The 72,089-nt window shown below is 39.7% G+C and overlaps 3 protein-coding genes across 7 annotated transcripts in view; 1 reads left to right on the forward strand and 2 right to left on the reverse strand.

Moving 5' to 3' along the window:
* Positions 1-11,843, reverse strand: part of TRAM1 (translocation associated membrane protein 1) — a 15,858-nt gene extending 4,015 nt beyond the window's left edge. Inside the window, exons 1-10 of one of the 2 annotated variants that reach the window (XM_042036432.1) lie at positions 11,542-11,843; positions 8,657-8,720; positions 7,960-8,081; positions 7,641-7,757; positions 6,681-6,739; positions 6,200-6,284; positions 2,594-2,664; positions 2,400-2,504; positions 1,735-1,878; positions 618-778 (exon numbers count right to left, since the gene is read on the reverse strand). In XM_042036432.1, the coding sequence (XP_041892366.1) occupies positions 618-778; positions 1,735-1,878; positions 2,400-2,504; positions 2,594-2,664; positions 6,200-6,284; positions 6,681-6,739; positions 7,641-7,757; positions 7,960-8,081; positions 8,657-8,720; positions 11,542-11,664 (1,051 nt within the window). In that variant the 5' untranslated portion in view covers positions 11,665-11,843. Of the gene's footprint in view, positions 1-617; positions 779-1,734; positions 1,879-2,399; positions 2,505-2,593; positions 2,665-6,199; positions 6,285-6,680; positions 6,740-7,640; positions 7,758-7,959; positions 8,082-8,656; positions 8,721-9,125; positions 10,691-11,541 lie in introns of those variants that run through there. The other variant, XM_042036433.1, reaches the window with a different exon arrangement.
* A 2,600-nt stretch (positions 11,844-14,443) lies between these two features.
* On the reverse strand, positions 14,444-30,481 carry LACTB2 (lactamase beta 2). 4 transcript variants are annotated; one of them, XM_042036437.1, is made up of 7 exons: positions 30,236-30,479; positions 29,518-29,681; positions 28,066-28,189; positions 25,183-25,361; positions 20,994-21,142; positions 19,165-19,242; positions 14,444-16,652 (listed from the first exon to the last, which is right to left on the reverse strand). In XM_042036437.1, the coding sequence occupies exons 1-7, from the start codon at positions 30,355-30,357 to the stop codon at positions 16,578-16,580; spliced, it is 891 nt and encodes a 296-aa protein (XP_041892371.1). In that variant the 5' UTR covers positions 30,358-30,479; the 3' UTR covers positions 14,444-16,577. The 4 variants fall into 4 exon arrangements, with proteins under 4 accessions (XP_041892371.1, XP_041892369.1, XP_041892368.1 ...); XM_042036435.1 differs by having other exon boundaries at positions 19,161-19,242; positions 30,236-30,477; XM_042036434.1 differs by having other exon boundaries at positions 14,444-19,242; positions 30,236-30,480.
* A 7,542-nt stretch (positions 30,482-38,023) lies between these two features.
* On the forward strand, positions 38,024-49,855 carry XKR9 (XK related 9). Its single transcript, XM_042036168.1, has 3 exons — positions 38,024-38,565; positions 46,733-46,956; positions 48,079-49,855. The coding sequence occupies exons 1-3, from the start codon at positions 38,267-38,269 to the stop codon at positions 48,720-48,722; spliced, it is 1,167 nt and encodes a 388-aa protein (XP_041892102.1). The 5' UTR covers positions 38,024-38,266; the 3' UTR covers positions 48,723-49,855.
* The last annotated feature ends 22,234 nt before the right edge of the window (positions 49,856-72,089 follow it).

Consider the following 72,089-nt stretch of genomic DNA (forward strand, 5'->3'; position numbering starts at 1 on the left):
TTTTTCTTGGAGGAAAGAGCATTCAGTTCATATTTCATGCCCTTTCCATAAAAAGGGTGTGACATAACCAAAAAGTCAAACCTGGACTCATCAGCTTGTTTCCAAATGCTTCAACACAGGTTTAGAGTAGTAAGTAGTTATTACCTTTCCTTAAAGAACTATCACTTTCTAACACAAAAATTTTCACTGGGTGGATCATCAAACTACCTCTTTGCCCTAAGCCCTCAGAATTTCATGGCAATGAAAAACAAGCTTGAAATCCACTGCAAGAAAATTTTACAAATAAGTGTCTAAGGGACCAGATCTAAAATTGCATCTGTTCCCTTTTTATAAAGGAACAAAACATAAACATGACACATTTTGTTCAAGTAATTAAATTAAAGATAATAAAAATATGCTGCAATAACTAAAAAATCACAGTAATTCCTTAATTTGGGCACTTAGAAAACCCAACAATATATAGTGGTTTTTTTTAAAATCTATTCTTCCCACAGTAATATTCACCACTACTGCTTCTGTAAGCTGAGTCATCTCACAACTTAAACACAAAATGCTTCTTCAGAAAACTGAAGTTGGTTTTGAGAAGTCAAGGCGACAGAAAAACTGAAACTACAAACCTCTTTCTTTTCTGGAGGTCTTTCCTTTAGCTGATACAAACTTCTTTTTCACTGACTGAGGCTGAGAAGAAGAATGCTCTCTCCACCTCCGAAGCTGGAAATTAATGAACTTCCACATCATAAATGCCTGAGTCATGCAGATGGAGGCCAGCACACTGATTCTAGAAACAAGTAACAGGTAAAGTTTTATCAGTGTGTTTGTCTCATTATTCAAACAGAAAAGGAAAGTAGAACACCTCAGGTTTTTCAGCAACTTCCATCCCCTCCTCCTGGTAACACCCATTTTCTAAGCCAAGAGTTTGCCCGCATAGGGCGAGACTGGGCTCAAGCACAGATGATCAAAACTAGATATAATCGAGTGATAGTGAAATTTTTGCCCATAAGAACTGGCAAGTACTAGGTTTCTTTCCTGCTGTCTTTCTCAGAATTACTCTCAGGGTACCAGGCAGTAACAGCTGAAAATGGTTCAGGAATGTCTTGCAGTACAGAGTATCAATTTTGCAAGATAATGCTGAAATTGTCAATGTTTCAATAACTTCCTTTTCTGCATTCCTATGAAGGCCAGGTAGTTGGATCATGCAGCAGCAATAGAAGCCATAATAAAGGCAGAGAAAGAAACAGAAATCTTCAATCAGGACCAAAGATGCTCTGGACATAATGCCTTGACCTCTAAGATAAACTCACAGCAATTATATCTAGAATTCAATTTACTAACTCTACAACAATTGAAAGTAGTGTTTCTAACTGAATATTCCTTTTAACTCTGTTTGCTTGGTTTTGGTTTTTTTTTTGTAGTGGTTTGGGGTTTTTTTTGTTTGTTTTTGGTTTTTTGTAGTGGTTTGGGGTTTTTTTTGTTTGTTTTTGGTTTTTTGGGGTTTTTTTAAGCCAAAAAAGAAGACTAACCAGTTACAGACTTCTCAGCTGTAGACTGTACATCAGTCAATTCATTTCACTGTGCCTTATAAGTTTTTTACATAAGCTGTTCCTATTGATCCCATTGGTTGCATGAAAACACTCAATAATTCAGAATTACCGGCAGTAGTACCATACCACTTATACTGTGTATTTAACATGGGTTTACAGCACATGCTTAAGAACTGTTCCAAGTTTACCATACCTAACAGCCAGGATATTAAAGTTCCCAGTACTGAAATTCAGCTGCTGATCTTCTGCTCTTGCCAGTCCAAAGCCAAAAGTGAGGACTGAGAGAATCAAGGTGAGAAGCCTTCCCAAAACAAAAAGAACTGCCCACAGTGAAAATCTAGAAATAAAAACACCACAAACACTAAATGAACTCTCCATTCAAAATACAGGCACTAACAATGCAGATGTTTACACTTCACCATGCAAATTTGTTTGAAATGTAAGAACTTACCTAGATTCATGATTTTGCACCTATCTTAAATGCATCTTGTATTATGATATGAAAACTAATTTCAACTCAGTGCAAAGTGCTTTCCAGTACTATTAGAACAAAAGCACATTATTAGTTCCTACAGAACTGGCTGTACTAGCAATCCGTCCTGTTCCTTTCTCTACATTAGCACACATTGAGAGATTTTATTTCATTTTATACTGCTACTAATATTTACTTAAATAGGCTAAAACAAGGTAAAAAGTATACTGATGGTTTAGAAATATAAGTACTAACATTAGTCTGGAGAACTGTGGTTGCTTAAGAAACACTGTTTGAACTTCCTTGTAATTTTGGTTTCTGGTTAGTTAAATGCAATAGGCTTTAAGACAGAAATTACATGCATTTTAAAGATAAAGACTATTTACCCTTTCTGGTATTTTTCATCACTGAAGTAGAAAAGACGGGATATGTGGAAAAGAAATTCAACGAAGTAATGCAATACCAGAAGAACAAGTCCAAGATGGGTCAGACTATCAAAACAAATAAAACAAACATTCAGACATTTTGTTAGATGTTTAAGGCAGAGAAGGGAGCCAGCATAAGTTTACAATTGACTTACTTCAGGAGATAGGCTCCAGCAATATGAAAGAGGTAAAGTCCAATGTAGACAATCTGGCGAAAGATATCTTCCTACGAGGGATAAAGAAGGGACCATGTGTTATACACAACGTTATACAGTATTGTATAATGCTATCTGTTATTACAAACTGTTCCCCAGTCTTGGAAACTCTTCTTGGTTTATCAGCTACCTTAACATGGCCTGGTCTGGCACTGAATTACTCAGCCTGGATCATCTAATTGCACACACAACTTATTGCTTACTTACCAGTAATACTCTGCATCTTACATATGCTACTGTGAGAAAAGGCATCAAACATGCAAAAGATGCTTCTTAAAAGGATCCACTTCTATTTGTTATGACCACTGTGAATTTGTACAAGCTATTAAAGTACTTATTTTGTATGTATTACTGTATCATCAGATCCTACAGTTCCTCATGTTTGCTGCCCATCAAATTGTCAGATGGCAACAGAATAAAATAACAGTCTACAAATCAAAATAAAAAGTTTTCTAAGTGTTGACATCAATTTTAAAAATTCAAGGTCATCCAAAATTCTGGAACACAGTTGCTGGCAAATACAGAGAATACTGTTATTAACCAGTCATGCTAAACCACGTGGTCCCAGTTTAAGTCAGGCTTTAGCCAGCCCTATTAAAGTGAACACTTCATGGAGATGAAATAATGAAGACGAAAACACATAGCACATGGAGAGCAGATTGTGCCACCTGTGAACACAAGAACCACTGAAGTATGCCAGATCACAATACAAACCTATTTTGGAGTGGTGGCAGAGTACATTCAGTTGTGCTTAAAATACTCCTTTTTGAAAAGATTCTCTAATCTTCAAGCAAGGATCTTTAGCTTTATCTTGTCTACATGTAATTAAAAAAGGCCTAAAATTTTAATCTTACAAGAGCTGTACTATGTTATTCAATACTCCATATCAAATCCAACAAACCCACAGAACCAAACAACTGTGACAACAGCGAACACCACACTCATAATACACAAAGAGCAAGAAAACAGGTGGAGAAAGACCTACTCTAAATTATCTGAAAGAAAATGAAAAATTAGCTATTTCAGACAAAGACAACAGTCAGTACAAATGATCAGTTTCTCCAAGCACAACCAGGCAACTTTATAACTGAGGCAACATTTAAACAGCCCATGCTGCCTGCTTAGAAAAACTGTCAGACTGCTGGCCTTGTGGAATAATGCACATGCAGGTATACATGACTATGTAGGAGCCAGAGTTAAGAAGTTTTTTTGTTTATGTCAGCAGGACAGATAACCAAACCTGAGTAAAAGCCGTAAAATTCCTTCATGAGAAGGAATAAGGCAAGGAAGCCAAGATGGCAGAGGTTAAGCTGTGGTTAAAGAAATATCAACTATGAACTTGCTAAAACAAATGAACTATCACTCTTTAAACTTAATGCAAAAGTCAGAGTGCACAATTTAAAGCAGCAACCAAGTAAAACACTACTATTCAACATACAGCACTTAAGCCACATGTGACAGCTTTCTTGAAGTTATTTTAAGAAAAATCTCCACACTTGGCTGTGAAGTCAAATTTGAGAGGTATCACTAGCTCAACAGGGGAACATCAGCTGCAGTGTATCTGCAAAACAGTATTCATACTGCATCTGAGCAGCATAAAAACAGTGCATCTCATTACTATTTTACCAAGCCTCTTCCAGGCTCCTGTACAAAGGCCTATGGTTATGTAACACCTATGTTTCATTTCCTTGAATAAAGCAGAACTGGTAACAGAGATGCAGCCTAGTCACAGAGCAACAACAGTCGCAGAGTGGTTTGGGCTCAGAGATACCTTTGTGGATCACCTTGTCCAACTGCTACACCATGGGCACGGACATTAATCACTTGATCAGGTTGCTCGAAGCCCCATCCAACCTGACCTTGAACATTTCAAATGAAAGGGAATTCACAACTTCCCTGGGCATTCTGCTCCAGTGTCTCAGCATCTTCATCATAAAGAATTTCTTCAGATCTACTCTAAACCTACCCTCTTTCAAAATCATTGCTCCTTGTTACTACAGACCCCAATAAAAAGTCTCTCTTCATCTTTCTTACATACCCCTTTCAAACAGTGAGAGGCCACTGTAAGTTCTCCCTGGAGCCTTCTCTCCCAGGTTGAACAACCCCAACTCTCTTAGCCTGCCTTCATAGAAGAGGTGCTCCAGCCCTCTGTTCATCTTCGTGGCCCTCCTCTGGACCCACTCAAACAGATCTGTACCTTTCTTGTGCTGGGAACCCCAGAGCTGGATGCAGCACTCCAGGAGCAGTTTCACCAGAGCAGAGTAGAATCCCTTCCCTCTACCAGCTGGTCACTGCTTGTTATGCAGCCCAAGTGACAACTGGCTTTCTGGGGTGAAAGGGTACATTGCCAGCTCATGTTGCATTTTCATCCTCCCGGTGCACCCAAGTCCTTCTCTGCAGGGCCATTCTCAACCCATTAATTCCCAGCCAGTACTGATGTTGGGAATTGCCATAACCCAGGTGCAGGACCTTGCACTTGGCCTTGTAGAACTTCATGAGGTTCACAAGGACGCAGTCCTCAAGCCTGTCAAGATCCTTCTGGATGGCATTCCTTTCCTCAAGCAAACCAACTGCAACACTCAGCTTAGTGTCCTCTGCAAACTTGCCAAGGGTGCACTTGATCCCTTTGCCCATGTCATTGACGAAGATGTTAAACAGCACTGGTTCCAGTACAGAGCCTTGAAGAACACCACTTATTACTGCTTTTCACTTGGACATTGACTCACTGACTCTCTGGAAGCAGCCACCCAGCCAGTTCCTTGTCCATCTAACAGTCCATCCATCAAATCCATCTCTTTCCAATTTAGAGGTAAGAATGCTGGGGGAACCCTGCCAAGAGCCTTAACAGAAGTTCAAGTAGATGACATCAGCAGCTCTTCCCTAATCTGCTGATGCAGTCACTCCACCATGGAAGGCCACTAAATTAGTCAAGTATCATTTGCCCTTGGTGAAGCCATACTGAGGAGTTTACAACAGGAAAGTTTAAGCAGGAAACTGTCTATGCAAAATGATCCTGAGCAAAAACATTCAAAGAGACTATTTTGGTCCAGGAAGGCAAAAAAATGTGCTACAAAAAATCTGTGGCAAACTCAGTGTTATCAGAGCCCAAACAGAGAAAACGCTTAATGGAAAAATGATGCTGTTAAAAATCGAGCACTGGAAAAAATTTCAATACATAACTAACCAGAACTTCTGCTGAGGAAAATGCTATTTAAATCAAATCCCAGACTTTCATACTCCTTTGATGTACAGAATTATTCACCGTTTATATTCTACACCTGTATCATGATTCATGAAGCAACCGTGATTTCAATGAGCCTATTCAGTCTATCAGTTCTGAGAAACAATACAAAACAAAACAAAAAAGAGCTGAAAAGAAAATCTCACATTCATTTGCTCTAGGGAAAATTCTTTCAGTGGACGAGAAATACCAGTAATTTTTATTTACACAACAGATATTTAGCAATTTTACTGCAATTAGGATTTAACTGAAAAGAAAAAAGCCACCTTGCCCTGGAGTTCCTCCCATTTACGTTTTGAACTTACCTTTTTAGTTTTCTGGAAGTACAGTTCTGGAAAAGCATGAAACCAGTATGCCAACTGTAAGATGTAGAAAAACTTCATTTGAAACCTGTACAATACAGCAAAAATTGAAGTATATTACTTATTATGAATTAACTTAAAACATTTCAGAAGCTTCTAGTGAACTCATTTTATCACTGTCTCAAACAAAGAAAAAATACAAATCTTTCCTGCCAGCCAACTCTAAACTAATGTTTTTAAAAACAAAATCACTAAGACAAAGCTCACAAAAACTTAATTCTTTAAGTAATAGCCTACAGAAAAAGAACTTTGTATGCTACAAGTTGTCAGAAGAATCAAGAGGCCACATAAATATGACCAAAAATACATTAGTGACTAATGCAGTTTTACAAACTACTTATTCTACACAGATTGTTGATGACACATCCTAGGCTTAAAACACTCCCTCCTCTCCCCCAGCAATCCTCTAAGGAAGAGGCCTTACGGAATCAGAGTGTGCGGATAGTCCCTCCACAGAGAGGTTGGATCTGATATATAGTTCTCCTAAAAAAAGAAAAAAAACAAACAAAAAATCCCAATAAATGCTCTAAGATGTTACTTTCTAGTCAGAAATAATGACTGGACATACATGTATGCATTTATGTATGTGCACATGTGTACATACAAAAACGCACACATCTACATACACAAGTAAAACTACAGGATCTGTAAATTTTCTTTTTTAGAAAGCCCTCAAGAAATCAAAAATAAACAAAACCAAACCAACGCAGAAAACAAATCCCCAAAACAAAAGACAGTTGCACTGGCTTAGGAAAAAGAAAAGCAGCCAAACAAATCAAGTGATCATTCAAGATACAATGTCTTTATGAGATGGAAATTATTCCAGCATTACTACAGCCACAAGTCCTCTCTTGTAAACCACTGAAAACATTGAACTTAACTCCTGGAAAAACTTTCTCTTAGTTATTATGTTAAAAAAAAAAAAAAAAAAGGCACACTTTTCCCCTTCTATGAAGCTAAGCTCATACACATCCAGCCACTAGCAAAGAGCATGTCACCTAAAAGCACACACTGACCCGAGGCTACAGGAATCTGTCATATACCCATTCCCTGGGCTCCAAAATGCTATGTGTGGTGTTTTCTAAACATTTATTTTATGTTAATAAACCAACACAAAAAACCCCTACAGAGAATTAAGTACCATAATAGAGTTAAATGGTTTTACCTGACTCATTTCAACAGTAAATCAACTCAAGACTGAGCAACAGTAACACTACGGGCTCTATACTGAGTTATCACTACAACCCACACAGAATACTTAAACTTATCCCCACTTTAAAATTAAAACCAGCTAAAAACAGAAAAATAAGCCAAAGCCATATTCATCATCAACATAATTGAATTTTTAAAAATCTCGTCATACAAACAGAAGAAGCATACTTACAGAGACAAGAATACTCGTTCCCCAAACACAGGAGAAAAGGTAGAATGCACTAAGTTGCCCAGACTCATTGAACTTGCTATGCTTTGTTTTTGAAAAGTGCATTTTCCTGTTAATTTTCTGAAAAGAAAGTTCACTGTTATTTTTATGCTGCAGTACTTAACATCTATTTGGTAACTGCATTAGAATGTCTAAAAGTTTTAATGCATGTTTTTACAGTTAAAAACTTCAATGCAGAAGTTTACTTTCAAGTTAATAGTCTTAAAGTCTAATTAAAACCTGACAATTATCTTGATGAAAGGAAGTAATATTTTGTACTTACATCCAGTACATACTCCTGAATTATAGCATGTATGATTATTGCTACAAGCATGTAAAAGAAAATTGTAGCCAAGTCTTTGATGCCATAGTAATAGAGAGAGATTGTTTCTGCAGATTGTTCTTCTAAAAGACAAACAGAATTAATTGTTAGGCACCAATACAGTTTAATGGTTAATAAGTTTATTTCTCAGAGTGAAACCTTTCAGACAGAAGTAGCATGTAGTTAGCTGAACAAATAAAAGTCAAATTAAACTGCCACCATGAGCTAGGTCTCTAGACTGCTTATAGTTATCTTCTCCATCACATCACAAACTTATTTTAACTCTGGAAAGGTGCTATAAGACTAAAAACTTAAGTGCACTTAGGAAGCTTACCCAAATACACCGAAAGTGGACAATGAAAATATGTTAAACTATCGCCCCACTTTGACTATTAAGGATGGTCACCTGCAAAGCCAGAGTAAGAATTCACATGAATTTATCTACCAGTCAGATGGTGGTTCAGCACTAATAACAAAAACAGCAGAACAGAAACATTGTCTCTAACCTAATTAGTTAAAACACTGTTTTAATAAAGTGGAATTCTTGAAAGATGTTCATTATCTATTCAGATCGACAAATTCCCTTTCTGTCAAGTCTAGGAAGCGTAGCATACTAATAATGTCTGATACACTGTCTCATATCCTGCAAGATACATACCTGTGGCAGGGATGGTAACATTATACTGAAGTGTAACAAAAATGACGGCTGCTTTTGCTGTTATCTGAAAGAGGAAAAACCAAAAGTGCTATAAATCCTCATGGAAATAAACTACATTGAACTGGAAACATTTGCCCATAGTTTTGGCACCCTTGCCCAGCATGTTTGTCTCCTCCCAAAAAACTGATCAACTCCCATTATCTCACTGCTGCACCTGACTTTGCAAGGGCAGCACACATTGCGTGGTCTCTATAGTTTTGTTTACAGAATACTCAGCCTGCCAAATGAAAAATGCTTGAAAATGCTACTTACAAACGGCCTTTCCTACAACAATAAAATGAAGACACATGCTACAATTTTGTCTTTAGTCCATACTGTATTATTACATTAACAGAATGTACAATATCATGGAGTCCCTTGACCATGATGCATTCAGCAGTGGCTGAGAATAAACTTTATTTAAAAGTACCTTTTTTATTTGACAAAATTTGGAAGTCAGTTATCATATTCATACATCTGTGGGTCATCTGAAAAATGTGGACAGGGAACGAAAAAAAGGCATGAAGAACAGAAAACAATTTCAGGCCAGTGGGATACCAACTCAGTACAATCAGCATTCTTTTGACCCTGGGGATCCTTTGGCAAGAAGCATAAAACAAATGAAACTGAATTTACCAGTAGCGGTACTACCCCATTATGATGGGCTGTAAAAAAAATAATATAATACATAAAAGCAATTTGAAGAGAAGATGTTTGTCCTAATGGCTTTCTTTGGGGAGAGGGGTGGAGATATTCTAAAACCCCCAATAAATAAGATGGAGTACAAGTTCTTATTTGTCAATAAGCATAAACTTATTTTTAACTATAACACATCTTCATTGAATCCCAACATGAATTAACAGGCCCTAAATGAGAGGGAAAAATAATTGTGTTTTACCATATTCACGATCAGATATTTTCTCATTGCTGTAAAAACCCAGGGTCTATGTGGTAATTAATAGGGCTGACAAAAAACCCAAGCCCCTTTAGGAATCTTGGAAGGACATGCTGAGTGTCTGAAGATAATGATTAGGTTACTACCAGTACTCATTATTCACAGGAAGTGAGAATTTAAAAACTAGTGCTTTGTCAACAAGTGCCAGATTTTCTATGAAACCCTGAATACGTGGCAGACTGTTCAGTCCATGTAACTTCAGGGAATCCAACTAGTTTGCTTAAATTAGTGAAGTTGCCTCGGGCTCCCTATTCATCAACGGAGCCCTCATAGGACAATTCAGAACAGTATTCAATCCTGAACTGCCCTTTGAAGGCTCTGTCAGCTACTCTCAGTACTGGAACTGTACAAGTTAAGCAGTGTAAACACCTTACCATAGCACCATTAACCGCAACAAGTGATTTCCAAGACTTATATCAAAGCATTTAAAAAATTGAAACATACCACATCTATACCAACAATGACACACAGCCTTTTTACGCTGGGCTAGAAAACACTGTGGGTTAAAAAAAATGGAAACAAAAGAATTCTGCACATTCAATCCCCCGAAACTTCTAACCCTGCCAGAAATACTGTTAATACAGTAAGGCTGATGTAGGCACAAAAAGTAACTTTTTAGGTTCACCTCTTTAATGTCATTCCCCAGGAAACCACCATATAACAGCTATCGTGGTGATTTTTTATAGCAAACCCAAACACAACAGTGCAGCTGGTCTGCCCTGTTTTTACTTTTCATATATCTATCGATCTATCTGTCTTCTTCCTAACTCTACTGGCCTTTAGTGCTGAGCTGTACCAACAGCTGGATAAAACCATCCTGAAAACCATCCCTATAACAAAAAGGTTCACAACCCTCAACAAATGTCTAAAATAAATGTCTAAACAAATATCTAAAATACCAGAAACATTTGGTCAACAGTGTCTTCATTTGATCGTCAGCGATATTAGATCACTGATAACATTTTGGCAGTCACACAGGTAATTTACCCTTCCAGTGCCAAAAGGGCACGTTTTAAAACATCTGCATTCAACATGGGGGCCCAGAGAGCGGAGGGCCTGCAGCAGGGCCGCCCTCAGGCCGGAGGGAGAGCTCCCCTCGGCCGCTACCAAATCTCGGCGCATCTCCGAGGCGGGACGAGGCGGCGGGGGTGCCCTGCCCAGCCGAACGGCGCCTGGAGCCGCCGGGATGCTCCGCGGGCGGGGGCCGGTGCGGGGGCGCGGGCAGGGGGACCCGAGCGGCGGCCCTAAGGACACGTCACCGCCACCTTCCCTTCCCTTCCCGCCGCGCCGCCCGCCGGGAGCCGTAGTGCCGCGGGGCCCGGCGGGGCCGCGCACACAAAGAGCGGGGGATCGGCTGTCGCGGCCGGGCCTCGCCCCCCGCCCCCTCCCCGCCGTGCCGCGCACTCCTCCCCCCCGCCCTGGCTGCCACGTAACCCCGCCGCCCGCAGGAACTCCCGCGGCAGGCAGCGCGCCGCCCCGCTCCCGGCACCGCACGGCTCCCCGCCCGAGGCGGCGGGGAAGCGGGACCCGGGTCCTGGCGGCACCCACGGCTGCGCCTCTCCAAGCCGAGCCGGGGAAAAGGGCGTTCCCTCCGGGGAAGCGGGGACGCGCCGCGGGGAGGGCGCCCGCGCTGGTTCTGGGGTCGTGCGGCGGGGCGGGGGTCGGCTCCGCTCCCCGCGTCCAGCGGGGCGGGCGTGGGCCGGCGGGCAGGTGCGCCGGGAGGCGGCGGCGCTGGCTGGGGGAAGCCGCAGGGCTCCGCCGCCCGCCCGCGCAGCCTCCCCCGCTGCCACGGCACTCCCGCGCCCTCCCTCCCCTCCAGCACCGAGAGCCTCCGGTGAAGTGGGAGGAAGCGGGAAGAGGACCCCCGGCGGGGGCGTCGGTGCCGCCTCACCTCGAACATGAGCCCCAGCAGGAAGATCATGGCCATGCAGGACACGATGTCCGCATGGTTCTGCACGATGAACTCGTGGCTCAACACCGGCGGGTTCTTGTTGCTCTTCTTGCGGATCGCCATGGCGGGCCGGGAGCTGGGCGCCGCCGCCGCCGCCTCCCCGCTGCCAGCACAGCTCCTCTAGCCGCGGCCAGGAAGAGGCGGAGGGGGAGGAGGCGGCCGCGCAGCCGGGGAATGGCAGCGCCGTCTCTCCGCTTCCCCCGCCCCGCCGCCAGCAGCGCCCCTGCCGGCCGGCGGCGCCTCCGCCCGCCCGCGCTGGCGAGGGCAGCGCCCGCCGGTTCAAACCCACCAACCCGGGGCGCGGCGTGGCCGGGGCTTGTCAGCACAGCCCAGCGGAGCCGTGTCGTGGCACCTGGGCAGTGGTGCTGCGTCCCTGGCAGCGCTGGCCGGATACTCGCTGGCGGTAGGCCGAATCCCGCGCTGGGCACCGGCCCAGCTTCTCTCTCCTACCGAGGCAGCGGCGACAGAAAACGACCGTGGGTCCCCTCCGGGATCGCGGAGGAGGCGCGACCTTACAGAGCGGGTTGTCCCCGCTTCGGGTCCTCTACTCCCCACCGGCCCCCCCCGCTATCCCGATTCACCACGGATGTCTCTCTCCTCCACCGCGGGTTCTAGCTCAGTTTAGTGGCCACCAGACCCCCGCCAGCTGGCTTCCCGGAAAGCGTGAGGAGGCCGCGCTCGCTGGGCTCGTGCTGGGTACGACTGAGTGGCAGCCTCACGGTGCAGGTGCCCCCGGGCCGGCAGCGAGCTCCCGCCGCCACTCTGCCCACACTGTTCTGTGTAGCCAGAAAGAACAGTAACAAGACACCCAATTCCAAGAAAGCAGACAGGAAGAAAGCCAACCGGGAAGCACAGAGGGAAGAGACATTACGAGACAAGCTAGATGTGGATTAAAAAAAACCAACTCAGTAACAGAAGGCTCTTGCAAAGTTAAAGCGATGAACTAAGAGGTCTGAAAAAAATCAACGCTGATGCGGCGCTGATCCAGGCCGAGTGCAGCGGCCCTTCAACCCTCGCGAAATTCATGCTATTTTTATTCATTAAGGTTTCTGTCAGGCAGACACTCCCCGTGGATATATGGAAAAGAAATATAAAGCATTGGACTAATTTATAGCTGAAATTAAGTGTTGTCAGAATGGCTTTTGCTGCCGGTAGCTAATGAATACAGGGCAAGAAACTAAGGTGTAGCTATTTGGCATTGCTTTGCCTTGCCAGAACTGAGTGTGCACCACATACACTGAATGAGCTGTTTTAAACAGGTTAATTTCTTCCAACTGTATGGAGCAGTGAGTCATGGAACAGACTGATCAGTGTAAGACCAGGTTTTTCAACTGTGAAACACCTCCATCAGCTGCATAGATGCTCAGAGGTTTTCTATGAATTTATATTTGGTATCTGGAGATGATCTAGGACACTTAAAAATACAGAGAAAGCTACCGAAAAATTTCTTTTCACAGCTGGATTTTTTTTTTAATGATTAAACAGAAGAAGCATTCATATTTTAGTCCCAAGATTTTTTTATATTCTAGAAGTGCCTTAATCCCCTGGCTGCACCAGTATTCTGTAAATGTAAAATAAGCAGAACATTACTTCAACGATAACAATGTGAAAGTGTATCCCTGATTGCACACGGTATAGTTATGGATGTAACATACTGCGCCTGTGGAATATACCAGGTTGGAATAAAAATTGGACTCCTTTTTGCAATAGAAGTTTGCATCAATTTCCCACCTCACTTAAAAGAAATCAGGTCATCTCATCTCCACAGAACATAACAAACAGGACTTAACTGGGACAAGACATGCTTTCCCCAAGCTTTAATCAGCAAGTGCCTCTAGTGCCTGGCTAGATATCCTGTCATACAGGCCCTCGGTTTCAGCTTGGCTGTGTGTTTGTCCTGATGATGCATTGTAAACTGCTACACTGAAATGGAAAACAAGGCAACCTGTTGCCTCACCTGAAGTTTCCACACCTTCCTTTTATCAGGAGTTTCTTCTTCTGCCACATGAAGTTCTGTATGGCACTTTAAGAAAAGTAGGATGGTCAGCCCTCAGTCTGCTGCGTGCCATGGGTGGCTAGTCTACGTTCGCCAGGTTTCTTTCCAGACATCCACATTTTCCAATGCTGGGCTTCAAAATGATCACATTATTTAGGAAGGAAATTCCCTACAATCTGAGTCAGGGGGAGTTTCTGGCATCTCATCACAGAAGCCACCATCACATGTGGCTTGCCAAGACCTTGCCAACCAAACCAAATACAGCATTTCAGGTGGCAAGATCATGGCGACTTTGGCAGGAAGCGTATTATGGCACCTGCAGTAACAAGACACAAACAGAGGAATACCCTTGTCTATTTGGGAACCTTTCCTGAATTTACTTGTCATCAAACATGCTTAGAGATAGAACCAAGAACAGTACTTTAAAACAAACACAAGCAAGCAAATTAGCAAGGAACAGAATGGGAAACTTCAAAAAAGGTTATACCTACCATCAAACTTCTAGGTCTTAAACATAATAAATGATGTTGCCTCTCAGCACAGGATCTTGAAATTAGCTGGCAGGAAGGCTGGAAACACAATTTGTGCTTCCTCCAGCTTCTGTCCCCAGCTGTTCAGAAAGCTATCCCAGCAACTGGTATTAGCCAGTCTAACCTAGTAAGACAGAAATAGCTCCCTCCCATCTTTTTATTTGTAACTTTTAATGCATTCTGCACAGATGAACATGTTCACACAAGGGACGTGAACAGGCTAATCCCCATTTTTATACCTACACGGCATATAGCTTACATTGCCACCTTTTTAAAATAAACATTCCACTTGACATAATCAACAAGGAACCTTGAGACTTTTTCAGCACACCATAGCAAAGTATCCTTTATTATATATATACATCTTAGTAACAGTGCAATTTCTGCTCTTAATATTCCAAAGACACCATACAGGACCATTAATGACATGCCTGGTTGAACAGTCTTTTTCCTTGGTTTTTTTTGAAGATGTCAGGCATTTGCTGCAGCACAGCACAGAACATGGAGTTTTCTATTTGTATCCTCTTGCTTTCTCTGTTATCTTCAAGTTCCAGCAATTCTTTAATTGGATTCTAAAGCCATTTCCATGTATTTAAAAATGTATAGTAAAACAGAAGGAAATTGTTAAGTGAAATTGGATTTCTTCTTTAGCTCAGGAAGGTAGTAAGACATCACCTCCTCATAGCAGTTTCCTGCTGTCTTAGGTTCTCAGACCTCATGACAGAAAACTGTCATTTCACCGAGGATTCTATTTTCCTGAAGCAAAATGACACCATTCAGATCATGTGAATTATCTTTTTTCTTTTTCAAAAAAGCAGTGATAATTATGTTTTTATTCCTAACAATGGAAAAGGTAACTATAAATTCATGGAATAGCTATAGGAAAACTAATTATTAATGAAAAGAAGTCGATGTGAAAATGAAGTCACTATTCCAAAAGGAATTGAGGAAAAAAAATGTTTGAGGGAGGAAGGGATAGAAAATATCTGGAAAAATGCAAGTAAACAGAAAATACAATAGGAAGGAAACCTAGAAGACCTGAGAAAGACCTCAAAATGGCACTGCACAAAAAATTACAAGTGAGCATGTGTCATGATGTGGCCAAGTTTCAGATCAATGAAGTTTGCAAGAAGCATCATTTTAGGCAGAAAGTAATTATTTCCCTTCTTCAGGGGTCTGGCTACTACTTCAGAATATGATTTCAGTTTTGGCTTGCTATTCTTGGGAGTATTTTTGTTTTGCATTTGTCTCAGCTGATCAGAACAAATGCCATCAGCTTCATAAAATAATGTCAATTATTAAGACATGCCTTCAGTACCCAAACATATGCATGTTACACAAATGAGGGTACAGGATTGAATGGTGAAAGGTTTTCAAGGACGTATATTTGTCCTTGATACTTTCAAACATCTCAGGTCTGCTTTTGTTTTTTAAGGCTGAGCCAACATTATAAGAAATGTATGTATCATCAAATGTCACACACTTTGAATACACAAAGTAATGCAAATATTTATGCACTATTCTGCAAGCATAAGGTACACAGAGAACTGAACTTGCAGTTTAAATTAATCTCCAAACATACTTTAATATACTATACAGTATCTTACAACCAAATACAACCTTTTCGTTAAAATATTTGTAGTTTAAGTGGATTAGCAGCAAAACTTAAAGATTGTTAGTTGTGATGTCACAGACAAGGTTAACTTCATATGGCCTGTAACACATATGTAAATTTATACAGCTTTTTAATCACATTCTTGCAGAACCTTATAAAGAATTTAAGAGTCTGCTCTAACTCAGTGCATTTTTTGACATTCGTTAATTAAAATTAATGAATCCTTTGAATGAATTCCATAGAAATGGTGTCTCCACCAAAAAACACAGAAGCCTGAAATTACTTTCCTATTGCACCTATTGCACTGAGCAACCAATGAAGATGAGCACACTCAGCTGAATTAGCAAAGGAACATAAACCCCAGTATTTACATCTGTTAGCAAAAATAACTTGGTTTTTTAGAATGTACAGGTAGCTTATTAGCAAATCACTTTTTGAGAAGCACAAGAAGGTGAAACCAGGTTTAGAATAACATATTTTCTGGTTTTTTTACTAGAGATTTCTTTTATATATGTGATTTATTAGGTTTATAATATTGCTTTATGATATCATAGTATTAAGTTTATAAGACCTTGCTATTTGTCTCCTGCCACTGATGATAAAACTCAGCATTTTATAACAAAGGTAAGATTCAATTCTTCACACTCATCCCATTTTATTAATTCAGTACTCACCAGGATATTTTTAAAATTCCAATAAAGTAGAATGTGAAAAACATTAGTTAACTTACTGTAACATTGGTTTAAAATTGTTACCTATTTTTTTTAAAAAAAGGGGTTTTTTTACATATACTCTGAACTCGTCATTATGTTTTTTCATACAGAAACCATGTAGATTAAATACATTCCTGAGCAATCTTGCCTAACTTATAAATTGTTTTTCCATCTGAAGCTGGGTGTTTCATCACGTACTGTTAAGAAAAAGAGACCAAATTAGTCACAAATCAACACTTAGATTTTACTTATAAGCATTAGATAATCTCAAATTTAACCTGTACATGCATATGTATGTCTACACGTGACATTTTTTATTAAAACTAATGAAATATTTTTCTTCAGGCCAGTGTTCAGTTTCAATGGAAGATAATAAACATTAACTGTTTCACAATGTAACCTAGCAGTATAAAGAGTGATTGATAAAAAGGTTTTAATGATCCTCTAGTTATTTAAAGTTTGGTATATTAAACTTTCTAGACATTAAGAAATCTGAGGTAGCAGAGCACTTGTTGCATTTTCTGAAATTTATAACCTTCAGATGGAAAAAAGTCTGTGCTGATAAATTAAGAACAGCCAAATTATTTTTATCTCTTCATCAGCCATGATGTGAAACAATGACCAAATTATTTATACCCAAACAAGGGAGAAAGCTTACACGTGAGCATTGTGCCACGCTCCTGCTTACGAGACATTACTTTTCTGTTTTAAGTAAGAAAAGCAGATCTGTAAGAGGCAGTGTCACTCCCAATTACAGTTACAGAAGTTATGTACTAACAAAACCCACAATCCCTAGTATGAAGTGGTTAATTAATGACTGCAGCAGGCAGCATATGGCCATAATTTGCAGTGAGTAACTCACTTGTAAGGTTGTAATATGCTTGTCACATTCATTATTGATACTGACAAGATGTTTCTTTGGAAAAACGTTATGTGAAAATTAAGCAGACAGTGTTATGTCTACAGCTCAAGTCTTCCATAATGAGAACAAAACTTGAGATGCTGCAAGGTCGTGGAGTATGGGAAGGGCATCAAAGGATATTAAAATCAAATGAGCAAGTACCATGAGTACACAAGCATTTGTATGCTACATGCTCAGAATCAACAGAATCAGTTTTCCTTAACAGATGCCCTTAATCTGAACTGAAAAATGGGCAAAGGTGATGTGATGTTAAGCATTTACCATAGGTCTGGGCCTAAACTGCAGAGATCAGCACATAACACCAAGTGTTCTGATGAGACTGTGTCCCACCCTCTCTGTGAGCACAAATTCAAGTTTAAAAACAAAACAGCTGCAGTAGGAGAGTCCCAACAATTATTCTGACTAGCATCTCCTCTAGTTATTTAACCGCTCTAATAATTTGAAGTAGCTGATACTTTGTGAACAGATACATGACTGTATCTGCTCTCTCTTCAAAACTGAAAAGTGATTTCTGAGAAAAAATGGATTATTTTTGTTTGGTAAACATGAAAAGGGTGGTTTTGAGAAAACAAACCCTTAAGTCAGTAGCTCACTCAACCAAATTATTTCCTGGGCATTCAAGATGCAGAGTCTCTTGTAGGGAAGACTACCTTTAATGAGAAAGTTAATTTATCCACTACTGGATCTCAACAGAAAATGCTGTTGCTTGAACTACTTTGAGAGTGAAAAGAAGGGATAAACAGCACCTGAGGTCCTTGATGAATCTGGAGAAATGTATAGGTCATTGACATATGTTAATAACCAAGAATTGAGACAATATTTAAAAGCTGGTGCAGTTAAGTACCACGCTGGTACAGATTCTATGGCATTCTGCACAAAAGACTAAAGAGAACATTTCCTGAACTTCAGTAATGACTGTATTCATGTGATTCTAGTCTATTTTCTTTGAATAAAAAGCAGGTTGTTATTATTATTAGAAAAATTAGGTCTCAATTGTTCAGTTTGCACCTAGCAGCCATTCTATCATTAAGACAAACAGAAGGTCTAAGTTGAAAAAAATATACTGATTTCATGTTGTTATTCAGGTTGGTAAATGCTGAAAATCTGCAACAGCTGTAAATGAATGTAATTATTTACTTATAAAGAGACAGTCCTGGGTGCAGTTACGTATTGTACAGGAAGAAGTATTTTCCTTAGCTTTGGCTGAGTAACATTTCCACAGGCATATGCCATTACAGAAATAGAATACTTCACCTTGTTCACTAAGAGTAAAGGCACAATGTAAAAACAGTAAACTAAATACAGCAGCTCTACTTAGTACCGTACTAATCAGAAATTGTAAAAATTTACACTGTGTGATTTTAACCATCACTATTAACACATAGACACAAAAACATGCATTTTGCAAGAGCAAAAACTTAAATATAAACCCATAAAATGGGTTTAACTTGTACATGCATATTTAGGTATGAATTTCAGAAAATACAGGAAGGTATAAAAGCTAGCATTAGGAATGCATTTTATGGTATGTTTTAAATAAAAATTTAAAGGTATATGCATAGCAGTAATCTGAGCTTTAAGCACTCAAATACTTTACAAAATACTTTCTAAAAGTTTGGAAATACTGTACAACCATTTTAGATACTACTCTGCTTCAATTTGTCTGATGGACAGCTACTGCAAAAAATTGCATTTTTTTTCCCTAGAAAATAACGCACTAAAATAACATGAGAAATAGTGCATAGAACATCAAAATGAAAATGACCCTCCTTCCACCACTTACACACTTTTCCTTCTTTTTCCAGCTTCTTCAAGTGGACTAGGAGGTTACTTTCTGCTGCTGGAAGTAAATTTTCAGGTATTTCCTAATGGGAACAAAAAAATATGCATTTTGTATTTGTTTTAATATCCATCAATTACTTTTTCAATATAGAGAATGCATGGCTTATTACCATGCATTGGTATGTGGAACATTCAGTTAGTTACATAACACCAGGAAACTACGATGGATAAATCAATTTTATACCAGTTAAATAAGTAGTCTAACAACACATTTTAGTTTACTTTGCTTGTTTTTTTTGCATTATCCATTTGTATGATGAAAACTTTGGCCAGCACTAAGAAGACTCCTCTTCAGAGCTTGGTCTGCCCTGGGTTGTCAGTGTAGCTGAGTATTTTTAAAGACAAATTTATGATGCATTTCTCCACAGATATCTATCACTTCTATTCCATGACAACATTTGCATATGTTTAAATATCCTGTAGCAATTAGTATCTGTGAATGAATAAACAATAAAAAAAAATGTAACAGCTTCAGGAGGACAAAATATCTCAAAATTTTTCAATGCTCATTACATAAAAAGCAGTAACACCTGTTGCCCAGAAAAGCCGTGGATGCCCCATCCCTGGAAGGGTTCAAGGACAAAGTGGATGGGGCTTTGAGCAACCTGGTCTTGTGGAAGGTGTCTCTGCCCATGGCAGCAGGGATGGAAACTGACAACCTTTAAAGTCCCTTCCAAACCAAACCATTCTATGATTGTAAGACGATTGCTCAAAATCCCCCTCTCCGGCTCTATCATCCTAAAGGTAAAGCTCTTTTTTCCTTGTTGAAAAGTAAAAAGTTCTTTAAAGAGTATGTGTGGCAGGAAAGTTCACTAGAAAACTAGTTAAATAAATCATGAACCTTTAGAATATTCTGAAAGCATATACTTTGTTTCGTAATATAAAGCTTTAATAGTACTGAAAAAAATTCTTACATAGACAGGACAAGAAGTTTGTGATTTACAGAAATATGAGAATGGCTCTATACTTAAAACCTAGTTGATCAGGCAGGAGAACTGCGGAAGCTGAACTGCCATAGGTAATGGTACATCAGGACTGCAAAATGTTCAGTGTGATGTAGTCATTCTTTTGGAAACCGGGGATCAGCTGAACCATGAAAAATGAGTTGAGAAGCTGTTACAGACCTGTTTCCAAGCCACAGCCACTGCCAACTTTGACATCTTTCTCCAAAGTAGAAAAGCTGTATCTCTTAACTCTGCTTGTTATGAGGGCAATTCCACACCACAGGGACAAATTGCAGAGGTTACATGAAGGATGATGAAGTAGCAAAAAAGTACTCTTACACCAGTCTAATGACACATACAAACTATCCAACTTCTGAGCTGCAATATCCTCCTCTGTGGAACTGCAGTTCACCTGCAATCTCCTGCAGACTGATAAACCAAGAACTGGAAGTTTTTAGCCAACCTTCAGGATGCTCCAAACACACTTTGGGAAATCCACAACTAACAGTCATGTCAAACTTTCCACCTTGAACCAAGCACTACAATTTTATTTTTGCTCATTCTTATGAAACTGTGCCTAAGACCATCTGGATAGTTAAATAAGTTCCCAAGAATTGTCTGGGCCCCGCTCCAATTAAGTGCTTAAACAAGACAATTTAAATGCACAGTCATAAGTGAACCCTGAACAGGCAAAAGTATTTTTCATCCCTTTTAAAAATCCACCATGGTTTTCACCCAAAGCCACCATGGTTTCCACTTACATACAAATTTTATGAACACAAACTCCATTTGCTTTAGTTTGATCTAAAAAACTTTTAATCAACAATTACCTTGTATACTATCTTTACAAGCTCCGAGGATGTGTATGATTTCCCAGCATTCTGCTGGAAAACATTTAGAATTTGCTGTTCACGTGCAAGTCGGTGAGAAATGTAGTTTTGGATTCTAGTATTTGCATCACCTACTACTGGGCCATGACCTAAAAATCAAAACACATGTACCAGAGCACTATTATTTACATTTGTAATTAAGTACACTATTGAATAATTGAAACATTCTTATGTAAACTCCAGTAGATTTAAAAATCATGAGAAAAAGGTTCGAATGTCTGTATCACAGTCTGCATCTGAAAACCATTAAGATGGAAAGGAAGAATAAGAATATGAAAAGTCTGAATGGGGAAAGGGAATACTTCAGAAGGAATAAGGAAAGCAAGGGAAGACTAGGCTATTAGAAAAAATGAAAGGAGCTCACTGCTGAACAGATTTAAAAAATGAGATTCAGATTACTGTATTATCTCTGTTTGCCCGTCTTCCTCTCCCCAAAGGATATCGATACTAATGACCTAAACTGATACTGGCCTTGGAACAATAATGGCTGATGCAAAGGACTCAGGTACGTACTACTGTCCTGTTGGGACAAACACCAAGGTGACATCTTTAATTATGACATGTAATTTTCCCAAATATATCTTCAAAATGGATTCATACACTGTATTTTATGCCTTTAAAAACACTGTCCCAAGCATTATTAATTTTTTAAAAACAATTAAGAGAAGACCAATAAGTGAGCCAATCATAGTGAGTCAGGGCAGGAAAAAAGGAAGGCACAGGGAAAGTTACGGGTGGATCATTTTATGTCTGACTGCTTAATAACCAAAACACATGTTTTTTCCTGGACTGATCAGAAATGTTCCAACTTACTGACAGGCCTTTGAATCACATTATGAAAAGGCTTAATTGGTAAAGCACTAACCTTTATGAAAAATCAAATACTGCCTCATGGTACATTAAAATGACAGAGAAAATATTGTTCAGCCATGAGAGCTACACACACAGAAATTAAACTTAATATGTTACCCGTAGAGGAAGTGACTTGCACAAATATTCATCACATGCTTTTTATAGCAAGGTTTCCTATTTCTTTGCCTGTACAACTCACCTGAAATAGCGGCAGCAACTTCCAGCTCTGCCAGTGTAAACTCTAAGTAATTTATAAAATTAGTATAAAAGAAACTACTGTAAAAAGACATAGCTTTCTTTTAGGAGTTGTTTGGTATCATCAAAATCAGTTTCTTTTGAGGTTCTCTGACTATTTAAAAAAAATCACCATATTCTTTGCTTGTAGTTTTGGTTTTACTGATTAAATGACTTTTTAAGGTTTTTAAATTAAAGCTTATTTTCCCAGAGGACAGGCAGCTTATAGAAAAAGAGCAACTGATTTTTCATGTTTTGAACTAAAGCATCAAAGGAATCTGTCCTTCTATAAGTCAAAATATTTATACATATCTCAATTTATACACTCACTTCAGCACATTTGAAATTACTAAGTATACATTGAAGCTTACCTTGTTTAAATAAAGTATTATAAATACAAGATATTTAATGTCTAAATATAAAACTATACTGTCATATGCATTTATATTTAATGATTTCAAACATATTTAATCTGAAGCTATTTTTCCTTACAAAATAAATTACAAGTATAACAGTATCTCTACTGTTAGCGTTTATAAACCCAAAACTTTAAATGTAGAAAAAACATAGCAAGATATACAAAGCAGAGACTGCAATGTTAAGTGTCCATTCTCTTACATTCTCTAATGACAGAAGTCTCACTAAAGCAATCAAAATTAAGGGTTGCCCATGGAATCATAAGGCATTCTTAAAACCTGGCCCTACTCTTCCAAGTGATTTAATTGACTTAGACTACAAGACCAATGTCAGAACCTGAAATGGAACCCCCATTTTGCAAAGTTAAAGGGGTTTCATATCCATTATATCATCTGATCCATAGCTGTTGTGTATGAATATATGTACATTAAAATTATCTCAGAAAGCTTGGAACTAAATCCAGATGTGGAACTTTCCCATCCATCATTTTTCAGGGACAGTAATACAGGTATTTATTTATTAATGAATAAATGGATCAATATCTGAATAAATATAAAATGTTTCTGAGCATACGAAAAGCACCCTCAAAATACAAATGTCTTTCCATGAATTATGGAAAATTATTATTTTAATATCAGATAGATTCATATTATTTTCTCATAACACATTGCGAAGTGTGAGATTCTCTTACTTTAAATTACAGCACAAAGGACAGAAGCAAAGAAAACAATTGGCTCATGAAATCTTCCACAGACTCCTAATTCCAGTACTGTTATTTTCTGTATTACCAAGGAACATTGTTTATTATTACAGGATGGGGAGCCCTCTGCTGACTAAAATGCCCTTTTTTTGTCCCAAGGATTCTCATCAAATATCATCTGTAATTAGATATCATGAGTGGACTGCCTTAGTCATTCCCACATTATATTCAAAAAGAAACATGGAAGGGGAAGGATTGACAAAATTCACCTACTCTCACCTAGCCAGCAGTCAGTTTGTTACAAAAATTCACCTAATTCTGAGGCTACAACATGAGTGCTAAAGCATGGATGGGGAACAGAGAAACAGTTCAAGAATTACGAAGGCCTAATATTGCAGCACAGACAAAGTACTTTTCTTATACAGAAAGTATTGTTAAAGCAAACTACCTCTGCTGCAGTTACCCAGCAGTATCAACAACTGTTCTGATTGGGCAATAGCCACCTTCTACGCAACTGCACATACATTTTGTGGTGCATGGATGAAAAAAGAAAGTTAGTTCCAAACCATCTTAATACTTAGCTATCATCACTGAAAATGCACCACGTCAGACTGGCTTCCTAACTGAAGTACAGTATGCACACACTTAAAACAGTAGCAAACAGTTATAAATAAAGAGCACCAATGTTCAGCCTTAGTGAATGTGTAATCTAGATACATAACCATTAAGAATAGAGTGAAATACAACAGATAAAATTGATAAACCAAATAGAATTTGGTTTATATACGGGGTTTTGGAAGGCAGAAATTCAGTTTGAGGAACAGGCTTTATTTGGAGGTATTAAGAAAGAAAGAAAGTAAAACATTTCATTTGAGATTCTGGAGGCTAAAAAACTACTGTTAGTTTTAACAGTAGTTAAGTCAATAAATATGACCAAGTCACTATTCTGTCTACATCAACCTCCACATCCATGGAATATCTACGATGTGTTTCTTAAACAGCATTTTTATGCTTAGATCTTAAAGGGCACCTACTTCAAAAGAAGGCTATTTTAAGAGTGAACACAAGAGAGTAGGCTAAACATAGACGGTTAATAGAACAAGGCAGAACTGAGAACATAGACACAGTAGCTTAGAATGACAAGTTGAAGATGAAACAGAAAAAGTCAGAAAAAATCCTGAGATGTAGCTCTGAAAAAGCAAATGAGGAGCTTAAACCTTATTGACATAATGAATTCTTAAAATGCAGTCTTGTCAAACAGACAGGGTATATATTAAAAGTAAATGCATTCCCAAGGTTTGGAGGAGAGAGAGGAAAAGAATTAAAGGAAAGCCATAGACTGAATGAATCGGCAACTTATTTTTAGAACATTTTTGGCCTCTTGGCTCTTGTTCAAATTTAACCTAAGTTATTAACTAAGACAACCATACCACAGTTCTGCAGCTTTCCAAGATGAATTTGTGATTAATCAGTACTGCAAAGGACAGACATCTCTCTCAAAAAACACTACTAGGCTAGTCACATTGACAGTGAGCGCAAGTGGGGATGAAAAGGACTGAAAGAACAACTATTATTTTTTCTTCCAGGATAACATTAAAGCACAGGGATAGAGTAAAATAAGAAAATTAAATTTGCTGTATGATTCCAACAGTGAAAGATTTTGGCCTCTGGAGTCTTTGGGCACAGAAAGACAAGATCCACCCTCAAATGAAGAAATTTCACAAAGGAAAGATACCTATCACTAAAAATTTTTAAGTTTTGCAGATCACCATGACAAAGTTAGCTTAGCTTAGCACTTACTAAGTAATGAACTTGAATTGTTAGATCAGGAATGATGTTTAATTGTAATAATAGTTCTCAAATTCTTGGAGGAGATATTTAAAAATTACACAGTAAAAGAGAGCAGTTAAAAATAAAAACACTTACCTGGATATATCAAATCTGGTTTCATTTCTAGCAACTTTTTCAAAGTTTTAATGTAATCATACAGGTCTTCTATTACTGTTGTTCCTTCCCCTAAAATACAGTCACCAGAAAATACAGCATTTTCTTCTTCTAGATGTAGAACCATATGATCATCAGTGTGTCCAGGTGTATATAAAACTCTATTTAAAGAGCAAAGAAAGCTTATGTTTTCCATACAGCATATATACTTCATTTTTGAAGCCAGAACAAATGGTGATAAAATCATACACTTGCAAAGCAGCCCGTAATAAGAACCAAAAAAAATTGACCAAAAAAGGCTGAAAAGTTGATGTAAACAGGTATCACTGCCTAATCCCAGTCCATTTTCTTATACCATGTAAAGAACACCAATCATCATCTCTAACATGCTTTTACTTGCATGATACACCATAATGTAAGTGCATTAAAGGAGCTGACCAGCCATGTAGAATTTCAGTTTTAGAGGGCTTTACTCTGAAGCTTCAAAACAGAAAATTGACATGTCATTTCCAGATTGAAACATGTGAAGTTCTTGACATACATGCTGCACTTAGGAAGGAGGGTATGGATGATGTCTATTCTTTTAGAAATTACCTACAAACTTCCAAACCCGACCCAGAAAAAGTTCAGTCTTCCAAAGTTTATTTTTCCGAAGTTTATTTTTAAAAGCCCCATAGCACAGTGGAGCACAGCTGTCAAACACAAAGAACCATGGTCTATTCAGCTATTCTATGTGCAAATCATTAAACACCTGCATGGGACGGATTAAGCTCATCCACAGCTTGGTTGAGCACCGTATTAGCATGCAGCAAAGGGACAGTGGGTATGTATATAGTATGTGGTAACCTGAGCTGCCAAGGAGCTGCACTGGGGTGTCCTTTCACTATGATTTCTGGAAAGCAGAAGGGCCTTATGCCGAGGCTGATGCAGACTGAAAGTAACACAACTCTGACCAGCATCACTGCAAAAATTCATTACAATCTTCTTGTCAATGGCAGATGCATCAAAGCAGTGATCAGAAACTGACAGAGCTGGTGCCAATCGTGGTGTACAGGGCAAGGCTAAACAGCTCCCAGCCACGTCAATTTAGGGCTGGGAGACCACAAGTGCAGCATCATCTCATGCAATGACTTCCAGCTCCTACTGAATACTGAGCTCAGAAGAAAGCAGGTGAGCCAATGCCCTGTGGAGCCAACATCAAAATCAAGTTGGTAGGTTGTAGTTCACCTTTGGGAAATGGTGTCCTTCAATTCTTGACCAGGAAGCCAAACCATTAAAATAGCAGAAAGAGAACTCAAGACTGCCTGGCACACCTTGAAAACGTGAAGGTTGCCAACTAAAATGTAACATGCACATACTGCTATTTTGGAAGCAGTCGTGGGTCTAAGAGTATCCTTAAAGTAATTACCAAATAAGAGGTGAGAATACCTGCTTTTAATCAAACAAAGTTGGCTGCATTACCCCTGTCACAACCCACCCGTAGGGGCTGTGATGTTTGTTATAAATTCTCTTCAGGATCAACAAGGACACCGGACTACATGTCAGGGAACTCCCACACTTTCTGGTACAATCACCTTAAGTCCTGCAACTAGCCCACTATTTGGTCTCAGAGGCATTGGCTAACAAGCCCTTCACTTTGATGACACACTTCAACAAGCTCCCAATCCTCACAACAAACTTCTCACAGGTGTTGTCTAACAAGCCTTGTATTTTTACAACAACCTGCAACAAGCCCCCAACTCCCACAACAGCACAGCCAGTCGGTCTGAGCCCTTCAGAAACTGAGCTGGGGTGGGGGATGGATGAAAGTGTGAGTCTGAAGGCAGAAAAGGAAGTTGGCTCAGGACAATGCTGTCCCACCTCCAGGGGATCCTCCCTGCCAATCACAACTTCCCTGTCACAAGTCAGAATATCTGAGACAAAACATGCCTACACTTGGTCCTCCACAATCCCAAACTTCAAAATGTGCTAATCCTTGACTGACTTGAAGTTAAAAAAATTATTTTCCATCTCCAAATTTTTGTCCAAACATGTGCCACTTAGGGTAGTGAAAGGTCTTCAGTATGCAATATAATACTCTTTTTACTTATATTTTTACAAGAATAAAATAAAATGCTTTTGGACAAAATACATCCCTTTTCTTTTTTAATGGTTTTTTTCTTCCAATCAACCAAGTGACATATTCTACAAGTGGGATATAGCTCCCATCTAAACTGAGGAAAACAAGCAAACTTTGTCCTTATAAGAGTAATGCCTTGTTAATGAAAGAAGTCTGAAAACTGAATGGTCAAACCTTTTTATTGTGTGTGTGCTTTCATGGGGCAGACTAGCTTTCTGTTTCACACTCATTCAGACTAACATAGGCAGTACTCTCCATGGAAAGAAGTCCTCCAAAACTGGTACCCTACAAGAACCTCATAGGTTCAAGGTTTAAAATTTAACATTTTAAGTATTAAATGTTTTAGAGCCTCCCAGGGAAATATTTTTAAAGTAAAAAGAAAGCCATGCTAAATAATCCAGCCAGACTACCACAGACTTCCTCAACTTTAACAGTAACTAATTGCGTAAGAGCGATGAGAATGCATATAAAATCCTATTTGATTTTCCTGGTGAAAGTATTTTTCTAGGGAAATATTCTTAATTTCTCTGCTGAGTACAAAGACTAAATCCAAAGGCTAATTTCTGATAATTCTCATTCACAAAAACAATTTATTTCTATTAACATACCCTGCTGGATCATGATAGGAAGTCAACATGCATAAGTGCTGAGAAGATTAGATGTATGGATTGGCAATCATTAGAATTAAGATACATGTACAGGTCAAAATTCTGAAGAAAGAAGAACTTGCAGAAATTCATGGTTACCTGAGTGTGGCTCCCTCCGTCTGTATCACATCTCCATCTTTAAGATAAAAATATTTATGTCCTCCTTCTATTGTTTCTTCACAGTGAGGGACACGAGGGAGCTTACATATGCGATATTCTGAATCTAATATTTAAGGAAAGCAAAGAAAACAATGTTTTGAATTTGCCACTAACATAGTTATTCCACAGACAGGTTACTTTTTGAATAAGTACGATTAATTATCACACAGCATGAACACAAAACTAGAAACAACAAATTCTGTATAGTAACTTTATATTTGTAGAGCAACCTTATTCCAGAGCCAAACCCACTAAACAGTGAAAGCCACTGATTCTGAATACTGTGCTCTGGACCAGCGACAAACTCGAAGATGGCAAAAACCCACAAATGGAATTAATAAAGATCAGTAATTGTTATATTTTACAAATGTTCTTTCTTGACTCAAGAGCAAACTCCCCCAAGTTTTTACACCACCACTAAGATTTCTGTGCTCACATTTTGCTTTATGATTCACAGAAGCACCACTGAACATTTGCCTAAAATTGGATGAAGACTTTTTGACCTGCAACTTCTCTCAGCTTTTACCATTCTGAACAGTGCATAAAATGCAAACACTTTGGCTGAACAGCTATAGATAGCAACCCAGAAAGGCATTTATATACCTTGCTAGTCTTTACAACCACATTCATAGGTTGGCAAGCCCAAAAGCCTCACCAAGACACTCATACACCCACGTCTCCAAGACACCAATTGTTTTCAGTAGTGCCCAGGCTTCGTTGCAGATAAGCACCTGGCAACTTTACAAAATTAAGCCTGCGACAAAGCTCGTGACAAAATCCAACAACGTTAAGAATTACCACATTATCCATACTGCTTATTCTCTTCCCAGATACCAATGCAGAAATGTCTATTACTGTTTATCAACATGAAATACACACTTTTAGATCAGACTTTACTTGCAGACTGCCCTACTGCTTTCCCTTCATGATCTGAGGCCTATGAATTTGTCAGCAATTACTAATGGGCTCCTTTCAGGAATCTCAAAGTTATGCACATTTCTTTTTCAAAATTCAAGCTATTTGTGTTTACAAAAGGGAAAATAACAATCAAGTTATCATTGCTGTCCAAGTAAAACAGAACAAGTATCAAGTTTTTCTCACATTTCTTAATACCATGCTGATGGTAACCTAGGTTCTCATTATACACACATAAGAAAAATTCACTATGAAGTTATGCACAAGTATTGAAGAAAACCTGTAGTACTACAACTATTACATTCAGATTATTCATTGCTCTCAAACTATACACTGCAGCAGAATCATGAAATTCCATGCAGTTTATACAGCAATTCCAGAAGAATAATTCAGTTGATTTGCACAGAAGCATTCAGTTAATGTTTTTTCTTGCCATGTATCTAACACTGTCAGCAATATCTGAAATCTCTGGCCTACCATTTGGGATGTTTTTGCAGATATCAGGTATTCCACCAGTATGATCACGATGCCAGTGTGTCACTAAAATGTCTTGAATCGCGATGTTGAACTCTGACAGTGCCTGCTTTAAACAGCTGATATATTCAGGAATAGCTGGCTCTCCGGTGTCAATAAGGACCCTTCTACACACGGACCAAAAAAAGGGAGGGAGAGACACACACCAGAGAATAAAGAGTGTTCATATGACAGCCAAGTAATATGAATAAAATAAGCCAACACATGGAAATTTAGCAATAATTGATGTCTCCATATCCAAACGCCACTTCGTGCCTCCTGATATTCCACCCCTGTGGCATAACAATTTAAAAAGTGGGATACATAATAAACGTAGGCCACACATTTACAACTCCGGGGCAAGAGGCAGAAGCCACGTTTAATACCGCGGGGGAGCTGCGAGGCCTGAGACACCCGCCCGCTTCCCTCACGGAATTCCCCGCCTCAGCCCAAGGGTCGCCCGGAGGAGACTCCACAGCGCCCTGCCCAAGCCGCCTCCGGGCACTAGCCCCTAAAATTTAATGCCGTACGGTTTCTTTCCTCTTTCTAACCTGACTAAGGGATTTGGGAGCAGGCCGGTAGCGGCCTCTAGAGCTGGAGGCAGTGCACGGTCCCCAAGAGGGGCCGGGGCAGAGAAGCCTCGTCCGCCGTGCCCTGGCCCTTCCCCGTGCAGGGTCGGTACCTGTGCCCGGTGCCCACCAGGTAGGTGTTGGTGCCCTGCAGGGTCATGGGCCCCGGGTTGCAGCCCAGCACCCGCACCACCCGCGACGAGAGCCGCTCGATGCGCGGCAGCAGCGACACCATCTCCGAAAAGAATCGCCCCGAGTTCCCAGCTCCACTTCCCTCACGACGCCAGAAGTCGGGAAGGCGGAAGCCTCTGTTACCCGCGCTCCGCCTCCCGCTGCCCTGCCGCGGCGCCTTCCGCCCGGGTGCGAGGCGGCTCCGCCCGTTCCACGGCCGGGGCGGGGCGGCCGCCGGTGTGCGGCTAAAACCCGGCTCCTAGCGATAAGCGCTGTGGTGATCCAGCGGGATAAAGTTCTCTTTCGTGGAGGGCAGTTCTCGGTGGAGTTCAGTTCCGCCGTGCCGGGTTGGTGCGTCGCTGCTGCCCATTGAGAGGCATGTCCTGCTTCTGCTGGCTTTTTCCAGAGAAATTTGTTGCAAGAGGCAGATACACCTTCTCTATATCCCAGGAAGACGCCCACTTAGAGCGTACGTACGAGCTGTGTGGGCTCCTGCACAGCACATAGGCGCTATCTAGGATTCAGCGTTTTTAATAAAATTTGAGAGCTATTGGAGAGCGTCCAGCAAAGGGTCACTAAGATGATGAAGGGACTGGAGCATCTCTTTTGTGAGGAAAAGCTGAGAGAGCTGGGACTGTCCAGCCTGGAGAAGAACAGGCTCAGGAAAATCTCATCAGTGTATGTAAAAACCTGAAGAGAGGGTGTGTAGTGGACCGAGCCAGGCTCTGTCACAGGGCCATTGCCTCAGGTCCTGTCATGGTGCCCTGTGCCAGGACCAGAGGCAATGGGCACCAACTGGAACACAGGATGTTCACTCTGAACATCAGGAAACGCTTTTTCACTGTGCGGATGACCGACAGTTGGCACAGGGGGCCCAGGGAGGTTGCGGTGTTTCCATCCTTGGTGATGTTCAAAACTCATATGGACGCTGTCCTGGGTAACTGGTTATAGGTGGCCCTGCTTGAGCTGGGGGCTTCAAACGTGAACTCCAGTGGTCCCTTCCCAGCTCAGCCATTCTGTGACTTTGTGAAACTATGTCACTGCCATCCAAGTGGAAATACTGTGTTTGCAAGCAGCAAACCTGCAAGGTGCTGAAATTTACCTGTTTGGCTTTTCAGCATCTTCTCTGAACCCCCAGATTAATTACCTTTCAAGTGATACTGTTAAAGAAAATAGGGTAGACTTGTTCTCTCCCTAAACTACCTGTAAATGAAGAATAAACATAATTTAACCTGAAATAAAAGCAGGTAATATTACTGTAGGTAACTGTACTAATATTAGAAATGCCAATATTATCTGATTGTTCTGTACTTATATAATATCTCTTACGGTACCTGTTATAAGGTGATCATAGCAATACAAAGCCACAGCCAGAAACTGTACCCCTGATGCTGATAATCCCTATATTTAGGCCTTCAAGCCAATTTCCTTGATTTATCTGTTAAATCTTTACCTATTTGAGATACCTATTTACTTATTTGCGATATAAACCCATTACTTTTATTTTTTATTTTCATGCTCATTAAAGCATGAACTACAGACAACAGAAGGGATGTTTCAGGTCAAAGGAAAAAAGCCTTTATGTGTGCAGGTATGTTGCCGAAATAATAAAGAAAACCCCCTACACAATATTTCGGTCTCTCCCCATATCATTTGCCTGTATGCCCTTTTGTAAGAAACTGACTAGACCTGAATTTACCTAATCCTGAGGTACCCTCTTACGCTTATTTTGTAACATATTTGTATAGCTATTGGTACATTCAACCAATTTTCAGTCTTCAGGTAAAGTTTAGTTTAGTCATTAGAAGAAGCTACTACCTAAGCCAAGGCAACTTGTGTATTTAAATGGTTTTCTATTTTTAAGAAAATTCTGAATGTTTAGAGAGGGTTTTGAAAATTATTTATCTGAATTTTACATGTCATTGATAACTCAATATGGTGCCATTATTTGTAACAATACAAGACTTTTTTTTTTTTTTTTCCAAATTAAAAATTGTTTGGGGAGCTGTAGACTTGTTCGCTGGGGTGTCCTTGTTACTGCTGTTGCTGTCCTGTACTAAAGAGCTTTCTGATGTTGGGCAGGAGCTGTGGATTTGCTTCATCTGTAGGTGGCAGCAATGGTGCCTTTGGAGAGCGAAGTACAAGTTCTTAGATCGTTTCCTGCACAAGCCTATCTGTTTAAAAAATCTGTTGTTTCTCTTACAATACAGAGGTTAATAGGCACATAGTGAAAGTCCTGCTATTATGCTCTGATAGGGTACAAGAAAAGATGAGTGTACACCTTCAAGTTCTTTTGGTTCTTTGACTGTTTTGCATTGTTAAATTTTTGAGTGGAAAAGTGTTCTGAAGCAGGTAAACTACCAGTAAAAACACCAAAACCAGCTGAGTTTCAATGAACCTAAAAGTAAATTGTAGGTGATATACAATGATTAATTTTGTAACAACTATGAGATACACAAGACACAGACTGGTATTTCTGAAAATCCCACAAGGTCACTGTTTGAATTTTTATCACTCAAGAAATCTTTGAGTACTGGCACTCGGCTTTTTTAACATTTTAAGAGTAAATGTTGAGGATAAATGCCTCTCCACTGTGGCTGTGTAATAGCCTAATAGAACTAAGCACAAGCATGTAATTCTTCAATAATTAGTCTGAATCAATTGAATAGTAGATAGGAAATATCTTGAGAGACTTATCTTCATAGCTGTTGGCATGTGAATGTCTTGTTGAGAGGATTTTTTACTTGCAGAATTTCTCTTTCTGTTTCATTTTATTTTTATTCTTTTTATCTGGTACAGAGATAAGGGAAAAGACCTTAAACCAAAAAGAAGTGAAGCAGATTTTGCAGAGAGAAAGGCCATGGGCTGCAAGATTGCTGCATGGAGAGGCAACATTGTGTAGAAAATGTAAAAAGTCAGATCAGCAGGTTTGTCGGAGATGGTTAGGGGGGATGATGAAGGGCCTGGGACATCTCTCTGAAAAGGAAAGGTTGAAAGAGCTGGTTCTCTCCAGTCTGGAGAAGAGAAGGCTCATCAATGCCTATAAATACTTGAAGGGTCCTTCCTACCACATTTGGAAGCAAATAAAAGGATATGTACTGAATACCATAGGAGATTTGTCACAATTTAGAATTGTGCTTGCTTTCATGCCAAGTCTAACCAGAAAACAAATAAATCATCCAGCCAGTAATTTATCTTGTGGGCTGCTTGATTTACACTCCAAGAATCAGGTACACAAACCCTGCCCCTCCCTCTGTGGCACAGAGTTTTTGTCATTCTTGTTATTGTAACAAAGGTCACAGCAGTGAGTTTGTGACTTGGCTGACTTAATGGTATTTCAAGCACTGCAAGGACTGTTTAGGACTAAGACTTTCTAAAGTATAAGGGAGAAGCAGGAAGGCACACAAAAAAAGACAAGGGTTGATACCATGTTCATTATGAAGACACTGAGGACTGTACTCCTGTCCTAAGAGCTGGAAAAGCTACAAGCTGAGGGTGTGCATCCTCCTGTGCAGCACACAGAGGCAGAATCACACCTGTGCCTTGTACCCTGCAGCTGTTTTGAACATGCATAAAAGTTTCATGTTGAGTACCAACAGCTCAGCTGGAGCACACTCTTACAAACACCTGTAGTTTTACCAGAGGAAAAGCATTTTAACCACCTGTCCTTGGCCATGTGCAGTCTCTTCATGCCTCATTGCACAGAAGGGATTTTTTTAAAGTGCATTGTACTACAGTTTTCAACTATAGCCAAAAGGATCATTCTTTTTGCATAAATCTTTGGGATATATACATGGGTGTATAAATAAATAAATGACTACATAGAAGCAAACATATACATGTAAACACACACAGATATAGTTGTGTTTCCAGAAATTATCTACTGGCTTTTGCTCAACAGGTCTAAGGACATAAAATCTAATGAAATAAATTTGAAAATGAATACACAGATATACAAACATACAGAGGGAAAGTGGTTCTTTTTTTTTTAACTTCTATGAAATAAATGGTTAAATTTTTTTATTGAAGAGAAATTTATAATCTGTTAAACTTAGTGTTCATTATAAACAGGAACTTCTATACCAAATTTTTAGAATCAAAATTTTTAATACAACCATAAGGACAGTCCTTTACATATAGCAAATCATTAACTGTGTCACGTGGTTTCCATATGATTTGAGTTTCACTTTGTGTAATATCAGTAAGCCCTTTAACTTCCTTGGATTGCAAGTCTTGTAAAGGTATGGATGGGAAACCCATGAATATGGAAATCTGCAGTTTTTGAAGTGAAAAAAATGTGTATCCAAGGGCAGTATTAAGGTAACTGCATTTTTTAATAGAATTTTAAATGTATAGTGAGAACTGAAGGCCTCTAATCACATTTTATTGTTTCTGCTTTATCACAAAATGATTCTGTAGAAGTATATTAGTTTTTAGAGCAGGCTTATATTTATGTTGACTGACAGACAGTTTACTCTTCCTGCTCCTGTCATGTTAGATCTCATATGTTTAATAAGACTGGGGACAATGTAATTCTGAGTGATACAAGACACTCTCTCCTGTGGCACTTAAGTGAACCCCACCTGCTACATGAGACCGTGGTGCTCTTTGGAGTGCTATCATGCATAAACTATAGGGCTGTTACAGGCTGGGATCTTCAGCAGTGATTTCATGTGCATCTGTGAACAGGCATTGGTGCTTGGACTTGGAATTAAGACAATGGACATTTGTGAATACAGATTTGTGAGGCTCAGGCAGAATATTTTTTAGGTTGCTGTGAGCAAAAGATAAACCTTGTGTCTTCTCAACCATTCCAAGGCTCTTTCTGGACTAGATTTCTTATCCAAAACAATTGTGAGACAATGAGCAAGCTGACATGCTTGATATTGTGTGGCTCTTCATTTATCTCAGCTTACCTGATGGCTTCAAATAGCACCAAGATGTCCTGTCCAGACAGATCTGCAGACTGCTGACATGACAGTAGTTTGGATGGTAGGCTTGTCAGAAGTAGAAATCACCTGGCTCACAGCTACTCTACATGCAGTTATTTCAGAGGAGTCTGCCTGTAAAACTTTCTTTCTCATATTCCTGTTTGTGAAGTGCATGCATACAAAAAGGATAGTGAGGTGGTAAAGAGGGAGGAATCCTGTTACTTTTTTATGAATTTCAGATGCAAAATTAGAGGCTACTCCTTGCCACTTGAATGTCTGGTACAGTATTAGTCATTAAATGTGAACCTTGGTATTTTGCCTAATTTGGCTCTAATTTGTCTCTAAAAGAACTTTCAGTTTGAATCCAGGTATATTGACTAACATGTAACTGTTGTTCTTCCTGTAACAGTCAAATAGTGAACTTACTTGTTTTGTTTTGTTTAATGTTTGTTTTTGTTTTTAATCTGTTCTAAAAACCATGGATACAACTTGACAAAGGTGGTACTCAAGTTGCAGAATGACATGTTGTTATATAGAGTAAATACAGTTTCCTTTGGAATTTTCTTGAATGAACCCTAGTAATAAACTCTTAAAGTTGGTTCATACACAAATTTTCAAATATAAAAAATTCAGAATCACAAAGCAATTGGGGTTGGAAGGGACTTCTGACAGTTGTCTAATCCAACCCCGCTGCTATAGCAGGTTCCCCTGTAACAGGTTGCACAGGATTGCGTCCAGGCAGGTTTTGAATATCTCCAGAGAAGGAGACTTCGCAACCACTGGGCAGCCTGTTCCAGTGCTCTATCGCCCTCAAAGTAAAGTTTTTCCTCATATTCAGATGAAACTCCCTGTGTTTCAGTTTGTGCCCTCTGACCGTTGTCCTGTTGCTGGGCATCACTGGAAAGAGTCTGATCCCATCTTCTTGACACCTGGCCTTAAGATATTTGTGTTCATTGGTAAGATCCCCTCTCAGCTGCCTCTTCTCCAGCTTGAACAGAACCAGCTCGCTCAGCCTGTCCTCATGAGAGAGATGCTGCAGTTCCCTAAACATCTTTGTAGCCCTCTGCTGGACCCGCTCCAGTTATTCCTTGCCTTTATTGAACCGGGGAGCTCAGAACAGGACGCAGTACTCCAGATGCAGCCCCATCAGGTCAGAGTAGAAGGCAAGAACAACCACTCTCGACCTGCTGGCCACACTGTTCATAGTGCACTCCACAATGCCATTTGCCTTCTTGGCCACACTGAGACATTGCTGGCTCATGGTTAACTTGTCTTTTTGTGTTTGTAAACACAGAGTTCATTTTATGCTGGACTTTGTACTGAAGTCCACTTCCCAGAATCTAACTGTGAATTGGATATAAATTGTGTTAGTGATTTGCCGGAGATTAGTGGTATTTTGCTGGAGAGAATAGGAAAGAACAGAGAAAGGATTCCAACTATCCCAGCTTTCCTTTCCAGCCTGATCTTTCTGACCTCTTCTGGGCCAGGACATGAAACCTAAGTAGGAGATAGAACAAGAGGCTAGAAATAGCTAAGGCTTAGATGCAAAAAAATAATCCATACACTCAGTACCTTTTCAGGCTGTTATATTCCCACTTGTCTTCATTAGGAAATTAAGACCTTAAGTTCTCTTTTTTGGGTTTGTACCTAGGTCACAGTGAAGATAAGCCCAGTCAACCCAAGCAAAGAACAGTAAATACCTTTGTTTATGGGTTATTAACCAATTCTCTCATTTCATTCCTCGGTGGCAGTGTGCATAAATTCACAAAATCCAAAGGGACCTGCCTCCACACGCCCTTCCCCTGCTCCAAGTTCCCTGGCGCAGCTGTTCCTCATGTATTGCCTGCAGCTGTTTGGCACTGGCACTGGCACCAGCCCAGCTTTGGCATGTCCTGCATCCCATCCTTTGGGTTTGCTGCCAGCAGCTTTTTCCTAAGATATGTAAATGAAATAAAGAGACTTTGTAATTTTAACTCTATAGCTTTGCAGAGGTGGACATGAATGAGAAAAAAAATGTATTGCCTTATAGCTTTTCTGTTTCACCTGGCAAATACCACAGATCTACAGAAGAAAGATGTTTAAGGACTACCCAAAGAGGTCACAAGAATCCTTGCAGTGTTGGGCAATAAAAATGTAGTTCTGACTACAAATTAATTATATTTGCAGTGAACTATGTGGTTAAATAATCTATGTGTAGCTACACACAACTTGGAAGACATTTCTCAAAGAGGTAAAGACTGGTCTAGGTCTGGCTCTTTACAAGCTTCTTTAACAGGAGAGCTGCCATCCTCTTCAGCACTTTCTTACTGCATGTGGAACACCAAGCAGGAATGACAAAAACACTGGATGCAAGCACACAAATGCAGTAACACAGTCAGAAACTGCCAAATTATGCATATTCTGATACCATGGTGTGTACTTAAGACAAAAGTTTTCTCAATGTTTTGTGCTGTGTACAGTGAAGGAGAAGAACTCAGAAATTAAGAAAGTTCTGGGATGGAATCAGTCTTTTTTTCCATAAGCTGCTTTTAAAAACTTGCTTGCTTTTTAGTGTTTTGCAACTCTTAGGAATTATCTCAATAGCTGCTTGAGTGGAGAGTCACTGTTTGGGAGAGTGGGTGATCCCAGCAGGTTCAGAAATGCAGCTCTCTTGGGCTGATTGTTCACCACTATCTCAGCACATTCTGTGTTTTGTACTTGCCTGTTCAAATGGTCAAGAGAATTGCTGTATGATATTTTAAATGATGAAGATATTCTTACTGCTAATCTTCTATTTTTCTTCTTTTTAGGAACCAGTAATGAAGAACGACTCCATCAATTAAAAAGACAATTTACATTTATCTTTTTCAAAATAGATGTGTATTTTAGAAGTTAATTTAATATTTAAATCAAGAGCATGGAAAAATGCAAGTCCCTTTGCCATACTAAAAATGGATAACCCAACTTTCCTTTGTATAAAACCATATGAGCAGGGGCTATCATCAGGAAAAAGACTCCATTGTAGGAGAGCATTTAGATTCCTTTACATGAAGTAAGGAGAGAATGATGACAGTGAAAGTTCCACACATGATGACATTTACTAAGCAGAATTTTTTTTTTTTAGTTGGTGGAATGATAATTTATGTAGTTGATATTGGAGTGGACTTTTGGGTAGCTAGTAGATATTTCTGTCAAGGACAATATTCTTGGAGTATATTGATACTGTGTTTTAGAGGTCTTTCATCATTAATAACGCAGATATTTAGTTATGAGTGGTTTAAAAATGACTGGGAAGGTACTGATACTGGGAAGCTGAAATTGCTTTTTCTAGTTCATCTCTTTCAGTGTGGAATTTTTATAAGGTAAGCACATTTTAAAATTTATTTTCAAATAAGAAACCATGTTGCTTTAGGACAGTTATTAAGAAGTGCCTAGTATGGCTTCAGGGACAAGACCAATTCTGGCCTTAACAATTACTGCTCTATGAAAGCAAAAGGATTTTTGTCTGGTTATGCCAGTGGTAAATTTTGTCAGGTTTTGATGGACATGTAATTCTTCTTTCATATATCTGTAAGTAATGATTTTTATCATTCACAACTCAGCTCTATTTAATTAATCAGCCATTTGATGGGGCATACTTAATAAAAATGATTGCTTTGAAGTGTACTACAGTTGCAACTGATAAATACAAGTTTTCAAAGTGATGTTAGGCACACTAAGCAGCTGAGACAGCTGAAGAGGTTATGTTTGAACCTGAGTGTCTAACCATATGTAGAAAACTCACCAAGATTCAGGAGAGAAATGAATAGCTGAATAGTTAGTAAAAATACTTGCAGCACTTAATGGTGATAGGAAACTTTGTTTCTTAGTGGATTAACTTAACTCTGAAGCAATCCACAAAACTCTTGGATTTACCTGAACTCATACCCTTTCCAATGAATATCTCTTACCATGAATTTCTATAATTTGGAGTCTTTCCCAGAATTAGCTCCATATTCTCTGAGTGGCTTATTATCTAGTAAACATTATTTTGTTCTTTACTCTGACAGTGTTGTCATCTTGGTTGCTTGTTCTTTTTTGCACAAATGATATTTTCTCCTATGCTGCTACTTATGCTTGGAAAATTTCCAACATGTTATGTATGAGTTACAAAGTTCTTCCAGCCACTCTTCACAAATCAGCAGTGTTATAAAGCATAATTTAACGTATAAGCTGGTAACAGCAAGCTGGCATCTGTGCTTGTGCCTTTGTGATTAACTATTACATACTTCTTATTATATGTGTTTTTCTTAGGTGTATCAAGGTACAACTTCCTCCTGTCCTCCCTCTTAGTCATCTGATTTATGCAGTTAGTTTAGACAACAAGTCACTCAGGTTTATCTCTGCAGTAAATGGATAAAAATAGATTCTGTCAGGTCACACTTGTTAAGGTGAGATTCTCCAGAAAGTCATTTGGGGCAGGAACCCATATTGTTCATTCAAAGAGGAAAATGAGGGCCTTACCAGTAAATAACATTTGATCACTGAACTCTGGATGCTTGAAATTATAAGACATGAACACACCTTACCAAATTATCTTTTTTCATTTTTTCCTTTTTTTCTTTCCTTCCTTCTTCCCTCTTTCATATCCTCTTACACCTCCTGCTCCATCTTTGAACTTAGACTCCTAGAACGGTTTGGTTTGGAAGGTGACCTTAAAAATTATCTCATTCCAACCCCCCTGCCATGGGTAAAGATACCTTCCACTTGACCAGGCTGCTCAAAGCCCCATCCAACGTGGCCTTGAGCACTTGCAGGGATGGGGCATCTACAGCTTCTCTGGGTAACCTGTGCATCACCACCCTAACAGGGAGGAGTTTCATCCTAATATCTTGTTCTTAACCTACCATCTTTTAGTTTGAAGCCATTCCCCCTTGTCCTATCACTCCATGCTCTTGTACAAAGTCCCTCTTCAGCTTTCTTCTAGGTTCTCTTTAGGTACTGGAACTGGTGACTTACAAACTGGTACCCTTTCGGTACTGGAGGTTTGTACAGTGCACAGAACAATGGGAATCAGTTCGGTTTTGCTGTCACACTGACAGTGCTAAGTAATAATTATGAAAATCATATTTGTATATATATGTTTATAAATATATGCAATATATATAAAATCAGAGGAAAATGAAATTAAAGTATTTCTTATCTAAGAAGGCTTTAGTTTCTTTTATTGGAAAGAGTGCATACCTGCAATTATATTTCATATGAAATAGTATGTTCTGCAAGGAGACAAAATTAAGTTAAAAACATACACAACAACTATGCTGAATAAAATTGTAGTCAGCCTGACCCATCTAAATGGCTCACACAGATGTTTGTTGAATGGAGAACAGTCTTGACATAACAGACAGTATTAAGACAATAACACAGTCAGGGAATGTGGGAGAATGGGACATTTCCTTAGGGCACTGTATGAATTCTGGCGCTGTCTGATGTGTAGCAGTGAGCTTCATCAGCCAAGGACACACCTGTGGGAGACTAAACATTGGCAAGTCATAACTTTTGCTGTCAGAATAGAAGGTCATGTAGGCAGCAGCCACTGTGATACTGGCAGCTGCTGTTGTGCCTCTCGATGCTTAAAGGTACCTCAGAACGCCCTGCAACTTTGAGTAGAAGCAGATGAAAAAGATTTTTTTGCATATTTGTGAAGATTAATTCTAAATCCATGAGACATCAGAGTAAATGTGAGCACTTTGCTGAAACTGGGGTTATTTCATTACATATTTCTAAAAGGCAGTGAGAAAAATTCAGAGCCAATGTAGGTGACGGGCTGCAGGGTGAACCCTGCTCTGAAGCAGTACCAGCTGGCAGCAGTGAGCATACCTGTGGGAGATGCACTCTGGTAAAGGAACTCCACTGCTTAGTGACAGAGCTCTGGGAGGAGGTGAGGAGGTTGAGGAGTATCAGGGATAGACAGAAAGAGAGACACAGGCTGCTAGATTCACACCCTTTCCTGAGACAGCCCCACAGGCAGGCAGAATGCATGATATGGATGATTCCCTATCCACTTTTCACCTGGCTGAGCACAGTGACTTAAGGTTAGGGGGCTATGGCAACAAGTTCCTGCCCAGTGCAGCACGTGTGTCTCCCCTGTGACTACCCCACATTCACAGGTGCCCTGGCATTACAGGTATGAGACTCTGCAAGTGGAACTGAATAATAATGAGGAGGATGGGTCATCTGGTTTGGAGATGTCACAGTTACATCCTGTGTCAGACTCTTACTGCTCTCTACAACTGAAAGCAGGTTGCAGTCAGGTGGGGGTCAGTCTCTTCTCTCAAGTAACAAGTGACAGGTTGAGAGGAAATGGCCCCAGCTTGTACTGGGAAAGTTTGGATTGGATATTAGGAAAATTTTCTTCACTGAAAGAGTTGACAAGCTTTGGAATAGGCGCCCAAGGAAGTAATTGAGTCTCCATCTCTGGAGATACTGAAAAGACATGTAGATGTGACACTTAGGGACATGGTTTAATGATGGACTTGATAGTGCTAGAGCAATGGTTGTACTCGATGGTCTTAAAGATCTTTTCCAAACTAAATGATTCTGTGATTCTATGTGTTTGATCACATTTTCTTAATATAAATTTACTGACCTAAGTATTGACTTAGTGCATCAGTTCCATGGATTTAATCCAAGTATTTTTGATACTTAGAAGGTGAAGTTTGACATGCAGCACAGAGTAATTTTTCTTTGATAAAGATTTATACAATGCTGAAAGCTGTGACTGCATGACCAGAATTTAGACAGGACAGTCATTATTACCAGGCCACTTGCAACCTGCCTGTATGAACTACTAAATGGCACCCAAATATTTATCGGTGTAGTTTGATGAGATGGGATGTGTAGCATAATACTAGGATTGTGTTGCAAAGTCAGTGGAAATCTGAGGGGAAGCATGCGATATGGAAACATTGGCAAGGCAGCTTGCTTGTCACATGTGAAGCCCGTGAAGCAACAAAACCAAATAGCTGTCACCCCTGTGAATTCCCAGCCGGAGACAAAGCCTTCCTAATTTTACAGGATCAAACTTAATCACTTGTGAAATGATGATGAGTATGTAGGAACATCTCAAGAAAAGAGAGACAGTGGAGCTGTGTTTCCACAAGTGTTTATAATAAGTAGGAGCCCTGTCATTTGTGCTCTCCACAAAGCAACACTACAAAGGCAGAAACCATTTTTTTTTTCTCCTATCAAAGTGAATGTTACTTAGAGACACTGATAATTCTTTGCCATTCACATATGACAGTTCCAGTTGTAAAGAAATTGTAGGTTTTTTACTCTGTTGGCTTCCAAGTATCTTATATACCTTGAAATGGTGAAAACCATATTCTTTTTAATGAATTTATAGGGAAAAAAAGTAAATGGTAAACCTGCATTTGTCTATATTATTGACTTAACCATTTCATATTCCGTTTAGGACGTACCTCTACTAAAAATACATAACTAATCAATTACTTTAAATTAATGTATTTTTATTACAGTTGTAGTACCTTTTTAAAAGACTTTTTACAGTTTATGAATATTGAAGCACAGAACTTCTATAGATATAGATATATTATAGGAAAATAGATTTGAGGGATATAACCAGAATAGTTTCAGAGCAGGCACAGGGTTTAAGTGAGCCGTGGGCATGATAAAGGAGAAAATTTGAACCTGACCTACCCTTTACTATGGACTGAACTCTGCTCTAGGCTGGGAACATAGTTCAACACTAGGTCTAAAAGTTGGCTCTGAGCCCTTCCTAAAATGTCATTATATTGCATGCCAAATGGACAGATGAGAATGAGGGTGTAAACTCAAAATACTCTTAAAATATGAAAATTTGTCACAGTGAACTACAGTAAGTAACATAAGCTTGTGGAGCTCAGAGAATGCCACCTTGCTTAATATATAGTTAAAGAGCAGTAGAAGTATTTGGACTTTACTTGAAAAAAACATGCATTCGATATGGAATTCAAAGTCAGAAGTGGACTAACCAAAACCGCTACAACTAGGGACAAATACACAGTGTACCCCATTGTAACAGTATAAACCTAGTACACAGTGCTCAGAAGGAATGTGCTTTGAAAACGTTGACAAGTGATTTCAGGTATGCATCCAGCTGAAATACTCCTTTTAGGACATTTCTTGCCTTGCATATCACCTGCCTTCTCAGCTGTGAGCTCTGCAGCTCGAAATTTGTGCAGCTGGTTTCCACTTCTTGCTGCTTGGACAAACACAGGCTCTGGTGAGTGAGTCCATGGACAACTAGCAGATCAGTCTACCCAATTGTTTTTTCTTGAAAACATTGCAAACTTTCCATATTTTTTACATCTTGAATGCAAGAACCAGATGTTTTGGAATACTAATTGTTTTATAAACAGAAAAAGCAATAGATGCCTTGCCAAACAGTTCAGTTCTTTCCTTATGAGTGATTATTCAGGGAAGAATAAGATAAATACACAAAAACATAAAAATAAAAACAAGTTTCCTTTGGGAGTAAATAATAGATCTAGAGCCAGCTCATGGAACCAACACATGGCCTGAATGGCAGGGATGCAGTCTATGAATCTTTGCAAGGAGAAGAGCAAAGGCTCTTCCCCTGAGACTCTTGAATAGTAACAAAGCTGCTCCACACCTACTCCTACCATGTTGCAATTCTCACATACTCTTGTATGAAGGAGATGGCTTAACATAGCAGGGACAAAGTCATGAATCCTCTAGCATGCACTTAACCCAGGACCTGCCAATCCTGGCTGTCTTGCCTGTAGCTGTGGAAGAGACCCCTACACTGCTTTCCCTGTGGTCAAAGGATTTGGTTTTTAGAGGTGGTGAAGGTGTTAAACTTTTAACTTCTGAAGGAGTCAGGGATTCTTCTTAGCTGCCTTAGTAAGCAGAAGAGTACTGTGCTCCAGTGTTATACCGGGATGAGATGATCCCGTGAGATCTGGGTGTCTAATGATCTGCTGCCCTCTGTTTTCTACATATGGTAAATGCAACGGTGTGAGTTTCATCAGGTCAGTGGTGTGTGTGATCCTGTGGATGGTCAGGCAATTAGGAAGCTGCACTTTAGCATGAATCTTTAAGTTATCTCAGATGCAGTATTAGGGAATGTAAGCAGGAGGCAAGTTAAGGCATAGGACCTTGCCTGTCTCAGTCTTTGTATAAGCAGTCTTGTACAACTGTCTAAGATAATCAAGTGTTGGCCTGTGATGTTCTGCTTAATTTCTCAAGAAAATAGATCCAAATGAATGATGCAACTGTCATAATTTATTTACTAAATTAGGTTTTCTTTTGAGGGGGAAAGGCTCCAGTAGTCTTTGTAAGGCTAGAAAGATTGGCTGAATAACAGTGAGTTTTCTTAAAAAAGGACTACTTACGTTGTCCTTGCCTGCTAGCTACAGTCAAAATGATTTCATTGGAGAGGAATATTAGAAGCTCAAAACATCTGGGAACTAAATAGACAGAAATAGGCTTGGAAGTGATGTCTGAAGGCGGCTGTGATCAAAATCCTGTTTATGGACAAACATATGGATTTATATATCTATAAAGCCAAGAACTTAGTATAAGTGAAATTCTAACAGTTGATTCCAAGACTCATTATTAGTCTAGATCTATTTATTACAGGCAAAGAAAGAATACTTCTATGCATAAAAATCTTCAGTAATAATAATAATAATAGTATAAATACTACAGTTAAAATTATTACACACATATTTTTTCATTCCTATCCCTTTTTTCAAGCCATCCCTTATCATTCTATGTATGTGCTTTTCTACACTGTATCCTATCTCTCCACATCTAAGGACCTCTGCTATCATAGCAAGACTAGAGTTCTCTATCCTGCATCATCATATATGTAATAAATATCTCATTTGATGTGTATCTGACTGTTACTGTTACCTATAAAAAACTATGACTGTATGACGCAAAAGTGAAAAAAAAGAAAAGTAAAACAAATCAGCCACCTGGTCAGTGGGAAGAAACCACCAGTTTTGCTGCAGAAAACCCAAGCTAAACCAAGCAATACAAAGTCACAGACGGGTCAAGAAAATTTCAAACAGAGCAAGCCTGGCAAGCCTCAGCTCTGAGGCCTTGCAAAGCTCCTGCCAAGTTACCAGCAATAACAGTGCTTATTGCAGTGCTGCAGAGTTACAAAGCTTAAGCTGCAATCTGCCCAGCCAGTGTTAATGACCACTTGAAGTCAAGTTACCAGCAGAAGAGAGCAAGCATTGATTTGCTTCAAGGCAGGATTTACATGCATACTAATGGAGATACTTCTCCCTGCTTTCATTTGTTTACTCGTTCCAAAAGGGTCTTTGTTTGCTGCTGAACAGTTCACTGGAAAAAGGTCTTTTGCTGTGAAACCCACTTCTGCAATTGCTCCCTTTAGTTTATAACAGAAAAGAGCATTTTCTACCTTTCCTGACTTCCAAAACAGTAATGCACTGAATCAGATCACTCACCGGGGCTGTGTGGCTCTGTATCTGAGTCCATTAGGGGCAGCAGAAATACTGTAATTTCCAGCATCTGGAGTTCTGGTTAGAACATCAAGTTAGAGCCACCATCCTGTTTTCCCAAACTCAGATGTAAAGATTAACATGTACAACAGCTATCTCCTCTGTTAATTACCAAAAGAGTTTATGATTAAAACTTGTGTTCTTTCCCCTATAAAGTGCTAACCACACTTCCAAGCCTGAAGCAAAGGTCTTGAAGATGGGAATAAGAGCTAGGTTTATCTCCAAGCAAAGCATTAGGGATATCCTGAACAGAATATGTTATTTACAACATGGAATGAACACCACTCGTAACTGACTAATTCCATGTATCCTTGCATTTACTCTCTTTAAAAGAAAGTGTTAATTTAGGCTTAATAAAAAATGAACCAGGACTGTTCTTAAAGTCATTCAGGTGCACTCATTTGCCAAGGCAAATGGCTTCCTCGTGTAAAACCACTCAGATTGTTAACAGCATCTTTTGACCCAGGAATCCATACGTCTTGAAAACTATTTTCTGAAATATAAGTCTTCCTGTGTATTTAGAAAGTAACAAAGTAGTAATTTTTTTTAAATGTCTCTTTTATGTTTGCAATTCATCAGGTATTATAGTTGGGGCTTTTGGAGCTATATTCTACTTACATAGATGTGGATGTTCACAGCTGGATATTCACTAATACCCTGAAAAGGATACAAAGAAAGTGAATGAGTATTTCAAAGAGAGACTGAGGAGAGATGCTGAGGGAATTTTCAGAAATGCAGTACTTCTAAAGAAATAAGAACCTAAAAACTAAAGCTTGTAATTTTTATTCAGACAACTCTCATTCTGTTCTTATTCGTTTTCTTATTGCATGGTATTGCTGGGCTTAAATGATTCTCTGGTATTACTGATACCAGACAGATATCAGACAAAATTTTACCTGAGTAGAAGATGGAAAAAGTTGTTGTAAGGCTGTATCATTTTATTGAGTTGGTCTTCTAAAAAGTGCTGCCTAATCAAATGTCCTTTTTTTAATAGGTATTGGTTTGCTTTAAAATATGGCTGCCAAGCTGCTTTTAAACAAACAAGCAGCAGAGATGCATCAGAAGCAGACCCTTCCATCTTCATTCAAAAACAAGCTATTGATGCAGTGACTGATATTAACATGCTCAGGGTGTTCAAGACTTTTCTTAAGATCATACCACAACTTTTTCTTCAGATTTACATCCTCATGGAACACGACAAAACTCATTTCTATCAATGTAAGTTTGTCTTTTTCCTTATGTTGCAAGTTGAGTATCTTACCTAAAAACATAACTTGTGACTGGATAACATTTTACACATACATTGGAAAACATACAGTCCACTGTATTATTACTCTGCATTTAATTAGAATTTCTCTCTAGTAGATAGTCCATTCTGCTAAATCGGTGAGAAGGAAGATTTCACTATAAAAATGAAAAGTCATAGATAAATAGTATATATCATAAATATAAAAAGTCATAATATCTAATAGAAACACAATGGTGCATCACTTGAAAATAAGGTCTTAAATGCAATTAGCATGTAATTTGCAAAGCAGTATGATTTGTGTAGTCTTGCTTATAGATTCTTTTAAAACTGCTAGCTAGGCATTTGGAAATCAGTAACATAATTAAAGCAGCCCCATGAGCTTTCACTACCATCAGCCATGTTACAGGTGAGGGACAGAGTCAGAAATAAATCTAAGGATATGTCAGCACTGTAGAATGCAATATGGTGAAGAGATACTGGTTCAACTCTCAGAAGCAAGACAGCAGCTGTACCATTTCCAGCTCTAAAACTAGCAGATTTATTGGCAGGACATTGACTTATTCACAGTTGGAATTTATCTAACCAAATGGGGCTACCTGCACTGATGTCTAGCATTCCTTCAAAGTCCATGGAGTCAAAATTTACTCAGGGAAAAGGATCCAGCAAATCTCATCTTAGATATGACCATGTGAAGGACCAAGTCTTAGTTATAGATTTCTACATTTTAGATACCACAGACTTGCAAATATCAGTCGCTGAAACTTAAATTTTTATGGTCTATTTGCAGTACTTTGGGAATTCCTAAGTCACCTGTGTATGGAGATGGCAATGCAACTTAGGCAAGGCCATTAAGGATCAGGGGCTGGGCAGGATAATATAAGCATACCAAACAGCATCAGATGCCTAGATTTAAGTAACTAAAGTGAACCTTAAAATTAGGGTGACTTGCTTTGGAGCAGAGAGTAAATATAAAACTGGGATAAAGAAAATGTTAGGAAAGCATGAAATTTTCTAAAACTTCATTCAGAAATCATAGTGTAAGACACATATCTTTTTCCCTGGTTTAACATTTTTCCTTGTGTTTTGTTTAGATGCTGCCATTATTATGTCTTTTTGTGGTATCTCCTTATCAATGGTTGATTATCAGGTATCGCTACGAAAATCTCTGCCTGAAAAAGATGAATTTCGTGTGCTATCCAAGTTCATGTATGTCTTCTATAAATTGCTTACCATCACTTCTTGGATACTCAGTATTTCATTGATCACTCTACTAAGCGTCAGAATTTCTGTAATTCTGCTGATATTTCTTTGGATCTGTGGCTTCACTTGGACTTTGAAACAGCATACAACATTTTGCAAATCTGCGAAGATGGAATATCTGTACAGAACTGTAGTTGGAATCATTCTAATTTTTTCATTTTTTAACATAAAGGGGAGAAGAACAAAAGTTTGCATTTCTATTTATTATGCTACTCACACTGTAGTAACTCTAAGTATTTTGTTTGTATATATGTTCTGGAAACCTTCCATTATCGAAGAAAAATGTTTTACAATTGTGGGCATCTTAACTATTTTGAGTCTGGTGTTAGGTATTATTTTTCTTGTTGTTTATTACAGCCATTTGCATCCCACTACTTATTGCAGACCTCAGGCATGTTCAGATGAAGTTGACAGAGTGGCAGGGCAAAAAGATAGCATGAAAACTGGTAGATTTCAAAATTTCTTAATGCAATGAATGCTGTAGGTTTGGGGTTTTTTTGTTTATTTGTTTGTTTTTTGTGGACTTCAAAGCAAATTCTGTTTCTCTGTCATTGTTTCTTGTGTATCATCACCGAGGAGCATATAATGGACCAGTTATTGGCTTTGAATAACTATTTGTTTTCCATGATACAAAGACTGTAACATGAACATTTATGTGCTGGTGAAAGTTACTTTTGACAAAGAAACAATTTAACCTATTCATCCAGCACAATCCACAGTTTTAGTTTTTTAGCAATGCAAATGTAACACAGAAAAAGCTAAGAGTTAATTAAATGAAATCAGCATTAAAACCACATCCTATTAACTTACATTGATTCTGTTAAAAACAAGGTTTTTTTTTTCCTTGATGGAAGGAAGGAAGAGTGCATTTGAAATAACTGAGGGCAGTGATCAGTTTTCTGCTTTTCCCCATTACTGTAAAAGTTGCAGTCCTTCATGTTAACAAATTGTACTGCCTTCTCCCTGAACATCCCTTGAGGAAGAATAGCTTTGATTTATGGCTCAGTCACTGTCTTGCCATAGGAAATTGGGGAGATATTTTTCAAGCATTTTATCATCTAGGTGTTTTAATGACTTCTTTATTGTTTTTGTTCTGTTAATCTTTTGCAGTCTTCTGTATTTAGGGGTGATGCCAGCTTGTTCTGGGTTATAATAGCAGCCTGAGTGATTTATGGATGGCAACAGGAGTCTTGCATATAAATGAAGAACTATCTTCCATGAAGCTTCCTTCTCCTTTGGGCTCTAAGATGTAACACTTTAAATGCTGATTTCCACCAAAATACGAGACTATGCAAGGCAGGCTGATATCTTCTGTCTTTATTACTCGAGAAAAGAGGAGCAACTCTTCTGATAGCTTACAGGGGCTGGCAAAAGGTATAACTAGCTTGTCCATCAAGAATTTTTTGCAGAAGGCAGAGTGAAACTAGACAACATTTCAGTTGTGTTTGAATGCTAAATCAACAGTGAAATAAGGTTGATACCCACAGCTCCTTCAGATATAAAATCCAAGGGGAAGTATTTCAGAGCTGCTGTGTTTTAAATCTGTATTATGAAAACTTGGGGCTCTTTCTCTCCCCTCCTTTCTCCTTCCATTAAGTCAGTCACATTTGCAGTTAATTGAGCCACAGGCAAAGGTAGGGAACAGGGTTTGAGAAATAGGCTAGAGATAAGAAAAACTGATAAACTTTTCCAGGAACCTAATCTGTTAATATTATTTATTGACAATAAACTTCTGTGAAACTCTCAGGGAAGGGCTGATGCTCTGGTTGATAATTAGGGTGCTCAAGAGCTGTGTCTTGTGCCTCCTGTGTGAAGTTCATGGACTACAGACTTTTTTCTTGTTACTTTTCCAGCCTTACCAGAGATCAGGGGAAGTTTCTAAACATGTTTCTTTCCTGTTCCATGTCCACACTTCTCTTTACCAGGCCAACCACATACATCTCCTTGATCCTATTCAAGGAAATTAATTTCTATGTGCATAGCTTGGACTGAATGGTCTGCCTTTCTGAGGCTACACATGAGAAAGTGGTGTGGTGAGAAGAGTTTACTTCTAAAATCCCTCATTCCTGCTTAGGGGTAACAAAATGTGGTCCAGAAGTTAAGACAGAAAAGCACAATCCATGAGACAAAACAATAGTTTTACTATTGGTATGAATAGTAAAATATAAAATTGGTATAAAAAACAGTACCTTCACTTCTTTTACTCTGGAAGAGAGATTTCCAGATTTGTTTGCCCTACAACATCTTCTTAGATAAAAGGAAAAAGCCCAAGGCTTTCATGCAACATAGTTGTCCTAAGTTCTGTCTTCTTTATTGCAGAATATTTATTTCTGGTGATGGTGTCCTTGGCAGCAAAGTGCATGCCTGCTTTTAGGCTGAATGTACTCTTATTTTGCTATGGAAAAAACAGAATCCTAAATAGTGAAGACAATCCCTGTATTGCTTCTCACACTTTTACTGTTTGTCGATCTAAAATCTTGAGAAGCGACTAGGGTAAGGGATGGTGGAAAACGGAGAATATTATCTCCATCTTGCAGAACATGACAAAATGTTGCCTAGCTATTATTTAGAAGATGACCTCAAACTTTATACAAGATCTGAGAAGCAGATCTCTGGGGAAATATAAGATCCTGAGAAGTCCTAGTGTGGGCAATTCAGCCCTGTGGCCTCCAGGTTCCCTGCCTACTGCCAGAAATCTGGAGCCTGAGTTGCTCCTGAGGAGGGTTAGTTCCTGGTGTAACAAAATAATTTATCTTGGTGAATTTTTTCTCCTTTCAATGAACTGACAAATTCCAAATAGAAGTCTTTCATTGCCATCTCTCTGGCCAACTCCTAACACTCATTTTCTCTCAGGGGAGAAAAGCTGAACATTGTGCTCCCTTCTGTTGTTCTCCTTATGTCTCCTCACTCCCTCTTCTGTGCCCCTAAGAAGAATATTACACTGAAGTTGAATTGGTAAGAAAGACATCTAGGTGGCTATTTATATCACTAATTCAAATACACTCCAAACCCAATTACTTCAGTTTCAATTCTTATTTTATGCTTGTAAGTCCTAGTGGATATAAATGTAGCCATATCCTAAACCTGGAAATGATCATGTACATTCTTTTCATAAATCTCAAAGATCTTCAGTGTCCTTCCACCAATACGTCTCCATTTTGCTGTCATCAGTCAGGGGGCCTCAAGAGATGGGAATTCCTTGTAGCTTGTTCCCTGCAGATTTTTATCTGCAGGGGGATATTATGAGAATAATTTTAAACTTTAAACTCCTCCCTTTTTTCCTTGACCTCGAGTTCAAGATTGTTGGGGTCCCTCCCCGAGGTACGGGGTTTCCCTGCCCCTGGCCAGCCTCATTCCCCATTGGTTGGTTTGTGTTCCCTGTGTGGCCAAGGACCCTCAGGTCCCGTGACTGGGGGAGCTCCTGAGCAGAGCCCCGGCCATGCGGCTGGAGAAATAAACATCTCTAAACATCTACCACGAATCTGTCCATATATATTTCCTTTCCATGGGACTCCTGGTTTCATACAGGCGTGTTACAGTAATCCCCGCTGTAACAACTGGTGGAGGAATGCGGGCAAGACACCGATCCTTGAGGAAGATTCGTGAGTAAAATAACCACTCTAGACCTCTCTCTTCTCATCTTGGTTTGGATATTCTCTCTGGACTATGGAAGAATTGTGGGAAATGGGGCTCTCTAAGCCACAGAAAAAAATGTATCTAGAAGTAAAAGGAATCCTTGAACAACAAAACAAAAAAGTAATGCAACCGGGAGATCTAGAACATTTTTTCATCTGGCTTTTCAAAAATTTCTTCTATATTTCTCGAGACTTACTTTTTGATATTGAGCCTCCTGGAACTAGTCAAGAGTGTTTTTGGCACGAGATCTTGTTGGAAATGAAGAATCAAACAGAACATGCATTAGTGATTGAACCCTTGCGTGGATCCCTCGTGGTCAGTGAAGCTATTCAGGAGCATTTATATGGTCCTATTACCCCTAAAGCAAAGGATGGCCATAGTCCCGTGGCCGAGGCCGTGCGGCCGCCATCCCGGGAGCATGTGACTGCAGCCGTGCCGGCGGAGGTGCCTGCGCTGGATGCGCCCGGCCCCCTCGGGAGCGTGCGCCTTACCACGGACCCCATCCCTGTCTCGGGGTCCCCGGCCACGCGGCCGCGAGTGAGGAAGCGATGCCGCAGGCGCCGTGGGTGCCGTGGGCCACGAGCAGCCAGGAACCGGGCATCGGCGTGGCAGGCCGCTCTGAGCACACGGCTCGGAGAGCCCTGCGGAGGGAGAAGCGGCGGTTCCACAGCAACACGAGGAGCCGCGCAGCGCAGCGCCGAGCTGGAACGGGGCCGCTCTCAAAGCAGCGTGGAGTTTGCAGAGCAGAACCGCTCACAGGGCATGGAGACAGCGGCGATGGCAACGCGGGGCCCCGCAGAGCCCAGACACGCGCCGGAGCAGCGCCGCTCGGAGAGCGCGGAGCAGCCGCAACGCGGGGGCCCGGCCGAGATGTCGGAGTCGGTGAGGCAGCGGCCACACGGGACCGGCAGCCACGACGAACACGCAAGCACGTGATAGGAGGAGTTGTAGCAATGAAAGTCACAGGAACTGTGAAATGGTACAATGTCAGAAACAACTATGGGTTTATAACACGAGATGATACAGGGGAAGATTTATTCATCCATAGAACTGCCATTAAAAGGAATAACCCTAAAAATTACCTGCAAAGTGTAGGAGATGGGGAAGTTGTACAATTTGATATAGTGCAAGGAAAGAAGGGTTTACAAGCAGCAAATATTACTGGGCCTGGAGGTATTCCCATCAAAGGCAGCCGTTATGCACAAAATTATAAACAATATCCATCCCAGCAATTTCCCTACCCACAGCCTACTTCCCCCTTTTACCCTATACCCAGTATGAACTGCTTCCTAAGTTTACCCTATCCCCAGTTTATTCCTAATCCGTTTTTCACCCCATGGCTTCCCTATAGAATTCCATTTCCCTACAATTCCTCTCCGATGCTGAGGGGGGGATGAAAAGAGGGAGGGAAGAAATTAAACCCTTTCCTGCCTCAGTTTCCCCACAAAGCATGCCCGGAGAGTTCTGTCTCCCTTCTGTCAGCCCTATGATGTTCCACAGAATCTGTTTGGACATTTGAAGACTCAGGAGGGTGGCTTGTTTTGTCTTGAAACGGTTCTTGTTATGTTTATCCAGTTGTTTTCATTCTCCTTTTATTAAAATAAAACGGGTGAGATGTTGGCGTCTCCTCCCCTGCCATGGAGCCCTGGGAGAGGGGCCCTGGGGGGGAGGTACAGGGTTTCCCTGCCCCTGGTCAGCCTCATTCCCCATTGGTTGGTTTGTGTTCCCCGGGGTGGCCAAGGACCCTCGGGTCCCGTGACTGGAACAGTTCCTGAGCAGAGCCCCGGCCATGCGGCTGGAGAAATAAACTCTGAAACATCTACCACGAATCTGTCCATATATATTTCCTTTCCACGGGACTCCTGGTTTGATATAGGCGTGTTACAGTAATCCCCGCTGTAACACAAGGTTGTCACTTGATTCCCTTCATTTTCACAGTTATGAAAATGGCTTCTCATTCAACTGGTCATTCTAACTCAGCATCACTGTAGCAGGGAGGATAAGGAAGCACATGAATTGACTCCAGACATTTCCTATCACGGGTGACCACTTCAGACAAAACAAACAAAGCCCCACTTCACCTGGGTGTAAAGTTCAAACAATAGACTTCATAGATATCCTTTCTGCTCCCCAACTACACTTAAAATTCAGCTGCCACTCAGTTCATGCATTGTGCTTGACCTTGTCATTTTAATCTAACAGCAAATTGAAAACAAATGGGTTTTTTTTTCCTTTTTTTTCTTTTTTTTTTGTGTTAGGTATGCCCATTACTCCTCACAAAAAGTATTTTAATAAGTTAAATAAAATTAATAAACAATTTCTTCCTGTTTTGACTACTGTCAGACCTGGGTAAGAAGAACAACATCCAACAGAATTGTTTTAATTATCCTACTAATATTCAATGTGCCATTTGATGGCATGGGTGAGCTCACCTGATGTACCACAGATAGCACTGATTTATGAAGCCATAATTGGGTTTCCAATAAACATTTGTCAAAATAATGTATTCATTCAAACCAAAGCCTTCTTTAGTTATTCATATAAAAGAGCACTTAACTTTCAACAAAGAATTGCCTGCCATCAAAAACACTCCATAAACGGGGGAAATTTATGAAGATACAGTACCAGAGGGTGATCAGTGGAAGACTAAAGTTCATTTTAACCCTTCAAAGAGCTGAGTTCCACCTCTTGCTTGGTACTGGTACTGTACATATTTCTCACTAAAAGCCTCAAGCCCAAACATTAAGCTTTGTATATTTACACATGAAAGTCCCATCTTTTTTTTCTACCATTCATTCTTACATCTCAAAGACTCTTTCAAAACTAACATCTCTCATTTTTATTTTACAGTCTAGAAGCATGCACACAGCTCAAAGTTCTTTAGGCTTACCTACATTCTGCCCACAGTTTTCACCACGTGTACATTCTTCCAAAAAAATGATAAGCTTTGAGAGGTTAAACAACGCATCTTGTCTGAACCTGAGGTAATACATGTACTTGTCATTCATTACAACTGAAGAATTTTCCTGTTCTACCTCTTTGCACTCTTCCCTATTTCCTTAGCAGTTTAGTTTAATTTTACAGAATTTCAGTAAAAGAATAGCAAAGTAGATGGGTTGTACAATTGATACTAGAAAGGAGTGCAGCTAACCCCTTGGAGTCCACCTTCAACAAAAAATGTTCTTCTTTTACCTCCAGTTGGCTAACTTATAACAAATACAAGTCACTGAATGTTCCCACTATGCAAGTCTTACATTTATTAGCTTAGGAAAATGTAGACCTTGGTGGAATAGAGAGTGATGCTTCAAAATTAATGTAGCCTGCTAGCACCTGTTGAAAATACAAAGCACTTTCCTATGACTGTATTCTGGATTCCACATTTTAGCATACTTTCTATTTCTGACTATGAAAACAGATGTAAATAACAGAGCACAATGTGAAAGAATAGTAAGATTTCCAAGTGCACGTTCAGAAACTCTGGTGTGATTTTGCTACTCTCCGTACAGATAGGTCAATATCATTACCATTATCATTACTACTTGTGGCACTTTGTCAAACTGAAGAGAATGACAATACTTAGAAGAATATCTCCATTGCAACTGGAATGCAACAAAAAGTTAGTGGCAAAGTTCTGTAATGCTTTGTCTGCTCAGCACTTACAAGTGATCGTGTCTGATTCAGCACAGGTATTTTTTAATGGGAGCCTAGAAAAGACACAGTTAACTATTTTGGTCTGTGGGTGGTAGGTAAACTGCTGAAAATTAAGGGCTAAATGTTACTGGATAATTCTTGGCTGCTGTGAGAAAGTAAATGACAAAGCTACACGTTTGCAGGTCACTTGCAGAAAGGTACAGAGAGGAGGGTATAGTGGATAGAGAGAGTGGGAGCTGGTGTTTTTTCCACATAACATACTCCACACATTCAATCTAACTTGAAGTGTGTTATGCTGTAGTAGAGCAGAAAGAGACCTCAAACATAGTTTTGTAGTTTGTCCTACAGCAGGATCACTGTGCTTGTGCCATTCCTGGAAGAAGGTTTCTGACTGGTTCTGAAAAACACAATGTTCCAGTCAATCTCTCCCAGATCTACACAGTGTTGTCAGTCAGAAGCCTCTTAGGTCCAGTCTCTCTACTGCAGTCTCAGCCCCTTGTTGTCCTCCCTGCCTTGCAGAGCAGACTGGTTCCCTCTTCTGTGAAGCAGAATTTTACATATTTGAAGATCATGATCATGTTCTCAGACTTCTGTAAGTGCCAAACACATGAAACCACTTAATCATGTTTGCCTTTTCTTCTGACAGTCCTTCCTGCTGCTTTCTCTTCCATTTTGCCATGTCCTCCTTGAAGTTCAGGGCCAAAATTGTTTTGCCGTACTCTAGATACTGCTGAGTGTATCCAATGGATTTTTTTGTGTACACAGGCTATAATCCTATTTTTGTATCATAAATAAAGTTTTCATCTTTTTTTATGACATCATAACTTTTAATGACTCATGTTCAATGCACTGTAGTCCAAATATTTCTGTGCAGAAGCATTGTCTTATCTGTTCCTCCTTCTTTGGGTGTTTGGTTTCCACTATAAGATCCAAGTTCAGCTCCTGCCTTCTTTAAGGCCTGGCTTCCTTCAGAGACTTGTTTTCAGGAATAAAAAACAGCTTCTCCTCTTCAATGGCAAGTATTTATTCTACCAAATTTGTCTGGGTGTTCGCATAGAAGTTTGAGCCACTTCAGAAGAATACCATTCACTTTTTAAATTCTTCTGTGCTTATATTTGGGGTTTTCCAAAAATTACATCTTACATGAAGGTGTGCATCATTAGTGAACACTGAATAGTTTAACTGAGAGAAGAAATGCTTATGTCTGGTTGAAGTCATGCTGTGTGGAGATACACACCACTGCCATGATGGAGACTTGCTGTGTGGAGATACACACCACTGCCGTGATGGAGACTGCATGCTGTTGACAGTTTTGTAAGCCACCAGGTCTTTGTCATACTGTTTTAATTGGATGAAAAAGCAGAATGAGAAGAGAGTATTTTTGTAATCTGGACTCTGAAAAATGGAAAATATACAACGACACAGGAAGATTACATACTACAAGTCTCTGCCATGCTGTTTTGGGCTGTGTTTTGCTGGGCTGCAGACATTCCTAAACTTAGATTTAAAGAGTAAGTCTTAGTCAACTGTCAGTTGCTTTTGTCACCACTCCAAAGCAGAAGACAGTACCTCATAGAGTTCTGTGCTGCTTTGCCACATTCACTAGCGCGTGGCAGTGTTATCTGAGTGGTATTGATATCCGTACTTGTAGGTCGGTATTTACCTCCAACTTCTGACAATTAATTTAAATTGTATGTTAGGTTTATAGGGATCTCTACAACCAATGGAGAAAAAAAGCCACACCCAAGGTATTGCCATCCTGTCTACCCTGCCACCTATTTAGGATGAGGTAAACGTTCCTTTAGAGGTGTCCTTTCCCAGTGACTACAGCAAGAATGTTGACGGGATGGATTTTAGGTAGGTAAAACTTGGTTTAACTGATCCTTTGCATAGGATTATGTGTTAGGTATTGTTTTGGTGCAAATTGCTGATATGACCCTATTTTCTCACTTGCTAAGAAAAGTGGAAGGAATTTACTCCTGGTGAGTTCTCCGTGGGTTCTTCCTGATTCCTCACAACTTGGACTACATGGTCTTAACTGAGTGTGACCTTATAGTCTGCAGAGCTGAATGGCATAGTTACATAAACACAAGGAAAACAGGCTAGGCCACACAGTATGGCCTAATCCCTTACAAACAACTTCTTAAATGACACTACCAGAACTTGCATAAGCTAATGAGTGTGTGCTTTGGCAATCAGTTACCGTAATCCACCACATTTTAAAAAAGCATAATATAAGCAAAGTTATATTTCAAGTTGAATGTCCATTTCTACTGTGATGTGTTAAAGAGAGGATTTTTATAAAAGAAATAAGCATGGGGGTTTCAAACAAGAATGACTATTGTGTAGAAAAAATGAATATAAAATCATAATTACTGATTTGACATCTATAACTATAATCAGACTTGGACAACAATTGTAGTTATCAGTAACTAATTTATGCCTTCCTTTGAAGAGAGAAATGGAACCCTAAAAAGCCTTTTCTCTCTTATGTTCTCCCAGCCAAAGGAATAATGTTTACATATATGTATTTAGAAGTATAATTAAAGCAGCTGGCTGTGGCCTTCCTCAATCCTAAAGAAAAACAAAACACAAACCCACAAAGATATTTTTTGTTTGTGTTTTTCTTGATAATGAGGGATTGTGCCTGGGAGAATAGAAACTAATAACTTGCAGGCCTTTTCATGGGCAATAATTGTTTTTCCCTCACCAAAGTGGGCTGGACCTCTGAGGTTCAGCAGTCACCAAGCTACACATGCAAGGTGGGTGGCCCCTTGTTTGCTGGTTAATGGCTACTTACCCTTGTGTGCTTAGAGAAAGGTACTCAGCTCAACCACTTGGGAAGGAAACAATGGAATCCCCCTAAGATACTGGGTCTTCCAGGTTCTGTTTATCAATAAAATTTTCAAGTGAGTGATTAATGATTAATCTGCTGCTTAGAAAAGTCCCAACAATATTGTGTTGGTGGTATCTTACCTATGTGTCAGACAGCCATACACCAAGTCAAGAGTTCTACATGATTTAAGACCTCCATCTGAATTTTTGTTTTAAAAAGGGCTTTCTCAGTAGTAGATTGGAGAGAATCTGTGGTTCCTGATACAGTTTGCTGTATCTCAGGAAATTGAAGAGTGTTGCTCAGGGGAATAAATTGATCAATTCAATATAGCACCATGCTAAAAAAAAAAAAAGCCTGTTTCATAAATTTTAGAAGACTGATTCTCCTACTGCCTACTGAGCTTCAGAAGCAAGTTTTCAGAGAGTGCAATTCGCCATCGCTTAATCCGCTGGCAGTCAGAGCACAGCATGGGAAGTCAAAACATACAGCATCCCAAGCCATTAAAAAATAATTTCAGAGAAGACTGGCCCATACCTTGTCCCTCTCACCCCTTTATTTTCTGTGAAGGCCCACCTGGCGCTTTTTCAGGAGTTAGCTCTGCTGCTGCTGCTGCTGATTAAGAAACATCTCTGTGTGACACCCAGGCAGTCGATGCATAGGCAGGGCAATATGGCAATAGGATTTTGTGTACCATCTGAGTGGGCCTGAGGTGTAGGAGAGAGAGAGGAAGACAGAGCAGGTTAGTCCCTGCTCTCTTCCAGCATAAAGCCCCTGTTTCAGCTCTCCACTGTTACAGTGGGAAACTGCAACACGCTTATCAATCAACGAGTCCCATGGAAAAGAAATATATATGGACGGATTCTTGATAGATGTTTCAGAGATCTTTATTTCCCCAGCCGCATGGCCGGGGCTCTGCCGAGGAACTGAGGCAATCACGGGAGCCGAGGGTCCTTGCCCGCGCAGGGGAACACAAACCAACCAATGGGGAACGAGGCTGAGCAGGGACAGGGAAGCCCCGTGTCTGTGCCCTCAGGGCCCCTCTCCCAGGGCTCCATGGCAGGGGGAGGGCCCCAACACTCCACTACTTGTGCCTGTGGAGAGGGCAGGAATCCAACTCCTGCACAGGAAGAGAGGGGCATGGCCTGGCTGTGCAACCAGAGAAATGCCCAAAAGTGCAGCTTTTCTACTGCACCTCACCCCTGCTGCTTATCAAAAGATAACTTGAGTGTTGCTTCTGCATGCCTGATTATTGTACGTACGTGGCCTACTTTTCCACATCTTTTTTTTGTTTCTGTCAGTGTCCCATCCACGCATTATGATGCCATGCAGCCTCCCCTCTTCTTTCATCTGAGGAATGCTGGACAGCCCACCTCTCAACACCAGAGTTTCTGTAATACCTTTCTCATGAACTTTTTTCCAGTGTCCCATCCACTCACCCTGCCTAAATCTGTCAGTCTGTTGATCTCCCATTTCATCCACTTTACTGCTTCTGTGCATTCCTCTTCATTTTCCCAGGTCTTGTACTGCTCCTTCATGTGATTTCTCCATCCTCCAATGCCTACGCCAAAGCCACTACTGTACTTCTATCCCTGACATAATCTTGTTATTCACTTATTACTTTTCTCTCTATCCAGCTGTGTCACAATCATGGAAGAGTTGAGGTTGGAAGGGACCTCTGAAAATCATATGGTCCAAACATATGATTGGTGAAGCAGGGACACCTGGAGGCATCTGGATTGTTGTGAAAATTCCCTAAATTCAGTCATGTTACAACATTCAGCAATGTTGCTAGTTTGGAAATTTTGGACTGTGAGAACTTGAAAAAAACAAACACACCAAGAAAACTCCCAGATCCTGAAGTAACATTGTGACACATGAGCAGGCCATAGTACTTAGCATTTCCAGGTAAAATTGGGAAACATAACAGGAACCCAGTGGCCAGAAAGAGCTGTAGCTTTTACGAGGCTTTCAACACCTAAATATTAATAGAAGAGCCTGATGTACTCTTTCTCATTTATATGGCTTGTGGGAAATCTCAGCCTACATGCTGTTGCTCTTCCACATGACACTTCCTGATATTGCTGTTTCCCTAACTTCCCACAGAGTGAGGTTGAATAGTCACACCGTCCATATTTGCAGGTGTCCACACGAGCTGCAGACTGACCATGCTGCAAGAGCAGGGACCTGGGGACCACCTCTAAATGCCCCTCTGAAGGGAGGCATTAGCATATTCCAGTGAGCTGCTTAGTGAGCACCTTGGGTCTAGAGAGCTTTTTACTGTGGATGTGGTGCTGTCTAAGAGTGAATAAAGGCCTCTGAGCTTCAGCCAAAGTATTCCCACAATGTTGCACTGATCCATGCACATGGTCTGGTTTTGGTCAGTAAGTCCAGGACTCCAGAATCACTGACCTCCCTTCTTTTTAACTTAACTCTCTGTTGCTATAGCCTGGTTTATATATGTCTGTACAATCTGCATTTATTTCACCCTATGTGTTTTACCTTTCGTACTCTAGACAATATAGTTGACTGCAAAAAGAGCACCTCTGCCAATGATGTCTTCTGGTATAACAAACAGAGCAAACATGATACCAACAAAAGTAGCAAAAAGCAACGCAAAATATTCATATATATACATATATATATACACACACATATGTATATATATATATATATATGTAATGAAAACAGATGGTTGTTGCTCTGCTGGGAGGGGCAGTATTGTTTACTGCATAAGCAACTGTAAGTGTGGGGGCTGCTTTTCATTTTCCTAATCCTTCCTTGACATCCTTGGTCTGTTGCCTGCCAACTAATCTCCCTCATGCATAAACTATTACCCAGCAGTTCTAGCATTAATCAAGCAGTTGATTGTCTTTATCTAGGCACTATTTTCATCTGAAAACAGTTTACATTAGAAACACATCCTTAGCAGAACCACTAAAAAGACTTTGTAGTTTTTCAAATAGTCATCAGGGCATTGGCATGGTGATTTCCTTGCATGGTAATAATGTCAGAAGTTTGGTTTGTGAAGAAAGCATTCTCCATTTCTGCAATTTAATTCTCTGAGTGTTTAATAAAGAAAGGAATGTAACAGAGGGACAAAAATAATTTCAGATACTAAATTTTTTTAGCAACATTTTGTATGACTCCATTCTCTCTCTACTCCCCCTCTGACTATCAGGGTTTTCTTTTTCTCTTGGCTTACAAAGATGGGAGGTTGACAATACCAGTGGTAGAATTTCTCCTTTTATCCACAAAAATTTACAACACAGGTAGTGGCATATTTTCAATCCACCCTGTCCTATCAAGTCAGGCCATTCATTTAAGTGGTGTCTGCCCAAAAAAGGTCAGGTATCAGAAACTTGAATATTACATTTTTTAAAAAAAATTGCCATGTGGAAAGAGTGGCATCAGTGTCACTTATGTCAGTTAGAGCTGGGGTAAGGAAATTTTAGCTTTCTTGTTTTGATTCTGTAGTTAAATTGTTTCAGTTCCCCTAGACAAGAACTTCAGTGGACTTTGCAAGCTATCAGAGAAGTTCTAATGAGGTATTTAACTCATGGGCTTAAACACATCTGTGGCTAAGCAGTGAAGGTTAGCTACATAAACACCGGTTGAGGGTTTGGATTTACCTGAAGAATTATAATTATCCTAGGATTATTCAGCAATCTCTGGATTATTAGAGAAATCTTTCAATCCCCTATCACCCAAGACTTGGTCTAACAGATCAAGGGTTTAACAGATGTTTGATTGAATGGGATAATAATTTAAGTAGCCCTGACCTCTCTTTGAGCTAGAAAAGCTTCAGCTGAACTCCGAACTGAGATAAAATTTTGTTTCTCAACACTTTCATGAAGGGCTTGTTTTTGCAGCAGTACTACCCCATTCTATGATTTCACAATGTGCTGACCTCGAATACTGAATGCAGTTCTTATTTCGCCATCTCAGAAAAAGAATGATTACAAAAGATTCTATGGAGAGACAAGCATGATCAAAGCTATTTAACAACTTTCACAGAAAAGAACAAGTTGTATCAAAATTCTTCAGACTAGAGGGAACTGAAAGGTGATATATTACAGGTCTACAAAATTAGAAAAGGAAATAATCACTCCCTATTTACTTACCTGTAGTGATATAAGAAGGGAGCATCAAATAAAAGAGACGTGCCTCTTTTAAAACAAAAGGAAAGAGACATATGTTATGAAAGCTCTTGAGATAGGTATAGTAGATGTTAAGAGATCATGTGAGTTTACTCAGCCGCTGTGGGGATGGGGATGAGGGGTGGGGAACAAACAAACAAAAATATAAATTATTTACGGGCTATTAAATATAGGCACATTTTTATCACAAGCTTGTGCCAATTCTTCACCACAAGTCTAAAAGATGCTTACCTCCAGTCCATTACAAATATTGGGAATGGAAGAACAGGACCTGGAGGTGAAGCTCTAGCACTGGTAGTGAGTTTTCCATATAATGAGGCTACTGAAATTCCTCATCACAGAATCACAGAATGCATAAGGTTGGAAGGGTCCACAGTGGGTTGTCTGGTCCAACCTCCCTGCTCAAGCAAGGCCATCCTGGAACACAGGTACGGCCAGATGTTTCTTGAATATGTCAAGTGAGGGAGACTCACAACCTCTGGGCAACCTGTTCAGTGAACTTCCCATGCATCAGTTTCTGCCTGTTACCTCTTGTGCTATTGCTTGGCACCACCATGAAGAGCCTGGGTTCAGCCTCTTGACAGTCTTCCTTCAGACACTTGTGTACATTGGTGGAGTTCCCTCTCAGTCTTCTCTTCTTGAGGCTGAACAGGCCCATCCCTTGCAGCCTTTCCTCATAAGAGAGATGCTCCAGTCCCTTAATCGTCTTTGTAGTCCTCCGCTGGACCAGCTCTAGGAGCTCCATGTCCCTCTATTCTGAGAAGCCCAGAACTGGACACAGCCCTCCAGATGCAGCCTCACCAGGGCTGAGCAGAGGAGCAGATCACCTCCCTCGATCTGCTGGGAATGTTCTTCCTAACATACCTCAGGATCCTCTTGGCCTTTTTGGACACAAAGGCACACTCACTGCTGGCTCTTGGACAGTTTGTTGTCCACCAGCACACCAGCTTGTTTTTCACCAGGACCCCTAGGTCTTTCTCTGCAGAGCTGCTTCCCAGCAGATCAGCCTTTGCTGGTGCAGGGGGTTGTTATTCCCTGGGTCCAGGGCCCTGCATTTGTCTTTGCTGAATTTCAGATGGTTCTTCTCTGCCCATCTCTGCTCCCTGTCGACGTCCTTCGGAAGGGCTGCACAGCACTCTGGGGGTATTGGCCACTGCTCCCAGTTTGTGTGGTCAGGTAACTTGCTGAGGAGACATCTGCCCCTTCATCCTAGTCATTGATGCATAAGTGAAACAATACTGGGTCCAGTATTGAACTTTGGAGCGCACCACTAGTGACCAGACTCCAACTAGATAGCATGACGCTGATTATGAACCTCTGGAATCTGTCATTTGGGCAGTTCTTCAGAATCTTTGAAATGTTTTCAGTATTGCAGTGTTACAGTAAACTGCATATTCAGAGATCCACATTTTAATAAGCATCCATTAAGGATACATCCATTAGCTACATTAAAGACAGATGAGTAACCACTTACCAGTGTAATGACAAATGTAATGACAAAACATAAACCAAATAGGGAGCACAGCGATTTGAATGTTTCAGTTCCAGTCACTGACTCTAACTTTCTTGGTATCTTATTAGAGAGACAGAAATTAAAGAGAACAGCAGAGAAACAATAGTGAATACTCTTGCTCTCCTTAGAAAACAGGGCATGAACAGGGTCCTGCTTCTGGGTTTCAACTGATAGTCCCTGATAAGCCAAAATGATGATTTAGGGCCACAGTCCAGCCAGTGACACCAGTCAGGAGCAAAGCCTGTGCTATTGCCCAGGTCTGATGTCCATGCAGGAGCTTACACTTAGAAATAGAGCTGGAGAGAAAGATTCCTACCACAGAGACCTAGTACCTATTCAGAAAACACACAGCCAAACTTAAATGTGCTCCTGAGGCCATGGGCAGAAGGTGTGTGTGTGTCCCAGGTGGGGCTGCTCAGGGTGATGGAAACCAGTTTGTGCAGCCAGGGCCCCGAGAGAGTCTAGGAAAACATATCCAGCAGGAGCAAGCTAAGCCAATGTGTTTGGTTTGACAACCTCTGCTTTGTACAGGAAGTCAGAGGGAGCTTTCTTAGTCTCATTGACTAATCCCTGCCCATCTTATAATATTTATATGCTCAAAAGAAGCAGGCAGTCTTTTAAACTTAAAAAAAGGTCAAGTTTTGTCCTGCTGAGGTCAGTAATAAAATTCCAGTTGATTTCAGTTGGGTCAAGACTTTACCTCACTGTTTCTTTTCCTGAGCTGCTGTTTTGAAGTCCAACACAGTAATAAAAATAATTAGAGGAAATGCCACAGACTCTCTTTTTCCAAGCCTTTTCTGGAAATCACGGACATCCCTCCTATATCAGTGCATTTTATACTCCCTACTTTGACCCTTGTGTCAGGCTAATGCCTTTCAGATTAAGAGTCAGATAAACCTGCTCCAGAGTGCATCAATATCATTCTCTTTTAGTCAGAGGTCTGGGTCAGTGATGTGTGCGTGAAATATGCCTTTCCTCCTGACCTGCTGATGGAAAAGTGTTGTGCTACTGTAGGGCTTGAGTAAAAGACAACCTAACAGATGAATCAGAAGTGAAGTCCTTCCCAGGGTAATTCTTTATGCCCAAATTGTTTGACCATTTTCATAGTAAATTTTTACTGCCAGTACTTTTATCCCACGCGTTTCTGGAAATGGATGATTACTGTTAGTGTCTTCTTGTCATAGACCCAGGGATTTCTGTTTGTTTATTTTTGCTTGAGAAGAATAAATAAACCGGGTCAGTGTGACTAGTAATGTGCCAAGAGTTTAAACACATGAAATGCTTCAGTTAATGCTTTCAGGATTTTTTCTTCTCTGAGGATCCTCATTGCTCAGTGTTTGGCAAATAACTTTTCCTAAGATTATATTCTTCTCTGCTCTCAATGAGTTTACTACGGGAGTCAGAATTATGTGGACATCCATCTTTTAGCTTAGAACTATGGCACTGACACAATGCATGGGATTTAGGTGTCTACCTAAATTTAGCAGTGAATGCTATATGTACACTAGCTGTCTAGTCCACAAACTTAGAAATCCATAGGGAGCTCCTCAACTCACTATCCAGTGCAGATGGGATTCCCTTGCCTAATCATGTATGTCTACTGTCATTTTTGGTGCTCCAGGATATTTCACCTACCATTTGCTGCTCTTCAAGGGCGAAGATTTTCAGTAAATCTTGGGCCCAGCCTCCCTTGGTTCTGTCCCAAGTATCCTAGAGCAACTCAAACAGCTCTCAACATCTCTCTTTAGGAGAGTGAATGCCTCTTTTGTTTATTTATCTTAGGATAAGGTGAAATTCTCTCCAAGCTTCGTTGACCGTATTGACTAGGTCTCCATTGATTACTCAGAAAGTTTAAGATGACCTTGGCTCACAGTAGACAGCTAAATTCTGGTGACTTTCTGTCTGAAACCTATTCCTTGTGTCCTTAAATAAGAGCTCCCCAGTCTTCAGGATTACAATCAGTACTTCTCAACATGCCCTGGTTTAAGGAATTATTATTTATCTGGGTCAGGTTGTCCCTCTAATCACAGCATGCAGTGGTGCTGTTGTTCTCACATGAGGCCTTAAAAGGGATTTAAGATGTGGAAGAATTTGTAACAACAAAACACAGCAGAGATCAATTTAGTATTTTGTGACCTTTCCTTTAAAACAAACTTATTGATTCAGAAGGTCTTGTTCATGTGTTTGGCAACTTGCTCAACAGCACCCTTTGGAAGACCTGCTGTGCCACTGCCAGAAGTCAGTACTTTTTTTCTAATTGGGATCATCTGTTAATTCAATCATTACCTTTGCTTATAAATGGCAAAACATCATTGAGCCTTAATTTTGCTGAAAAGCCTTATGATATGACCTTGTGGCACATAATATTCAGAATTTATACAGTATTTTACAGTGTCTTCATAGTAGCAGCCTCATGTAAATAGATATTATTACTCCTTTGAGGGTATAACTGTCAATGTGTTGCTGTGTATAGTTTATTCGTACTAATTTGAGAAGTGCTGAGGAATTAATAATAGTTGCACAATCTCTGTAGGTATCAGATGGTGTTCAGCTCTGAACTCTTGAGGAATTAGTGATTTGGGGTAGAACAAATGCAAAATTTCTCTCCTGCTTTCCACTGAGAAGACATGAACCATGACCATAAAAGGGACAGATAACTACATTAATAATCTCTTCCACGGACTAGCTAATAGCTCAGTTAATGAACAGAAAACTAGATTTATATTTATATAAATGCTGTTGTTACTCTACAGATCAACGGATCTTTGCAATCTTGCAAAGGAGACCTCAGCTTTTAGGTTTTATCTTTATTTTGTTTTTCCCTTACAAAGAAGAGTTGACACACAGGCAGAAAGGCTCCTTATATGTATAATTGTATGCATATTTGATACGAGAATTATATATATTTTAAAAAATGTATGCTACTGCACTTCATGGTTTGGAAAATGACATATGATATCATATCAAAGATCTCACAGCATGTACTCAGGGGACAGAGTCTAAGCTACGGTGTGTAAACTTAATCTGATCATTTCCTGACTTAGCTTGGCTGATGCTAACCCATTGACTTTCTCCTGATGTTAATATTTATAGAGAGCATGTGTAAACATAGACTATATTTCATTCAATTTTTGTTTTAGTTATTTTCTATTCTAGTGCATCTGTTTCTACTGGAATTCTTCTGTCATAATTGATTAATGTTAAAAAAATTAAATACCTTATTTTTCTTTAAGAAAAATATTCCATTAAGAAATCTAATCTTTGCTTATACCTTGCAGACTTACTAAACTATTCCAATGACTTTATGAAAGGTGCTTGTTTGCATGCATTTGGAGGAGGCAGCAGTGGAAGCATCTGCAGATATCAGCTCCTGTGGTAGCCTTTTGGTAGTCTTTTAAAACTGAAATCAATTTGACTTCCAAGCAAAGACAGGCACTGTTCATTGCTGTTGATGCTGTATGACACCTGGAATATTTAGTATGTTTTTTACCAATTTTGCATTCCATTTCTGCCTGTACAGCAATGAGCCAGTCAGAACTACTACTACCATTTTAATGCTGCATGAAGTATAGGAAAGGATATTGCATGCTCTCTGCTCCCATCTCCAGATCTGGGGAGGAATTTCCAGAAGAAATGAAAGTTCAGGCTTCATTTTCTACCTGTTTTTGTCTGCTTTCTCTGCTTCCTTTTTGACTCAGGTCTAATTCTGCTTGAGCTTTATGCCAACTGTCTGATAAAGGATATTAGACTTTCATATACTTTTATGAGTAAAAGTTTTGTAGTTGTTTTCCTATGCAATTCATAGGACCAGCTGGAGTGAGTGGGAGATGCACACCTAGCATCCGAACAAGGCCTTTATTATTCTTCTACAAGAACTGGAATAGCCCTCTGACATCACTGGAGTTCAGCCTCTTGAGCAAACCCTTGTCTTTGGGTGGCCAAATTCTCCCTTTGGTGGTACATGTAGTGTCTTCTTAACTTCTTAGAGAATTCACTTTCAAGATCATGACAGCTAATTCTAACCCTAATATTTTTTATTAGAGTTTTTGACAGGAACTGTGAAGGAGTAATATCAAAAGCTGCAGTTCAGATGGTAAGGGTTAGTTCTTGTGTATGGTTGAGTTGGAAGAGCAAAGCACAAGGAAATGTTTTTCTTTTTGGTAGTAGCATGCATGAGTCTCTCCCTAGCACTCAGCCTCTTCTACCTTTCAAACTGATGTTCTTTCTTAACTCCATATGTAAGCGTGTGCTTTGCAATGGATTTAAATGCTCAGTGGTATTGAAGCCTAAAAGAGCAACTTAGCTTCTTTCTGTGTCCATTAAAAGAAAAAAAATTGTTTGATTTGTTTCAAAGCAGAAATGGTTAACTGGAAAAACACAACTCAGCACCACAGGCTCTCTGTATGTGCAAGGGCTTTAATGACCCCCAACTTTTAAAAATTTGTCAGACATAAAAGCAGTACTAATCCGATTAGTAACTGTGATTGAGTAAATCTACTGTAAAAATGGACCGTGCCCTGTTTTGAACATGATACCATGCTGGTCATTTGAGAACTGCCACTGTGAAACATAAAAGTCTCTTTGATGGAATATTTATTTCATGAGTTGGAAAAAAGGGATAATACAGTATTGTTTGTTTTCAAAAATCACTTGTAAAATTTTATTGGCCAAGGAGCCAATATTCAAAACAGCGAAGAAAAGATGTGTTGTGCAGTAAGAGAGAGATGAAAGCTCATCAGAATTCTAGGAAATCAAGTGGTTAAATCCAAGAATTGTTCACTCTAATTCTTTTTACAGCAGCCCCCCATAGGAATAAAAAGAAGACAAGCATTTTGGAAAACAGCATTTGCTAAGTTGAAGAAGTCAGCACTCTGTTGTGTGGCCTTGGAAACTCTCATTGAGCTTTCTATCTGCATGTCACTTTGGCAGACACAGCTACTAATTTTAAAGCAGAGAAGTGTCTTCATTCCTTGGGGCTCACATGCACTGCAATTAGTCTTGTTACAAAATGCCGAAAAATCTCTGGCAGCTAAAATAAAGTCCAGGGAAATGTCCACACCACTGATGAATGAGTTCCTTGAAAAGAAGTAGGGGTGGGCACGAGCCACAACATTTGGATCTTGATCCAGGTCTGGAAAACCTGAGGACTGTGCTTTGGCTTGTCCCATTATATATATATATATAGAAGGAGATCATCAGCAGCATTTGTATCCTGATTTCATTAACTTTTTATTTTAAGTACATGCATATGTACACACACATGTTTTATAATTGTTATCCAAATTTCAAATAGAACGATAAATAATATTGCATGTACAGCATCTCATTTTGCATTTACCCACAGTTAGAAGTATTTCCTTTCTGGTCAGAGTGTCTAAGAGGTTGTGTTGAGCGAGGAATGCTTGACCAGCCTCTCTTGCTCCAACACTAATGTTCTATTTACCTAATTAAATGTTGGCTCAGGCTGTTTGTGTGTCAGAACACGCCAGCTATTGAAAGGAAAAAACCGGCTTTCCTAAGCCAGAATGTGCATTTTTCAGACATGAGATGTAATTTACCAACCCAGCTGAAAAGGTTTTAATTTTTTAAAAGAAAAATGAATTCAGCTTGTAATGAAGGGCTTTCATTTTGTTTGCCAAAGTGAAAAAAATTATCATTTTTAGGATATATGGAAATCTGAATTTGTCCTGCAACAAGTCTCTTGCTTCATGTTCAGTTTGTCTGAGGAAATATTTTAGATCATATGCACAAGAAACTATCAGAACATTGTTCCTGCCTGCAAGATCTTGCCATAAAATGATTTGCTTCTGGATCCAGGCAGTTATTGAGCACCTGTGGGAGAAATCCCAGGTGAAAAGTCCTGACACTTTGGTTGGGGCAGCAGGGGAAGTCCTGAGCACTGGCAGTGTTCATGAATGAGGCTTTAAATTCTGGCTGTCGGACAGCCCTCTACAATGAGTTTTGCTGAACACTCACTGTTAAATCTGCATTTTTTGAAGAAAGTTCCTGAATACAAAACTGGTTGAAAAAACATTTTTGGATGATTCACTTGTAGTAAGTATAGATAAATTAATATTTCCCTTTCGTAAGCTGTGCTCTGTTCATTGAGAAGAAAGAAAAATAGATGTTTTCAACCATTGTAACCTATGATTCAAGATCTTCATATTGGTACGTATGTACATGTGTTTTGATATGTATAGATACATACTTATATTTTGAAGATCTTTCCATGAACCTTGCCTCCTATAAAAACAGATCTGTGAAAATTAAATAGGAGGCTAAAGAATACTTCATCTAGACTGGGGTAAACTTTCTGAAGTGTAAAGATCAGTATTCTTTGTTCCAACCCCAACAACCTACATCTGTGACATGAATTTTTTTCTATTTTGAATCTTAATGAAATTTTTGCCAACAGTTCAACAGGTGCAAACTCTAAAAACAAATCACCAGAATGGCTTATTTGGACAGTTTTCATCAACAGATCCTGCTGTAATAGAGGCACTGTAGAGAAGCTCAGCTTATGAATATGAAGTAATCTAAAAAGCAATTTCCTAGGCTTGAAAGAATGGCTCACAAAAAGGAAGAGTGCCGGGAAGGGTCTGCACACTGCTTCTCAAGACCACAAATAAAGGTCCAGTACAATTACTTTATTTTGAGTATTGTATGGGTCACTCTGTATAAAAATCCCAAAGGTAACAGTGACCATAGCACACACCTATTGTGATTCTAAAATGAATCTTTGGTCTTCAGATAGTTAATTTATGATATAAATTCTCTTTAAAGAAATTACATACAAGGACAAGGAATAATAAATATATAATATTTTAGTGCAAGGTAAGTAACAGTTCCAGTAATTTCTAATGTCCATGTAACATTATGTCCTAAAGAAGAAGTGGGCACAAATCAGGACTGTTAAAACACAATATGGATTTTTTCACCAGCATTTTACTTCCTGACACAAACTGAACTTGATCCACTATTTTTTACACTTTCAGCTTGTTCTATTCCAGTATATTTCAAAATCAGACTCTTTGCTAGAAAAGGGTCTGTTTGTATTGAAACACAGGAATTGTATATTTTCATCCTTCTGAACTAAAAAATCCCAAATGTATGGTGTCCCAGGATGCTTGTTAGGGATGATGGTTTGTGTAGAACAAGTGATAAACAATCCTTTGTTTCATTTCCAAACAGTTTTATAAATAGAGCTCATTTACAATCTCATAAACTTCATTCTGTCCTGAGGCCTTTCTGCAGAGCTTCATTTACACACGGACAAATTGAGCATTTAAGAGGTTTACTTAAGTTTGATAATGATCTATTAAGACTGATTATACACATATAAAAAATTGGTCTCTAGTACAAATATTCTTTCACATAAACAAAGCATCACCTCATTTCGCTGCGGTCTCATTTCTGGATGGGCTATCAAGTTCATGACATTATTCCAGGGCAAAGTGACTTGCTCTTGTAACATAGTGCTTTGGAGCTTGTACTCTTTCAAAAATACAGAGCACCAGGTCTTAAGCATTTTTGAGGAAGATCCTTCTTAGCAGAGGCCATAGTTGAAATCAGGTGATACTATGTGCATGTGTATGGTTTTATATGAGGTTACCTATATGTGCATATGTGGAGTGGGGGGGAACAGAGTGGAAAGGACGGTGTTAGTAGTGGGGACTTGTACTATCCTGGTCATTTAGATAGGGTGTTCAGCTTGGCACTGGTTATTATCTAAGATTCTTTGTTTTCAAGTTGTAAAGTATCTCAAATAGCAATTCCTGATCCCTTGCCCACATTCTTTTCTTTCAAATGCATTCCTGGGCTTCTGCCTTACAAAATGCTATGCATCTTCCTAACCTTACACATGCAGCAAATGGCATTCCCTCTGGCGTGACCTCGGCTTTATGACAGTGGCTTGGACAGTGCCCTGCACGGAGCTGTGGAGGGAGTGGTTGTGGCCACTGCCACAGCATTGCTATTCCCCAGCAGGATGAGTTGGGCTGGGGAGAGAAACTGGGAATGAATAGATTGAGCAAAATTCAGGTTGCTGCC

Source organism: Corvus kubaryi, unplaced genomic scaffold, assembly GCF_017639235.1.
Source record: "Corvus kubaryi isolate FWS band 111438036 unplaced genomic scaffold, C.kubaryi_AGA036_p1.0 37385, whole genome shotgun sequence".
NCBI classification, from domain to species: Eukaryota; Metazoa; Chordata; class Aves; order Passeriformes; family Corvidae; genus Corvus; species Corvus kubaryi.

Coding starts and splice junctions, on each gene's coding strand:
- LACTB2 (XM_042036434.1), bottom strand. CDS start 30,357: ATGGTGTCGCTGCTGCCGCGCATCGAGCGGCTCTCGTCGCGGGTGGTG. Junction 29,682..30,235: donor CTGGTGGGCACCGGGCACAG/GTACCGACCCTG, acceptor GTCCGTGTGTAG/AAGGGTCCTTATTGACACCG. Junction 21,143..25,182: donor ACCAGATTTGATATATCCAG/GTAAGTGTTTTT, acceptor TTTGATTTTTAG/GTCATGGCCCAGTAGTAGGT.
- XKR9 (XM_042036168.1), top strand. CDS start 38,267: ATGATGACAGTGAAAGTTCCACACATGATGACATTTACTAAGCAGAAT. Junction 38,566..46,732: donor CAGTGTGGAATTTTTATAAG/GTAAGCACATTT, acceptor TTTTTTTAATAG/GTATTGGTTTGCTTTAAAAT. Junction 46,957..48,078: donor CAAAACTCATTTCTATCAAT/GTAAGTTTGTCT, acceptor TGTTTTGTTTAG/ATGCTGCCATTATTATGTCT.